The sequence below is a fragment of the Procambarus clarkii genome, chromosome 72 (genome assembly GCF_040958095.1).
Source record: "Procambarus clarkii isolate CNS0578487 chromosome 72, FALCON_Pclarkii_2.0, whole genome shotgun sequence".
Classification (NCBI taxonomy): domain Eukaryota; kingdom Metazoa; phylum Arthropoda; class Malacostraca; order Decapoda; family Cambaridae; genus Procambarus; species Procambarus clarkii.
In genome coordinates, this window is record NC_091221.1 from 10,893,208 (window position 1) to 10,946,973 (window position 53,766).

The following is a 53,766-nucleotide window of genomic DNA, read 5'->3' on the forward strand; positions in this document are numbered from 1 at the left end:
AATCTCCGTGGCCCAGTAGTAAGACATTCGCCAGGCGCTTTGGCCTGGGTTCGTACCAGGGAGGCTTGACCGGGGACCAATGATCTTTGCCCTAATGATCTTTTCCAGTTGTATTTTAAAACCCAACAGAATTTTGTAATTTACGGCTTCCATGGGTTTATAACCCTATGGGTGAAAAAACATCTCCTGTTCTCAGTCCTACATTGTGGCTTGTTGAGCTTGAAGCTATTGCTCCTCATTCTGATTAGATCTTTTGAAGAAATCGTCCGGATCTACATCCTCCAAATTGTTCAGTATTTTAAAGATTTTGATTAGATCTTCTTAATGAGAGAATCCGCGACAAGAGATTTCAATGAGAACTTATTGCATACCTAGAATTCTTTATTAAATAGATTGCATTATGGAAATTTAACAGATGATGGAAGCCTGGGATGAGTGGCCATTGAGAAGGGTTTCAACACCTTGCGTTTGAGATAGTATGGATAGCACATTTAAGTCACCAGTGAGGAGTTGATAGGCACCAATGGGTGTGCCGACTCCTCAATGCCTACTTGACCCTAGACCAGCGAGCTAGACAAACCGATTGATTCAGCTGGGCCACACTTAACTACCCATTTTACCCCTACACAACATTAAAATGGTGTGTTGCCTCACAGGATCCTCAGTGTCCTGGGCACACTCAACGTCCAGATAAAGATAAATGGGATTAGGAGTCTCCATGCTCAGAAAATGAACAGATGGACTAAGATTACATATTTTAGTCAAGCTTCTAAACCAACAACCAGTTTGGTATGGGAAGCCCTATTATGTAAATGTCCCAAGGCACTCACCATCGGAGTCCACTTGGATTGGACAAAACACAAGGCTCACCACCACAAGAAGATAGCTGCTATGACGGGACTGATTATAAGTTAGTTTGAACAAATGATGAGAATAAGGAGCCAGAGATGATTAAACTATCAAAGTATTTTCAACACTCTTGAAGGCTACAAGGATGGTTAACAATTCTACTATATAAGGTAGATGCACAGATATTGATTCTTACTTATTTTGTGTTGCTATTGAGTTGACATACAATGACAGCACTCCATGCGCCCTGCTAATAGCTGAATGGAGATATATGGTCTGTGTGATTTTTTTTAGTGTGTAGATTGTGTATGTGTTCAAGAGCATTGAATTTTGCATCAAGTGTAATTAGTTACATGGATGTAGGGATCATGATATCAAAAGGTGTTGTCTCAAGTTGTGGGAATTATGTGCTTATGTTTTTAACCTTTGTATAACTTGTAGAATCTAAACATTCAAATACTGAACATGTCTGGCTCTCGGAACCCATCCAAAATCAATGCGTTTGATTTGTAAAAACTCTACTGATGTTATTTTTATTACCACACCACACTTCATCCCCTTTCATAAGATTGACCACATAGTTTTTCTTGAAAGAATGTTATGCTTAGGTTTTGTTAACATATTAAGAACTTTTTCAAATTAAACAGCCAAGCATAATTCTGAGGACTTGACTTTTCATTTTCTTGCTCTATCAATACCTTTGCTATGACATATGTACTTCAGATGGAACAGTGACTATAATTCTGTTAGCATGGACACATGTGAAATAATATTTAACTGTGGTGACAGTAGAAGTGAATTGCCAAAAAGCAATTCTCAAGTTAAAATCTAAGTAGTTGGATCACCAAGTTTCAGTGTCTGCAGCTATCAGTGAAAATCAGCAAATTCTTCTTACCTAATGAATTGTGGGGTTCAGTCCCTGAGCCCATTATATGCCTCTGTAACCCTTTTTCACTACTGCCAACAAGATGGTTATGGGGTGCATAATAAATTAACTAATTTCAGAGGAAAATTCAGCTAATCTTGCTAATGTTTGTATAATAGGAACTACACTCAATACTATGGTGGTGAGGTACTGCAATGAGTTGTGCAAATTAACATCGTCCTTGTAAATTTGTGGTGAGGGGTCATGTCCTCATAAATATGTGGTACAAGATCAAGGGTCCTCATAATTTGATGGTGTAAGGCTTGAATTCTCGTAAATTTGTGGCATTATATATTACAATATCTTTATTCATAAAGTACTCAGTCATTGTAATTTTAATACAATGATTTAGAGCAGCAGTTCTAAAATCTGTTTCTAGTAAATATAGACCCCCCCCCTTATTTAACAATAACTCCAAAAACTAAAGGAAAAAATAATAAGTTTATACGTTTTGTTTGTTTATTAAAAGTGGTGCTACATAGGAAATACTGCATTACAACTGCCTCAAAGGACACATTACTAGATACTTTTCATTTGAACAAAAATATACAATGAAAGTAATGAAACCAATCAATGGTAACTGTGCAATTCCCTTTTCTGAGCAATAAATCTCAAAACAGTGTGCCCACTTTGCCATAGCCCATCAAGGTCATCAGGCACTTCCAACGAGTTGTGATGCATAATAATGCATAAAAACCATTCTCATAGTTATATATAGATCCCAAATGCAATAGGATGCAAATCATCATCTCCAGGTTTTTAGGTACACATTCATATCACATACACATGCAACTCACAAAACAAGTTTTCTCCTCCTTGAAGACATCTTTGACCAAAGATGCATTGAACATATCCAAGAAACCTCTGAGCTTTTCAGACATGTGAGAAAAGAAGCCCATTCAGTACACTCAAAATTTAACTATAGTACTGTATAGTATATCCACAAAAATGTGTATGTTTAAGGGACAATATTGTCATAGAATCAATATACTGTACGTAAATAATGCTTCAAACATCAGTATCTCCTCCAGATCAATGTATACCTGATGAAATTAAGAGCACATAACAGATTCCTTCACTGTATAACCAGCCCAAGTCTCTCTTTACTCGGTACCAACTCTGCATGTCAATGTGGTGCAGCACCCTGCAGTGATAAACACCGTTTGTGCACCCAAATGCACACTTAACCCATGCCCCAATGTGTTTTACCAGCTTGCAGCTAAAATGAAACAAAGGCCCCCAGATGTGCATCAACCCTGCGCTCCAATCTATACAGAGCAAAAATTGTGCCATGCATTTAAAAAAAAATTAGGTCAGAAAATAAACCATGTATGTGTGAAACTCTGTTGTGAGATTCAAACTGCTTACAAGTTACTGGGATAAAGCTAATAAAACAAATACAGTAGTATATAAATAAAAATAATGAAAATATAATTTCCAAGTATTGTATTCACTATATTGTATTGGATAAATATAATTCACAATGTTTAGAAAATATAATTATAAACAGTTAAAATCAAAGTAACTGATGCTACTTTTGCTAACCAGTAATTAACAAGGAAAATATAAATATTAAAATTTCCATTTAACATATTTTGATAAATAACTACACACCACAAATTTTTTTGTAAAATCCTTTATGTACTCAACCACTTGGACTGGATGGTAGAGTGACGGTCTCGCTTCGTGCAGGTCGACGTTCAATCCCGACCATCCAAGTGCTTGGACACCATTCCTTACCCCTATCCCATCCCAAATCCTTATCCCGATCCCTTCAAAGTGCTATGTAGTCGTAAAGACTTGGCACTTTCTCCTGATAATTCCCCCCCCTCCTCTATGCAGTTTGTGACATACAAGAAATGGATTTTCAGTCATGACTTATTGTCCATTACATGTATTTTTCTCCAAGACCTGCTCTAAAAATGATAGCATATACAGTGTCTTTAACTATATTGTATTCTACCCAATTTCTCTCTCAAAATTAATATTCCATTTAAAATAAAATAAAATTGGGTTTCTTACCGTATCTAACTACAGTTACCTCAAGTCACGCACATTTGCTCATGTGAATTCCATATATCCATACCATCTCACTCACACACCTCATTAATTACAGACCGTACAAAAATTACATCTTCACACTCATTTACTGCAATATTTTTACAAATAAATATATTATAAATTCTTTAAAAGATATTTCTATATTTTATCCACTCCACTATACTCATATTTTATTACCACTATTCTAATTAGTCTCTAACTTACTACATAACCACCACATTAGTGGCTTTTCGTCCATTTTAGCTTCCCAGTGTTTGACCTTGGAAAACCATAAGTTGCATCCTCTGCAAGACAAAGAGATAAAAAATGAAGTAAGTTACATGTAGAATATTTTACTGCCTTTACCACATTATATTTTAAACATCAACACAAAGATTTGTGTTAACTAAAAGTCAAGAATTTTCAAACACAGTAAATACAATTTCTTGAACTAATTACCAATGACTGAGCTGGTATCCATTATAGAAATAATTCATAGTAAATATAAGGAACGTACACATACAAAAAACCAGCGTTGAATGTAATGAAACGCCATTTTCTGGGTGAGTCCCGGAGGCTCCCCGGAGCTATCCCAGGCTGATATGCTAATGTCAGACTTTGGCATCAGTCATGTGTATGGAGTTCTTAGGCCTACCGGGGACCACGGCCAGAACCGGGCCCCCTCAGAGAGGCAAGGGGAGCAATGGCCTATAGAAGCCCCCGTGTAGTTGGAAGCATTCTATGTCTGCCATCGACCGGAACAGGCACCCAGAAAGGTAAGCGCCCCAAAACAAACCCCTATTCTGGTTAAAATTGCTACCTAATACCGAACTAGTGGATAGAACTCCCCAACCGAAAACAAGCAAATTAGTGTGACGTCACACACTGCCGCGCCGCTGTCTGCGCAGCTCCCCCCTCCCCGGGAGGGGGAAGGGGGAGCCCCAGACCCCCCGCGCCGGCTACCCACACCTCAGTTCTTGAGGCTGGATGTCAAAAACGCGAAAAACCGCCGACCGGAGGGAGGGAGGGATGCCGGGGAGCCTCCGGGACTCACCCAGAAAATGGCGTTTCATTACATTCAACGCTGGTTTTCTGGGGGGAGCCCCGTCGGCTCCCCGGAGCTAACTACCCACAGACAGAAAAAGAGGGACTTACCCGGGAGGCGGTCGTCGCTCACCCCTCAACTCGAAGCCGAGACAACTGGCTGCAACCGCCGACCCAAAGCAACACAGGCCCGACGAGGGCCAGGGACATTCACAAGGTAGCGAGCAGCCAGGACCCTGTTCGACCGCCAAAATCCCCGCGCCCGAATATCAGACCAAGACATATTCCCAAAGACGGCAGCAAGAGCCGCGAACTTACGAACGTCATGGGCACGGGGATAGACCGCAGGCTGGCTAGACCTAATAACCCTGCGGACGACCTGAGAGACCCGAACCCGCGAACAGGGAAGAAGGGAAACCGGATCAACCCACAGCGCGTCCCCGGACACAGAAGCTGTGGCGCGCAAATAACGGCGAAGCGCCGCAACCGGACACAAAACATGATGCACCCCCGGCCTGACCAACCAAGCATCAACCACCCATGGACCCCTCCGGAACGCAGCAGTCTCATTCTTCGCCAGAAAAGAAGGAGACGGCTGCAAACGAACAAAACTATCACCACGACCAAAAGAGCAGAAACCCCTGCGCCGGAGGAGAGCATGAAGCTCCCCTACCCGACCCCCAGAGGCCAAGCCAACAAGAAAAGTGCCTTGGAAAAACAATCCTGGACCGAAGGGGCCACAACGAAACGAGGAGATGAAAGGAAAGCGAGCACTCTGTCCAAAGACCAGGACGGCTCAGGCGACGCATGAGCAGGCCGGAGGTGAAACAATGCACGAGACAGCTTGCGAAACGGCGCAGACGTAACATCGATACCGAAAGCAAGCTGAAGCGGCTCCGCCAGCGCCGCACGATACGAAGCGACAGTGTTAGGCATAAGATGACGGTCCTGAAACAACCACGAGAGGAAGGACAAGACCACCCGAACAGACAAGGAGCTAACACGACGAAGACGCAAAAAGAAACGGAAGGACCGCCAGGAAACTTCATACTGCCGCCGAGAAGAAGCCCTCAGGTGGGACACCAACAAGGAGGCCACCTGATCACCATAGAGATGATGATAGACTCGAGTCAAAAAAACCATACGCGAAGACTCGAGGAGAAGATCGAACCAGCTACGTGACGTACCGGCCCGATCTGCGGAAAGAGGCGGAGCCGCGGGAAAACCCTCGGGTTCGGACACCGAGCAACCAGCGCCTGAAACCAAGGCTGGGCCGGCCACCAAGGGGCCAGAAGGACAACTCTCCCCTGGTAAGTCTCTAAGCGAGTCAGGACCTGGAGCAACAGCCGAACTGGGGGAAAGAGGTACAGGAACCCCCACCTCGACCAGTCGAGCCGAAAGGCATCGACCCCGACGGCCTCGCAATCGGGGAAGGGCGCCGCATAAACGGGAAGACGCCGCGACCACGCCGACGCGAAGAGGTCCACCTCGGGGCGCCCGAACGTCTGGCAAAGCCAACGGAAGGACTCGTCGTCGACCGTCCACTCCGTGGAGAGGGGAACGAAGCGAGACAGGGCGTCGGCCAAGACGTTGGACACGCCCCGTACGTGAACCGCCAGGAGAGCCAAACCCCGAGAACTCAGCAGACGAGTCACCCGAAGCGACCAACCCCAAAGAGACAAGGACCGCATCGAACCCCCGCGGTTCAGGCAATGAACCACCGGAGAGCAGTCCGAATGGAGCCGAATCGTCGATCCGCGGGCCACCCGAATCCTCCCCAGAGCAAACCACACTGCCGCGAACTCCCGCACCGTACTGTGAGCTCGACGGAAGGACGGATCCCAACGCCCCTGGCCGGCCTGGTGAGCACTGGTCACAAAACCCCAGCCGAGAGACGACGCATCCGTGTACACATCGAGCGAGGGCTCGGGTAGGCGCCAAGGCACTGAACCCCGAAAAACCCGAAGAGGAAGCCGGGGACGCAGCAACCGACGCAAGTCCCCCGGGGGTCGAACTCTGCGATCGCGAGAGAGGCGGAAGGGGGAACCCCGAAGGAACCAGAACAGCCGTCGAAGCCAAACCCGACCCGGCGGGTAGACCACCATCGCGAAGTTCAGGCTCCCGCACAGCCCCTCGAGCAACCGCCGGGTGACCCGAGGGCCCTCCAGAAACAGACGAAGGCGGGACCGCAGCCGCAGGAGAGACTCCGGAGGGAGAGACAAGGAGGCGGTCCGAGAGTCCCACACGAGACCCAGCCAAGTCCGAACCTGAGAGGGAACCAGATGGGACTTCCTCCAGTTCACCAAGAACCCGAACCCGGCGAGCTGGGAAAGAACCAAATCCCTGGCTAGCAAGCAAGCTGACTGGCTGGGAGCCCAAACCAGCCAGTCGTCGAGGTAGGCCAACACCCGAACACCTAGGAGACGCAAACGAGCCACCACAACCCGTGTAAGGCGTGTGAACACGCGAGGTGCCAGGTTCAAACCGAACGGGAGACAACGAAAGCGGTAACTCAGACGCCCCACTACAAAACCGAGCCAGTCCCTGAACCGCGGATGAATCGGGACATGCCAATAAGCGTCCCGGAGGTCCAGGGACACCATCCAAGCACCCGGCTCCAAGAGGAGCCGAACCTGAGACAGCGTAGTCATCCGAAAGGAGGGGCAATGAACCCAGGGGTTCAGACGGGACAAGTCCAGAATGAACCGCAGGTCCGCGCAGTCCCGTTTCGGAACCGGAAACAGACGGGAAACCCATCTGAGGGACGACGTCGTTTCGACGACGCCCAAGCGTACCCACTCCAAGACGACTCGACAGAGCGCAGGGAAAGAAGCCTGCCCCGCCAGCCCCGACCCCCCAAAGGGGGGAGGGGCCACCCAACGCCACCGCAGGCCGCGAGACACGACCCGAAAGGCCCACGAATCGTGGGACCAGGCGCGGGCGAACAGCGCAAGCCGCCCCCCCATCGCCCCGTCAAAGGGGCAAACCGCGAAAGGGCCGGCGACCCTTACGAGACCCAGAACCCCGCACAGCGCGAACACCGCGCCGACCAGACGAGGGAGGGTCCGCAGGAGGAGCCAACCCCAAACCTGACACCAGAGGCCTACCACGACGAGAGGAACCCCGAGCCCTGGCACGACCTTTCCGGGAAGACCCACCCCGGGACCCCCGGAAAACCAACAAGTCCGACATCGGACGACAAGCCGCCGACGCAGCCTGAATAAACTGCGCCACGGCCGACTCCCCAAACAGGAGAGGACAAAAAGGTGAAGAACGCCTAAGAGCCAGAGCCCAAGCAGATTCCACGGAGGAACCCAGCACCGCCTGCCGACACGCGAGACGGGAAGCATAGAACAGGGAAACCGCATCCCGCAAAATCGGCGTGAACAGCTTCAACAAGGCAGCCGACGAACGCGCAGCCGAGGACAAGGTGCCGGACCCCGGGACGGACCCAAGCGTCCCCACATCCTCCACGAGCCAATCCGAAGACAGCTCCAGGAGGGAAAAGAACCGCAAGGCCGAACACAAAAGGCCCCGAGCGCGCAAGTCCTCCGCCACGAGCGCCGCCGAAAGGGAGGGAACCTGCACATGGAGCTGAATAACGCCCACATCGCGGGGAAGGGCAGGGGCAAACAAGCACTCATTCAGGTACTCAAGTTCACCCCCCAGGAAAACCTGAAGCACCGTGGAAGCTTCCCGCCACTCCAGCGCGCGGGAACGACAGAAGGAATGCCAGGAATCCAGACCAAACAAGGGGCAGTCCGCTAGCCAGGATGACTCCGGAACCTCGTAACGGAGCCAGAAAGGGAACGAAGTCCCAAACCTGAACGTGGACGGATCCATTTCCGAGGCATAATCCGGGTCACGCAGGAGGTAAGCTGCAAAGGCCGCGCGCACCACACCAGGTTGGATGCGATAAGCCGAAAACCTCCTGAAGGACGGAACCGACGTACCCGGGGGAACACGGAACCGTACCCGGGGAGGGGCCGACACCAAATCCAACTCGTACGCAGAGGGGGGGAAAGAAAACCCCACTCCTTGTAACAATAAGCCCCGCTCAGTGGGAAGAAAAACCCAGGCGGGGTCCAGCGGGGCCCAAGGCCCCCAAGTCAGCCCCTCCCCAGCCTCGAGGTCCGTCACCACAGGACCCGAGGCCGAGTCCTCTCCCCAAGCCCCGACCCCACAAGACAAGGACGGAGCAGCCGGAAAAGCTGGAGGAAGGGGGGCCCACTGGTCAGACCCTGAAGCTTCGGCCGGGAGACAAGACTCGAATGCCTCTGCCGCCCCCCCGGAAGGGGCAACCCCCGAAGCTGCCCGAGTCTCGAGATCAAGTAACCCCTGCTCCGACCCCGAAACCCTCAGACGCTTCGGGGCCGGAAGCAGGGGCGGGGGACCAGAACGAACAGAAGGGGAAGGACGAGGAGGTGCGGACTGAACCAGGATCGAAGCGACCCCCACCCCCAAGTCCGGGTCTCGAAAAGCAAAGCGGGGCAGCCCCGGGGCATCCGGGGAAGCAACCAACCGAGCGCGTTGCAACAGACGAAACCTAGACTGCAACGCACGTGCCGCCTGTACCCGAATAGAATCATCAGAGGATTGGGTAAATTGAGTCACAAGCAAGCAGCAACACTCACAGGACTCAGGGTCGAAAGTATCACCGACCCAACAGGCAGCGTGGCAGAGGCAAAAACAATGAGGGTCACCCTGAGACAAGGGGACCGAGCAACCCTCAAACTCGCACACAGCGAGTGGGGACTCCGGGGTCACATCCATCGGACCCACGCGCCCCCTAGGGGATTCCCAGGGTCCTGAGCGTTTACTTTAAGAGGACTCGCGCTCAGGTAGTCCCAGGCAGGGTGCTGCAAACCGGCGCCCAAAACTACCAAGCAAACTTCTAAAGCTGAACCCCAGGGACGTGTACACTCACGGGGACCTAGCAGGGGGCGCCACCGAGGAGAACAGTGGAAGGGCAAAAACAAACTGAATAAAATGACAGAACCCCCCACCAGGCAAAAAACAAAAAGAAAAACAAAACCCCGCAAGAGGACAGCGAACCCCAAGGAACAGAGCCGGCCGCGATGTCGGGAATTACAAGCTGAGCAGCACCCTGCGCCCCTACCAGTGCAAACTGCCTCTTACCTGCCGGTAACAAGGGAGAACAGAACACCCAAGAGCCCAACAGGCGGCCGAAAAACCGAAAGGTAAAACGGACCAGCAGAGGCAGACCCCGAGGAGCCTGTGGAAGGTGGCCCCAAGCCCCAAGGGCAGTACTTACAGGGCACCTAGGGAAGGCAGCCCTAGGCGCATGCAGCCCGAGTACTGAAGATAACTCCTGGCTCTCGCACCCACAAAACTAACACCACACTCAAAGCACAGTGCAGTAGCGACACCGGAGCCAGAGCACACGACCACCGCCAATAGCATCAGCCTCAAGAACTGAGGTGTGGGTAGCCGGCGCGGGGGGTCTGGGGCTCCCCCTTCCCCCTCCCGGGGAGGGGGGAGCTGCGCAGACAGCGGCGCGGCAGTGTGTGACGTCACACTAATTTGCTTGTTTTCGGTTGGGGAGTTCTATCCACTAGTTCGGTATTAGGTAGCAATTTTAACCAGAATAGGGGTTTGTTTTGGGGCGCTTACCTTTCTGGGTGCCTGTTCCGGTCGATGGCAGACATAGAATGCTTCCAACTACACGGGGGCTTCTATAGGCCATTGCTCCCCTTGCCTCTCTGAGGGGGCCCGGTTCTGGCCGTGGTCCCCGGTAGGCCTAAGAACTCCATACACATGACTGATGCCAAAGTCTGACATTAGCATATCAGCCTGGGATAGCTCCGGGGAGCCGACGGGGCTCCCCCCAGAAAGATTATATAGCAATAAGTCAACTTTAAATTGCAAATTAAACATCTAATCTGCATAATATTTATATTTTATGGTGGTAGAGACTGTACAACTTGCATGTTTATATTGAAATAGCATGCAGAGAAAGACTTAAGGTGTGCAACACCTTATGTAGTTTATCTCAACTTTGAAAAAATGCCAATGAAAAGGTTAATAGAGAAGGACTTCGGAGAGTAATGGACATGTATGGAGTTGACCAGGTTCTGTTCAATGTCATAAGAAGTTTCTATGTAGATGTCAGTGTATGAATAAATTAATGATGTAATGAGTGACTGGTTAGATATTAATGTAGATGTATGGTAAGCTTATGTGATGGCCCTCTGGTTATTCAATATATACATGGATCCATGTAAATGTTCAATATATATACATGAATCATGAGGGAGGCCAAAGTAAGAATTTAGGATAGAGGATGTAAACTTATTGTTTAGGTTAGATATGAGTAATTAGAGTACATCAAAGTTGATGTATGCCAATGATAGTTCTTTTGAGACAGTGTAATAGATTTCTGAAGACTAGCTTAAAATTTTACTGCTTTATAAGTAAATATGGATAAAAGTAAAGTTCAGGTATGGATAGAAAAGGAAATAGTGCAAATTAAACATGAATCATGAAGTGCTGCAAGTGGTCAATCAGTTAAAATACTGCAGGTAGCATGATCAATTAAAAGAGGAATTTGTGCATTCAAAATTGACAGTAGTGTGAACCACGGAAAGAAAATGGCTGGTGCAATAAAAGTCCTGGTCAAATAAAGCAAGAGCGTAACAGATGCTGCTAGGGAAATGCATAAAATGGTGGTGATGTCAACCCATATGGTTGTCAACCCATATGGATCAACCTCCTGGTTGATCAGTCCAGCAACCAGGAGGCCTGGTCGACGACCGGGCCGCGGGGACACTAAGCCCCGGAAGCACCTCAAGGTATGTACAGTTCTTAGACAACAATTTGGTATGAACTTGAAAAATCAAGAGTCAGAGTGAACGATATGGAAGAAAATGCAAGATTGAACCTGTGAAGAGCAGAGGTGCCATAGGCACAATCAGAGAGCACTGTATAAACATCAGGGGTCCGCGGTTGTTCAACGTCCTCCCAGCGAGCATAAGAAATATTGCCGGAACAACCGTGGACATCTTCAAGAGAAAACTGGACGGTTTTCTAAGAGAAGTTCCGGATCAGCCGGGCTGTGGTGGGTACGTGGCCCTGCGGGCCGCTCCAAGCAACAGCCTGGTGGACCAAACTCTCACAAGTCGAGCCTGGCCTCGGGCCGGGCTTGGGGAGTAGAAGAACTCCCAGAACCCCATCAACCAGGTATCAACCAGGTATCAACCAGAGCAGTAGAAATAGAAATAAATAACTTGATAAATATGTTTGTGTTAAAATAGTTACAGTACGGAATGAAAATGTTATGAACAAATGTAGGGGGTGTAAAAATCAATAAACTACAAGATTGAAGTGAGTGCAACAACTAGGTTTGGGCATGATGAATAAATGAATAATGATAGACTGGTGAAGTATATTAGAGTGATTATGAGAGTAGAGGGAGAGGAAGGCTGGAAAGGTAAGCTGACATGGTGAGTGTGTAACACTGTAAAAGTGTTTGGGTTAGTTTATTTAAAATATATATAGAGTACACGAGTCACAGACAAGGATCTGAGAGGCGCCAGTTGTCTGCCTGAGATCTCACACCTCTAACCGTTAATGACCCCAAGTGACCTGAGGTCAGATCATGATAATTTCACCTTGCTTCCGCTAAGCGTATAATTGGAGCCGGGTAGCCTTCAAACATGCCGACGTTTAAGGAGTGGCTTGGTAGTGCCGGAGGCTATCTATTTGTGGGCGGAGTTAGCTACTAGGTTCCCCAATAAATACTCGGAGAACTATCGAGCATGGAGGATTAACAGACAGAACGGCAGTCAGGAGAGCAGAGCAGACGGGAGGCTGTCGGCCGGCAGGGCGGGAGTCTCCGTCAACTACAAACCCCCCCCCCCCCTCTCTCTATTCAACTTAGACTCAGTCCTCGGTGAGTGAACATTAAGGTGACTTGGTCGTGTTTTACAAGTGTTGTGTGATGATCAGGGGCAGTCAAGTTGTAGGGTTCTCAGATTCTTGGAGGATGACTCACTTTAAATATTAAACTGGAACATTTTAATTGAATTGCTAAATTATGATACTTCATGGGAAATATAATTATGAATTTATTATTTAAATTGTGTTTAACTTTGTTCCCTAGAGATTTTGAGTTGAGGTGAGAAAGCCTCTGTGGTTACTGGTTTCCTGATATTAACGAGTACATGTTTGGAGTTGATACATGGTACAGAGGGAACATACTAATAATGAACTCATGATAACATCTTTTGAGAATTTTGTGATACAGGCAAGTTCCATTCCTTGTCTTGTATGTAATGATCATGAATGGATGGTGGCAGCATTTCTTCTACTATCTACTCTTCTACTTCTATCTACTACTACCTATCTATTCCTCTCCCTCCACCCCTCTCTAAACTCTCACTTTCAGCTAATGAACCTCCTCGCTCCTCCCACCTCTCTGCCTCTCACCCCAAACCCTCACTAATTACTTCACTATTCATTTCTTTCCTCTCGTTTTCCTCTTATACGTTTGTGGCAATGATTCTGTATTCTAGAGTTCTCTCTAGAGTTTCGGGTAACTGATCCAGTTACGGCGCCTTGTAGTCTTAGCACCTAGGTAGTCAAATACCTAGGTTACAAGGTGTTGAACGAGAGAAGCTGCCTTAGGAACTCTGGAGGTGCTCTAGAATAGTTAGCTAACTGGGGACGGGATAACGGACTAGAGAGAGCTGTTTCCCCCGGCCTCGTTAGTTAACTGGGGGGTGGAATAATGGACAAGATAGAGCAATTTCCCCCACCCCCCGTTACAATGTTGGCAGCGGTGTTGAACAATGTTGTAGGTAGTTGGTGTTCTTTCAACATTGTTCAGTCCCACGTGTCTTTTTGCCGCTCAGGCGCTATCAGGGAGATCTTGACAGGTGTTTATTATTCGCGATTTAGCGAGCTTTGTTCAGGTTAGGAGATTGTGATTCTCTGGTGTTGTGTTTAGTGATTTTGTGAGTTTTGTGGTGTTCAGGGAATGTTTACCAGAACTTGCGTGTGTAGTGATTTATGTTAGTAATAAGATTTGGTGATTTGGGAACTTAGCGGTGTTGGTAGTGCAGGTCAGCTGAGTGTGACAGGTGACCTCGCATGTCCCACGGGGACACCCAGCCACTGCTGGTCTCCAGGTCAGTGGGGAGTGGCAGGTGTAGATTTTAAGTAGTTTTTAGTGGTTCTGCTCAGATTATTGCGATCGACTGTTTTACTCCATTTGAACGCAATAACCCGAGGTGTACTGGTCTTGTACAGCATGCTAGGGGGAGGCTTAGTATGTCAGTAGACTTCACGTTGGGGACGCTCGACGTTAGATAGTCTGGTCACAGGGGTGGCAACAGTTTGGAGTTGTTGACCGGCGGAGATGCTAGGGAAACACTCTGGGTCACGTAGGTGGCTGTAGGTTAAGGGTGGGAGTAATGGTTAATTATGTACTTAAGATTAGGAACGGTACAGTTAAGTTTAGGCTAGTGTTTTGTCTATTAGTGTTGATTTTTTTGTGACAAGTTAAAGGTAGTGATGACCTTATTCTCTCTTCTCTAACTTTCCTCTGTTACTGTCTTATGTTCCACCAAGTCAATATCATTCAGTGTTAATTGGATTATTTTAAAAATTTAAGTGTAGTTGTTGCCAGGAGGAGAGCGGTATGACTGGACTGTGTAACCCTATACAAACTACAGGGTCACATAACATATCTTGGGAGCACGATATTGTCGCCTTTCTGTTCACCCACAGGTGGGAGCCAGAAGAGAGGAGAGACGCACATACAAAAGAGGGAGACGGCTGCTGTGTACCACACTCACGGGCGTTAATCACCACCACCACGACCAGCCCACTACCTGGAGGTCACGGCTCCACCACCATCACCACCCCAGGGGACCCCAAGATGCAGCCCTCTCGGTCAGTCAACATTGGTCTACCCAGTGGACCCCAGGTCGTTCTGCAGACGACCCCAGACGACCCAGTAATGATGGAAGAGGAGCAACAACGACTCCAGTCTGTCCCACCAACATCGGTCTACCCAGGATGGACCCCAGGACGGACAGACCCCCAATGGACCCCAGGTCGCTTGTCTAAGACCCATGGGAGGAGGAAGAGAGAAGAAAGAAGAGAGAAGAAAGAAGAAAGAAGAAAGAAGAAAGAAGAGAGAAGAAATAGAGAGAAGAAAGAAGAGAAGATAAGACAAGCTGAGTGAGACATGATACCTAGTGTCCCTTGCTGGTGTCAGCATCATTGCATGGAGCGTAATTGCAAGACAGGATCGTTTGCCTTGACTGGCCGCCCCTCCTGCAAGCAGGTAGCTCTGTTGAGTGATTCTTCCTGTGTCATGCAGACTTGATGTGGCTGTCAGAAGTAGCTCTCTGAAGGAGGCGTGCTGGAGCAACAGGGAGGAAGAAGAGTAGGATGGGATTTCTACTGTTGGCAACTATATGAAGGTCTCGAAACTTGTAGTCCCTATAGCTGTGAAGAACCCCAATATACGTCTCTCATGGTGACTGACGTAGGGCCAATTACAGATCAGCTGGGACAACCGAATTCCACGGTCCTGTGCGCAGTTCAAGTAGTAACGGCTTTCGGGTTGACCAAGTGTTGTTGTGCGTTAACGACGGAGAAGCGACGGAGGCAGTTGTGTTGCAGAAATGTGGTACAGGATTATCTACAAGACCAAGCAGTGACGTCGCCCAGCCAGAGACAATGGACGTCTGTCTACATATTTCATTTTTTAGAGTAGGATGATGTATATTTGTTTAGCTAGGATGTATTTTTTTTTCGTTAATAAAGTTGTTGCACACAGCTAGCTTGCTTTAGCAGTGTTGCAAAAACTTTATTTCGGGGAGAAGGGGAGATGTAACACTGTAAAAGTGTTTGGGTTAGTTTATTTAAAATATATATAGAGTACACGAGTCACAGACAAGGATCTGAGAGGCGCCAGTTGTCTGCCTGAGATCTCACACCTCTAACCGTTAATGACCCCAAGTGACCTGAGGTCAGATCATGATAATTTCACCTTGCTTCCGCTAAGCGTATAATTGGAGCCGGGTAGCCTTCAAACATGCCGACGTTTAAGGAGTGGCTTGGTAGTGCCGGAGGCTATCTATTTGTGGGCGGAGTTAGCTACTAGGTTCCCCAATAAATACTCGGAGAACTATCGAGCATGGAGGATTAACAGACAGAACGGCAGTCAGGAGAGCAGAGCAGACGGGAGGCTGTCGGCCGGCAGGGCGGGAGTCTCTGTCAACTACAAACCCCCCCCCCCCCCCTCTCTCTATTCAACTTAGACTCAGTCCTCGGTGAGTGAACATTAAGGTGACTTGGTCGTGTTTTACAAGTGTTGTGTGATGATCAGGGGCAGTCAAGTTGTAGGGTTCTCAGATTCTTGGAGGATGACTCACTTTAAATATTAAACTGGAACATTTTAATTGAATTGCTAAATTATGATACTTCATGGGAAATATAATTATGAATTTATTATTTAAATTGTGTTTAACTTTGTTCCCTAGAGATTTTGAGTTGAGGTGAGAAAGCCTCTGTGGTTACTGGTTTCCTGATATTAACGAGTACATGTTTGGAGTTGATACATGGTACAGAGGGAACATACTAATAATGAACTCATGATAACATCTTTTGAGAATTTTGTGATACAGGCAAGTTCCATTCCTTGTCTTGTATGTAATGATCATGAATGGATGGTGGCAGCATTTCTTCTACTATCTACTCTTCTACTTCTATCTACTACTACCTATCTATTCCTCTCCCTCCACCCCTCTCTAAACTCTCACTTTCAGCTAATGAACCTCCTCGCTCCTCCCACCTCTCTGCCTCTCACCCCAAACCCTCACTAATTACTTCACTATTCATTTCTTTCCTCTCGTTTTCCTCTTATACGTTTGTGGCAATGATTCTGTATTCTAGAGTTCTCTCTAGAGTTTCGGGTAACTGATCCAGTTACGGCGCCTTGTAGTCTTAGCACCTAGGTAGTCAAATACCTAGGTTACAAGGTGTTGAACGAGAGAAGCTGCCTTAGGAACTCTGGAGGTGCTCTAGAATAGTTAGCTAACTGGGGACGGGATAACGGACTAGAGAGAGCTGTTTCCCCCGGCCTCGTTAGTTAACTGGGGGGTGGAATAATGGACAAGATAGAGCTATTTCCCCCACCCCCCGTTACAAGTGAGTGTATGAGGAAGGGAGGAGTGTGAACAATGAAGAGAATAAGGCAGGGTGCAAGTCTGAGGAGATCAGGTTAATAGGGAGGGCATGACTGTGTTTTTATGTACTGCACTATGAATGACAATTCATGAAGAGTGCTGAAGACCTGGTCTTTTGAATCAGTGGCACATTATTGTGAATGACTGCTGGAGTTTGGTGGTGCTATATGGTGTGACCGATATAATTACTGAATGTGTGATAACTTTGTACTGTACTTTTAATACCTAAAACCTTCTTTCAATATATTATTCATCATTTTTCTCTGGGTTGATGACTTTGCATCACAAGATGATGACTTACATCCCAAGAACATATGACATTACCCTAAATTGTAGCATCTGAGACCACTTCCCCTTGACCATAAAATTTGCGGAGTCCTCGCACCAACTGGTAGTGGCGTCGACCATCCAGGTACAACATGGCTTCTGTATTGGTAAAAATAATTTCAAGTCAACATAAATCTTAAACACACACGTAATAATCAACACAACAGAATACTGTACCAACAAACAACATTAGTGCACACAAAGAAACAGTAGTGTTAACTTGGTATGATGTGGTAGCTGGGATCCAAGCACATAATGAGTTATTCTTTAAAATGACAAGGACAAATTACCAGATGGCTTAACAAAATTACTATCTGCATGGCACCATGATAGCTCCTCTCAGCTTGTCACTAGCGCATGCAAGACTATCGAATGTGCCAGGCTTCTGTTGACTATTTTAACCCTCTGGGAAAAGGTACATTTGCAAATTATCCCGGGCAAGATGGTTTTGCAAGGGATCTTGTCCTGAATGGGTTGAGCCTAAATGGGTGTCTAATAAGACCTGCCTCTCTGGTCTTGTCCAGTGCATAAGCAGAGAAAAGCTCATGAAAGGAGAGAAAAAGGTAACCAAACAATAAATCATAGGCATGACAGAACAGTAAAAACACCACATACATCTAAAATTCCATTTATAATGATGACATCAACAGCGACTTACAAAAGGAAATGTAGAACTTACCAGGATATGTCCGAGGCAATGTAGACGGGACTTGTTGGTCAACTGCATAGGTGAAGTGAAAGATGTTTGTAAGACTGGTAGATCTTGTAACTGGATCCATTACACTTGCTTTTGTACTGATCTGAACATGTGAGCCTTCTGTATACACAACCTAAACCAAAGAACATATTGATATATATATTATGTTTTGTATTTATAATAAATATACAGATTCTACAAAATGTAGATATTTATTTAAAACACTGTTCTCTAACAAAACTCTACCTTCCTGATATTGAAGATATTATTATAAAGTTTTAAAGGATGATGCTTTCAGCTTACATTTAGTGTCTATTCACATTCACTCTTTCACTAAATCAAATATATAACTAGTTCTTCCCTTAATCAAGATTATACCTTGCGTTACCTTGAGTTGGTTTCGAGAATCAGCATCCCCGTGCCTCGGTCTCTGACTAGGCCTCCTAAGGTCTGCTCTAGATCACTGTATTTATCCGAGACCAGTTTTAAATTTTGTTGTATTTTCACAACCCAGCACGAGGTCAGACTTCTTTGTTAACTGTCTCATGAGCCAGGATATGAGCAAACATATACACACCTTGCAAGACCCTGCTAATTATTTCCTTACTTTGAGGAAATCTCGAGTTGGTCTCGATTATCAATATCTCTGCAACTTGGACTTTGACAAGGCCTCTTAAGAATTTTCCTTTCTTCTTTTTCTCCAGCAATGTTTCTTGTATTAACTGATATAGTATTCACTAGCCTTGAATTTAAAATACATTCAATAGTCTTGAAGTTTTGATGGTGATATCCTGTTTTATGACTTTTTTTTTGTTTACAATGTAGAAATAATACAAGTGCAATAATAATTCTGTACAAATACAGAAATCTTCTGAATTATGTTTACAGGCAAAGAGCTCGCCATCTTGCAGTTTATCTTTTTCATTTTCCCACTTTTTCCAAGAGCACAGCCCACTAATGACTTTACAACCAGGACTCCCATTACTGCTTGATGAACAAAGGCAAACAGTGAAGTACTGTAACAAGTGTCCAATTGTACCTCCCTGTTTTGGCATCCACCACTTTCTCACTTAAATTGTTCCAGCCATCTATAACTCTGTTCATGTGTGAGATAGGATGTTCTTGTTCTGATGACTTATACTAACAATGTTGAGTGTAGGGTTAACTAAATACTCTTTAATGCGGATGAAGTGCTCCAGGAGACAAGTGAATACAGTACTGTATAAAGTTAAATACTAACCTGCGAGTTAAGGTAAAGCAGGGAACCAATTTCCACAGGCTGACGGAACATGATGTCATCTATGTGCAATGCTCGTGGTCGTTGTTTACTGTGTAAAAAAAAAATAAACAATTATAAAATTGGAGCTTTCAATACAAAAAACTTTGCTAAGCCAGTACCTTGGATATTTCCATAGCCACAACCCATATAGTCAATCCAGGACAATATCCATCACCAGGTTCTAAGTGACTTAAAACTGCTTTGATAAGAGTTTTAATAAGTTTGATAAGTTTAATTGCAGAGCATGTAATGCTCTGCAATTAAACAATTAGGTAATCTGTTATGTAATTAAGGCAAGGAGAAGGTGGAGAATACATTATGATCAATCACTGATCAACCAAAGACAAAAACTACCACCAAGTGTCAAGTTCTGATTACCACAGCAAGGCCAGAGAAGCCAGAAACCCCCTAAATGAGTGCACCAACCACCCCAACAAACACAGCAAAGCCCAGACAAAAAAGTAGGGATCAGGAGCAACCAAGGAATCAACACTTCACGTCTGATCCGACTCAAATAGGAGGACCACAAACCCCCTCAGAGAAGGATTATCGAGTGGAGCAAGGAGAACACAAGCCATCCACCAAGAAAGGCAACCCAGGCTTGCCCTGACCATAAATGACTGAGAACATGCAATATGGGTGCAATAAAACACAACTAAGAAACAAAAGCACAAAAAAATAGTCCCTCCTAGTACAGGTGCTCCTTAGTGGAGGATATAGACAGACTCCTCATTCTTCCTTAATTACTTTTACTAATAAAAATCTTCATTACTGAATAATTGTTGCACTACAGAATTCTAAACAGGTCTTAGACTTTCTACCAAATAATTAAAAATGTCATCACAACTGGGTGTTAAGTCACATTGAGCCTGATGGTAGATGGTGTTCTGGGTGGATCATATGGACGGAATATGGAGAGTAACTGAGAGGCTTTGGATGAAAAACAATTAAGGATGAAGAAGGTTGATTACAAGCAGTTATATCAAATCCCAATGTACTGTATACAAGTTTAAAAGTGATATTAACAAATTATATAAGAGTATGACCTATTATACATTATTAACCCTTGATGAACTAGAGATTATTAATAATGTTCTGCAAAACACAAGAGAATTTACAAAAATGTGTTATTGGCTTTTATGTCTGTAATGTCAAGATTCCAAAACTCAATGTTACTTGGAAATGTAATACTGTACTTCACACAAAATACAAAGACTTAATAAAGTAACAGTAATAATAATACTGTAATACAAAACAAATTAAGTTGGAAATGGTATAACAAGTTATTAAATCTATTGTTACCATTTAAAAAGCAGGATCACATTAAAAACATGAGTTACAAAAACGACTAGAGGGAGGATCTACACATTTCCATAATACTGCACAACTATTTATGGTACTGTATACATGTGATCATTCTAAAGAAAAGTTTGCCATGACTTGTCTAAAGTCGGCATATAAAAATAATTTCAAGAATAGCTAAAGCCTAAATGCCCTGTAACCCTCAACATGTGGTTATCATCATTTATTCATCACATGGGACACTGTGGTCAACATCACTTGATGATTATTGTTATTATTGCCGGATTTGTTTCGTATTTATTTATTTTTTTAATATATATTTTAATGAACACAACTGTGTACATTAATCAAGTTGTTCAACACAAACACAACATAGGTTATCTTGAGATGGTTTCAGGGCTTTTAGTGTCCCCGCGGCCCGGTCCTCGACCAGGCCTCCAACATTGTGTAAACTAGCTTGTCAGTAACTCTCGTGTTTATGCCATTGAATGACACAATAACTCTGACACCCGGCTTCCTCATACAGCTTGTGAAACCAGAAAAAGACATTTTTTTGTTCAGCTTTCCTTTGCTTTTTTGTGGGTACAGGTGATATGGAAATTTTCATGATTGCCACATGTAGAGGGTTCAATTTATATATGTAATGTACCAAACTGCAGAAGCAATATGGTGTTATGCAGATGAGGGTGGTGTTATGAAAAGATATTGAATGTTGGGCCATAAGGGTCTAAGACAGGAACTTGTTCCTTCTGACATTTTACATTTACAATACATTTACCTCCATACTGCACCTATTAATTTTCATGGTTACCTCTATATGTACATAAAAAAAATGGATAGGTTAGAAATTCATGCAACAATCACAAAAAAAACAGAAAAACAGGACCTAGGGTAAAAGAGCATCAGCTGTTCCCCAAATACCCATGCACTACACAGGCACGGTGAAGTCGCAAAACATCTATCAAGTAGTGAAGCCAGCACCTTGTTGGACCACCAAAAACTCCAAGCCCAGGAATTAACTGACATCTTGGAAAAAGAAGGCCATCAAAGCAACAAACTTACATACATCATGAAAGCGAGAACAGGTAGGTGACATGTTGAACCAAACTATCCATCAGATGACCAGGGGCAGAGCTGGACCTTGGAGCAGGATGAGAGAGACTAGATTGCCAAGTAAGGCCTTGACCAAACTCAGGGCACACAGCAAGCAAGATGACAGTGGGAGACATAAGAGTGAGTGGAAAAACAGGATACTGGACATGGAGTCGACAATGCAGAAGTGTGACACCCCAAACACTGAAAGAAGCAGAGCGGAGAAAATGTGTATAAAGGCTAGCACCTTGATAAGGGCCCAAAAAGACTAAAGGAATGCCCTCAGGAAACCAGGGTCCACCAACCATATTAGAAACCCAGCAAAACCTAATAACAAACTCAGGCAATTACCCCTCCAGGAACCTATAACATAGATGTTGAGCAGATGGGTGCCAAGCACAAAGTGCAACCAGATAGCCACTTTTGGTGGTGCAATTAACCTCTCCTCACCACTGTCTTCCTTTCCCTAAACAGTGTGGTAGAACTATTCACAAATGTCCTCGTTATGGTGGAGCTCAAATGCAGTGATGGCCTGGCATGTTGAGCAGTGCCTTGAGTGGACCATTATTGGGGTAGCAGGCAAAGAGCTGCTTAGAAACTGTATTGGATGTAATGACAATGTTATTAAATTAAATTTTGGGAGAAATGTTGCAAAAGACAGAGTGAGATGCTGTGTTTAACTCTCCAAGTGTGGTCATTATTGTGTGATCAACTAGTGCAGAGATTTTCAACCTTTTTCAACCTGCATCATATATACACATACATATATATACATATATATTAAATGGGTATTAAGACTGCATTTGAAAGATTGAAAGATTAATAGCTAAACTTTTAATCATAATGATATTTTGTAAATAATGTTGATCATGGATTTCAGAAGATTGGTTTATAAAATTAATGTTCATATTTCTTATTATTTCTGATATTTTTCACCTTCCCTCAAACTCCCACAGCACACCTGTAAAACATTAGTTCTAGGCACACTAGTTGAAAAACGCTGGTCTGGTGCCATGTCGTTATCATCATTATCGTATGAGAATAAAAATCTTTTTATTTATTTTTATTTTATATATATAGATACTGTACAAGAGTTCTTACAATCTTGTACGATATAATGCATAGCATTTCAGGCAAGTCCTTAATCCTAATTTTCACACAAACACATCCCCAGGAAGCAGCCCATAGCAGCTGTCTAACTCCCAGGTACCTATTTACTGCTAGGTGAACAGGGGGCATCAGGGTGAAAGAAACTCTGCCCATTTATTTCTCCCCTCCGCCGGGGATTGAACCCAGACCCTTAGGACATATGAACCCGGAGCGCTGTCCATTCAGCCGTTAAGCACCCCTCCCCATTGACATCTTGTGTCAATGTTTGAATACCCTTATTGCCCCATATGTATCCAATATTTCAACTGCCTTCCCAGCATTCATGGGAGACTACAAAATAATTTGGGATCAACACATTCTTCAGCCCCAGGTCTCCCATTAAAATAGAATAGTAGCACTTACCTGAGTCAATATAAAGGTTCTTACCTTATAGATTTAGTCTGGAATTCTTTTTACTTTTGCATACAGATTCCTTTCTTTCGAATATATTTCATGTGAAAAATAACCCAAAAAATATTTTTTTGTTAGGTCCTGGTTCCTAACACAACATAATGCCACAAGGAATGTTGACTACAGTCCAGGCTAAAATCAGGATAAATATGTGTGTTTTGTTCTTAATATTTCATGCCGTTCAATTTAGAGCTACAATTTCATAACAAAAAACAAGCAAAATAATTATCTACTTTTTATTTTGTCTATAGTCAGGGGTAGTAATTTAGATTATAGCTGTATGTTGAGGATTAAGATTCTACAATTGCCAAAAGCTATGTATGTAGAAACATTATTCCAAATAAAATCATTGTAATCATATATCTATTTTATCTCGCTGAAAAGCAGAGTGGAACATAGAGAAAATACAGATAAAAGAACTTACTTTGTGTCCCCTGTATTATAGATTATAACCGCACATTTGCCAACCTGCTAAATCCTTCACTAGCCATTCTCTCTCCAGTTGTACTAACCTATATGCAAAGGCATTGGCCCATGAAAGCTCAAATGCTAGCCGCATCAAGAAGCCACCAAAGATTTTATTGAAGATATTGCGAAACTGAAAGAGAGATAAAATGTTTTTTCTGTATTTTCCTTGAGAACGATAGCTATAGCATTAAGCACACTAACTCAAAATATGTGTTCAGATTGATCAACAGCTTCTCTCTCTAAATCATCTGTATGCCAATATTAAATGTGACCTGTAATATCATATCAAAAACAAACAAATGTCATTAAGGAAAAACAAAATTACATATCAGAGAACAAAAATATGCCAAGGAAACAAATTCTCAAGTTTGAAACTCGTATGAATGATATTAATTAAAATTATGATACAATTATGCAGTGAGTTTAGCATAAGAACATAGGTAACTACAGAAGGCTTATTGGCCCATAAGAGGCAGCTTCTACTTATAACCATACAATCCCACTCATATACATGTCCAACCCACGTTTGAAACAATAAAGCGTATACTGTAGTATGAAGAACTTTTTAGCTATAAATTTGTTTTATAATGCATAGCATTTGTGTTCCAAGTACTGGAAGACTGGTAGGAAAGGTTAGTAGAGCAGGCATTAGTTATGCAATACAAACACTGGCATGAACTTCCTCTCAGTACACATTAGTAATTTTTGAGTGTTAATAGATACAATACATTCAATCTTAAACAAAAACTGGTAAAATAAAAAGCTCAATTAACAGGTTTTGGTGTCCAACACAAAATAAACCTCCTTAATGTGGCAATCATTAACATTTATTTAAGTTACAAATATTTATACAAAATAAAATTATACAATAATATAACAAACAAAAATCTTAAAAATAAAGTAGTCTCCCTCCAACTACTGACTCAGGTTTTCATTGTACAGTGCATAAACTAAAGTAAGTAAGTAATTATCAAAAGAAGGCACCAAACCGGGAAGGCTATGTAGCACCATCAAATACGCAAAATAATCAGAGGGCGCTAAATATCACCAAGGATGCCAATACGAGAACAAAAACGCATAAGGCGAACGATATCAAAAGTATCCGAGTCACCAAGAATTCTATTGAGGGACAGGTGACCGCGAGGAGCGGTCGGAAAGCAAGACACACGCTTGTCCTGGAAGTCAGGACATTCAAGAAGGACATGCACGACCGTAAGAGGGACAATGCAACTAGGACAATAAGGAGCAGGGCGGCGCTCCATCAAGTGACCATGGGTTAAGCGAGTATGGCCAATACGCAACCTCGCCAGAGCTGTTTCCCACCGCCGGTTACGGTGGAAGGAGGACTGCCACGAGGAAACACAACATTTAAGAGTACGTAGCTTGTTACCAGTAACAGACAACCAAGAAGCCTGCCAACGGGTAAGGACTGAGGAATGGATAACCGGGTAAAAGTCGGAATACGGAATGCCTTTACGAGAGATGGGACAAGAGCGGACAGCTTCCTTGGCGGCAGCATCCGCACGTTCATTTAAAGACACACCAATATGGCTGGGAACCCAACAAAACTCAACCGACTTAAATTTACTGTGAACGAGAAACAGCCAATGCTGGATCTCGACAACTACTGGATGAACCGGATTAAAGGACCCGAGAGCCATGAGGGCACTACGAGAGTCAACAACAACTACAAAGGAAGACTGACAACGAGAAAGCAGGAGACGAAGAGCATAGAGAATAGCATAAAGTTCCGAGCATAAACTAAAGAGATTTCATTTGACTGCCATTTTAGGGAATTGTTTCTGTGCTGGCTACCTCAGCCAGCTCCTGGAGCTTACAGCACTGACTTCACACAGCTGTCCCCAAAATTTACATTACTGAGACTCTTAGCATACCAGAAATCAGGATCCAAATCTAGCTTCCTGAAAGAGATAATGGAAGCACATAGGAATCTAGGATTGACCCTCAACTTAAAGAACCACTCAGTCAAATCCTATGAGAAAGGGATGAGATAGGGAAACAGATCCAACTGCTAGTTGGAACAGGCAAACAGCATCTGCTCTCTCTCAGTTGCCACCAGAGGACAGCTCAAGACCTCAGGGGTCCCAAGCAGCCACCCATCTGTTTTGCATGGTGTGCTACAGACCCAATTGGTATATTCTTGCTGGGGACTGGACACTGTTCACACGCAAGTGGTTTTGCTTTTCTTCGGACTCTGTCCAGTGCAAGTGGTTGTACATATGTTTACCATCAACCATGCATGACCTTTGTTGCTTAATATCACTTTGGTTGGACCTATCCAATGGATTGACTTATTTTCAAGTCACCCTTTTTTCAGGTAGTGCTTCGGGATTTAGTTAGCAAGGCAAGGCCTGTTGAGTGGGAGGTTAAATAGTTAGCTTTTTATCTTACTTTGGCATGCTACCATCATGATTCTGTCCTTTGTGATAGAAGCAGTTTCACTGCTGTACACTGGAAGTCATATGGCTTACGGTTCTTCCCATTGCATTGCTCATGTGGTTCGTTCCACTGTCACATGCATCAGAAACACCTGAATCCTTGCAGGTCTTGCTCCTCTTTGGATACATGGGGCTGTGCTTGATTCAGTTTCATGAGGGTAGAAGGATTTTGCACAGTTCTTTGAATTTGCACTTGAGAGATGCATAAGTGACCATTTATTGTCCATGGCTCCTCATGCCCTCTGTGATGGGTTTTGCTGCTTGGTTGACATGGTAAGTCAATCCCCCGAGTGTCAGCAAGGTACAGTATGTATAATACAGTGGCACCTCAACTTATGACTGCCCCTACTTAGGAATTTTTCGAGTTACGACCCCAATTTCGTCAAAAAATACGACTCGACTTACGACCGTTGCCTCGATTAGCGACTTTGTTGACACACGTATGGGTTGACCGAGCACGTAGTTCCTGGTAGCACAGGTGATCCCGCCTAAGTTTACCAGAGCCATCCATTTAGTGACGAGCGTGCTCGTAAAGAATTTAATTGTTTTTGTGCTTTTTTGTTTTTTGAACATAGAAGTAATTATTATATATTATGCCATGGGGTCCCAATAAAGTCAGTGGTAAGGTTCAACCTAAGAAAACACATGTGAGGATGACCATAGAAAAAAAAATCATTCATAGTGAATGAATGTGATGTATCCCTACAGACACGTGTTAAAACATAGGGGAAAACACGTGTCTTTAGACAGATTCTTAGTAAGCAAGCAAGCAGTGAGCCACAACCAGATCCTAGTGGTATGCAGACAAAACATATGAGAGAGAGTACCCCAGAGAAGTCATCACTGCCTGATGTTATAATGGAAGGGAACTTCCTTTCCAAACAGTAACACCTCTCCACCTCCTCACCGTTCGAAACGCCATTTTCTGGGTGAAACCTGGAGGCTCCCCGGAGTTATCCAGGCTGATATGTATCTATTAGCTCTCTGGCATCAGTCAAAGTGCATGGAGTTCTTACCTACCGGGGACCACAAGACAAAACCTGGCCCCCTAAGAGAGGCACGAGGAGCAATGGCCTATAGAAACCCCCGTGTGGTTGGGAGCATTCTATATCTGCTTTCTATTTAGTATTTTGAAGGTTTCTATGAGATCTACCCTGTCATGCCTGGTCTGTAGTGTTGTTAACCCAGTGGCATTCAACCATTCCTGATATGAGGGATGACTAAACTCTGGTATTATTTTTGTTGCCTGGTGTTGCACCTTCTCCAGAGCAGCTATGTCTTTCTGAAGATGAGGTTTCCATGCCTGGATGCAATAATCTAGGTGGGGGCACACCAGAGACTTATACAATTGAACGACTACTTTCTTTTCCTTGAAGGTAAAGGTGATGGATTCTGACTCCAAGGTCCTTTTCTACATCTATCTGTTGTAATGTAGTGATGTCAATTTGGTAGTTGTGATTTGAATTGTTATGCCCTACATGTCAGGTCTTGCATTTATCGACATTAAAAAGCATTTGCCAGTCATCTGACCATTTGTGGAGTTCATATAGATCTCTTTGTAAGGTCCCAATATCACTTTCACTTCCCACTTTACAATAGATCTTAATGTCATCTGCAAATCTGATGATGTGGTTTGTAATATTCTCATCTATGTCATTAATGTATATGAAAAAAGGGTTGGCCCCCAAAATGGACCCCTGTGGAACCCAACTTAGCACATTTCCCCAGTCAGATTCATTTCCAATTAGCACAACCCTTTGTTTTCTATGTTTTAACCATTGTTTTATCCATTCCAGTATTCTCCCATTTATTCCATGTGTCTGTAATTTCCTTGTCAATCTTTCATGTGATACCTTGTCAAAAGCTTAAGCAAAGTCCATGTAAGCTACATGTACCAGAAGTCCTTTGTCTGAATAGTGGGTTACCGTTTTCAGAAATAAGAGCAGGTTAGTGAGGCAGGATCTATTTTTACCAAACTCATGTTATGTTGATTTTACTAGATTGTTCTCTGTGAGATAAATGATAAAGGAAGTTGACCAATCCACAAACTAGAAAATGAAGGGACGATGACGTTTCGGTCTGTCCTGGACCATTCTCACAATCGACTTGAGAATGGTCCAGGACGGACCAAAACGTCGTCGTCCCTTCATTTTCTAGTACAGTATGTGGATTGGTCAACATACTTCAGCCATGTTATTATGACTCATCACCTGCATAAAGGAAGTGATGATGTTTTCAGTTCATCCTAGACCATTATCAAGTCGTGAAAATGGTCCAGGATGGACCAAAATGTCATTATTTCTGTCATATTCAGATCTGAGAGTTGTGGGGTCTAATTTTCAGCCATATTAATGTGGCTTTGTCTGCATTTTTACTGTGACTGTATTTCTGATTATTTGCTCTGTAATTCTGTAAGAATTAAAGGATGGGTTGTGCAGGGATTAAAGGATTAAAGGTTGTAAAGGATGGGGGTTGTGTAGGGGGGGGGGGTTGTGCAGACGGTGGTGCGGCGACGTGATGACGTCATGCTAGTTTGCTAATTTTGTTTGGGGAGATCTGTCCACTCGTTTGGCTTTCAGTAGCAATATCTTCACCAGAATAGGGGTTTGTTTTGGGGCGCCTACCTTTCTGGGTGCCTGTCTTGATCAATGGCAGACACAGAATGCTCCCAACCACAGGGGGAGGGGTCTATAGGCCATTGCTCCTCGTGCCTCTCTGAGGGGGCCAGGTTTTGTCTTGTGGTCCCCAGTAGGCAAGAACTCCATACCTTGAAGTTACCTTGAAGTGTTTCCGGGGCTTAGCGTCCCCACGGCCCGGCCGTCGACCAGGCCTCCTCTTTGCTGGACTGGTCAACCAGGCTGTTTGACGCGGCTGTGTGCAGGTTTGGGACTAGCCCCTCTAACATTTTCCATGTACAAATTATTATGTATCTCTCCCACCTGCGCTCAAGAGAATACAGATTTAGGCTCTTTAGCCGGTCCCAATAGTTTAGATGTTTTACCGAGTGGATTCTAGCAGTAAAGGATCTCTGCATACTCTCCGAGTCAGCAATTTCTCCAGCTTTGAAAGGGGCTGTCATTGTGCAGCAGTACTCCACTCTAGAGAGCACTAGCGTCTTGAAAAGTATCTCCATCGGTATTGCATCTCTAGTGTGAATGGTACTTGTTATCCAACCTGTCATTTTTCTTGCAGTTGTGACGGCTACTTTATTGTGTTCTTTGAAGGTAAGCTGGAACTTATCTTCATTAAACACCATATTATTTTCTGTAGCCCATAGAAAGACCTGATTTACGTCTGATTGGAGGTTTGCCGTGTCCTCTCTGTTGTCTACTCTCATGAAAATTCTAGTGCCATCTGCAAAGGATGATACAGTACTATAGATTGTGCCCTTGTCTATGTCCGATATGAGGATGAGAAAAAGTACTGGAGCAAGCACAGTACCCTGGGGGACTGAGCTCTTCACGGTTGATGGACCGGATTTGATTTTATTGACTATTACACATTGGGTTCTGTTAGTCAGGAAATTGTAGCTCTATCTGCCTATTTTTCCGGTAATTCTTTTTGAATGCATTTTATATGCAATAACACCATGGTCATATTTGTCAAAGGCTTTTGCGAAATCTGTGTAAATTACATCAGCGTTTTGTCTTCCTCGGGAGTCGTAGGGACTCACCCCAGAAAAGGTATGCATAGAATGTTGAAAAAAAATTGAAAAATAATATTTGTATGTACAATGTATATAGTAGAGTGATGGAAAGGATGCTATAGAACATTTGATAGCGTGATCATTGTGGGCACACCACACACCAATATGCCAATAGACTGTCACATTAAAGAGGTTCCACTAAATTTATCCTGGCCCTAAATTCATTTTACATGTGTCCATGAATCATGACTATCTTATTGTTATATACTAACAATTTTAATGTCAAGTACTACTCGTTTTAATTAAACATTCTACTCTTTTTTACAAAAGTGATAAAGAAGATAAATGTGAATTTTACCAATAATTTATGAATACATGCTAGTAAAATGGTACTGACCTATATGTAAAGGCACATGCCCAACCCAATTCGTAGGCTTGACGCATGATAAATCCTCCAAACACCTTCTTGAACCGATTCCTGTGCTGAAGAGGGTTGAGGTAAAATTCTCACAGCATTAGTCTGGATTTAATGTTATGTTATAAAGTATGAAACTAATATTATATTGGTAGACATTAGTCTATATCTCATATCAGGAGAGTATTCAAAATATTATATCCTGCCACGAAGGAGGTACACAATAAATATTCTCTACCAGTGGGATCCCATCTCCTCGCACTGCACGAGGTGGACACCTGCTTCTGGGCAACATAAATCTATAAACCATTAATTAGTATACTAAAAGGTATTAGTTGGCCAGAATATATCCTAAAGTCGTTCTTCGATGAAGAGTATTCTACACACACAACTGAAGCAGTGCAATTTTCAAGCAATTTTCAGAACTTCCTACAACAAATCCATCTTCTCTACCACTGGACTGTTCTTCTCTGTTTCTAATACTAAGCTCTAATTCTAGATTTTGTATCTTAAGCTAATCTCTGAACTCAGCCTCAGTAGTTTCCCCTGCTAGCACACTCCCCATTGCTGGTATGACTTATATAATACCAGGCATTCTACAGCTCTCTCACTTAAGTACAGTGGACAAGGGCCTTTACAATCTTCGCTTTCCCTTCTGGAGCCAAGCTCTACAGGAAGAATGACCTACAAGCGACAGCAAAAAACAGATCCACGAACAACCCCGGGCAAAGGCAATGCAGATGGACAGCCGAAAATCATTCTAGGAGAGAACCAGCAAAAAGGATTCACCACAAATGCTTTCCACACTTTTGCCAGTAGGAAGAGCAAGAGACAAGCCACAAATAGAATCGGTGAGACAGACTGAAGGAGGAAGACAAAGAAAAAGAATGACTAAGGTGCCAGAAACAAGATGCACCACAGGGCAAAATAACCCCCTCCCTAAAGCCAGGATAAAATGGAATGCCTTTCCCCCACCTTCCCTGTTGGGAAAGTGGGGGAATGGGGGGAAATTTCATATAAAATATATTTAGTATTAAAGTCTTTCAGTTCAAATGTGTACAATACTACATTTCTATACTATAAAGTAAGTATAAAATTCCAATCTGAGGGTCATCACGAAAGAACTTCGAGTAATTCAGATGAGGGCCAGCTCCATACGATCTGAATTAAAGATGGGGTCAAAGTATAAAATGAGAGGGCCATGGGAGGACAATAATAAAACACTATACTGGGTCAGCTTCACCACACAAAATGTGGAACCACACGACACACTAAAATGGGCCTACTAAAAAAAAAAAAAAAGCCTGTAAGATAACCACAACAAGATCAGCAAGGTTATATAAAAAAAAACTGAATATAATGAAATGCCATTTTCTGGGTGAGACCCAGAGGCTCCCTGGAGCTATCCTGGCTGATATAAATGTATTAAACCCTGGCATCAATCAAAGCGAATCGAGTTCTAGGCCTACCGGGGACCACGAACCTGAACCTGGCCCCCTCAGAGAGGCACGAGGAGCAATGGTCTATAGAACCCCCCCTCCCCCCATGTGGTTGGAAGCATTCTATGTCTGCCATCGACCAGGTCAGGCACCCAGAAAGGTAGGTGCTCCAAAACAAACCCTATCTGGTTAAAATATTACTACTGAAAGCCAAACTGTTGGACATAACTACCCCAAACAAAAAACGAGCAAATGAGTATTTGCTTGTTTCCTTAGGTTTTGGGGAAGTTCTCCTTCTCTGTTCGGTCTACGGTTGCAATTTCTTACGAAGTGGGGTTTGTTTTGTTATGCCTCCCTTTCTGGGTGCCTAACCCTGGTCGATGGTAGCCATGGAATGCTCCCAAACACATGGGGGGGTTTCCATAGGCCATTGCTCATCATGCCTCTCTGAGGGGGGCCGGGTTCTGGCTCGTGGTCCCTGGTAGGCAGAACTCCAAATTGAAGCCCCAGATTAATATAGTGTATACCAGTCTGATAGCTCCAGGGAGCCGGAGGGGCTCTCTACAGAAAATTACTTTAAATTATTGTTACAGTTTTAATACTGGTAAAAGATGTCAGCACTTAATGACTACTATCCTAAAATAAACTTTCTTCAAGAATGAAACAACTGTTACCTTTGTTATTAGTCATTACCTCAGGATGGCATATGATGAGATTTTTCAGTTTGGTGTCTTCAAGCCAAATAGAATTCTCAGGTGTCTTCTTGGAAGAGTATGAGTGCTCCTTAGGATTAGCCATTGACATGAACAGCTCATGAACCAAAGTTTTCTCTGTAATATACAAGAATTTCTGCATCACATGTTCTGTGAGTACATAATTCCTTATTTTAATAATTACTATACATCACATGCCTGGTTTTACGATGGGATGATGTGTTTCCCTGCACCCCACACAGTGCATATATCATGGTACTGTATGTTTATAAAGAGAAGTAATGTGACTAGAAAATTATATTACATGAACAATTAAAACAATGTACTGTATGTGCTGTCAAATGTTATGGTTTATTAGCATAACACTTATTCTTTGCACACTAATACCAGTACTGTTACATTCTGCACACTAATACTGATACACTCTACACACTAACACTGTTACACTCGACTTTTACAATTGTTCACGACTTTTGTTAGGCCAAAGCTAGAATATGCAGCGGTCGTGTGGTGCCCATATCTTAAGAAGCACATCAACAAACTGGAAAAGGTGCAAAGACATGTGACTAAGCGGCTCCGAGAACTGAAGGGCAAGAGCTATGAGGAGAGGTTAGAGGCATTAAATATGTCAAAACTAGAAGACAGAAGAAAAAGAGGTGATATGATTACTATGTACAAAATAGTAACAAGAATTGCTAAAAGATAGGGAAGAATTCCTGAAACCTAGAACCTCAAGAACAAGAGGTCATAGATTTAAACTAACTAAACAAAGATGCCGAAGAAATATATGAAAATTCACTTTTGTAAACAGAGTGGTAAACAGTTGGAACAAGTTAGGCGAGAAGGTGGTGGAGGTCAAAACCGTCAGTAGTTTCAAAGTTTCAGTGAGCTCTGAAAACCCTCAAAGGTATCTGGAACGTTGGAAGGAGAGAGATGCTGTGCGCACCTCCAGCCGTCGGCATAGTCAACCGCTAAGTCCTCCTGTTACACTCCGCACACTAACACTCTTACAATCTGCTAATATAAGAACTACTCAAAAGATACCTCTCTTAGTATTAAAACCTACATGTTGGTCTCAGATAATAAATGAAAGACACTGCTGAGTCAGCAGAGCAGACAGAGCATTGCTGACCATCACAGTTCTCAACTGTTTCAAAAGTCTGTTCATTAACAAACATGCAATCCTAAAGTGCTCTTCATGTATACAATCTTCCTTACACCTTATCTGTTTGAAAATACTTCTCGTAGGGGGCCTCGTAGCCTGGTGGATAACGTGCAGGACTTGTAATTCTGTGGCGCGGGTTCGATTCCCGCACGAGGCAGAAACAAATGGGCAAAGTTTCTTTTACCCTGAATGCCCCTGTTACCTAGCAGTAAATAGGTACCTGGGAGTTAGTCAGCTGTCACGGGCTGCTTCCTGGGGGTGGAGGCCTGGTCGAGGACCGGGCCGCGGGACACTAAAAGCCCCGAAATCATCTCAAGATAACCTACTCTCTCCCCAAACACATGCTAATTTTAGATACTCATAAACAGATTTTTAGCAAACCTGTTTCATTTGGTGGGACTCTGAATAGGCTTTCTTCTTGAATCACTTTTCGATGCAGTTTATTTATCTCTCCAGCCTGATAGATCTTCCGCTCTTCCGGACTTTCACATACAAGCTTATTAACTACAACCGAGCCCTGATTGAGAGGATCCCTTGCAACCATTACAAACAGTGCACGAGTAACCTGAAAAAAATGAACAATTAAATGTAAACAGTATCTTTAAGAGCATATAATCTTTGAAAGAATTTTGTCCTTATACTAGACTTTCTTACAACAGATACAGTATATTCAAATAAAATCAATTTTTCTCACTCTGAATATGTATACAGTATTTATAATAATAATAATAATAATAATAATAATAATAATTCATTGTGTTGGGGGACAGGAAGCCAGAGTGTATTCATACACATTAGGTTTTTATTGATGTCCCTTTCGCCCAGGTCAAATTACTGACCCCGCTCAGGATTCAAGCCCACAACAAGCTGACTAACTCCTGAGTATCTACTTACTGCTAGGTGAACAGCCCATTAGGTGAAAAGAAATGTGCCCACCCATTTCCATCCCACCTGGTATTCAAACCCTGAATTTTCGATTGTGTGTCAAAAACAAACCCACCTGTACTTCCAGGACCCTTTGGATATACAGTACAGTGAATATGTATGTATATGCGAACAAGCCTGAATGGTCCCCAGGACTATATGCAACTGAAAACTCACACCCCAGAAGTGACTCGAACCCATACTGCCAGGAGCACACTGCACCTGGTGTGTACAGGACACCTTAATCCACTCGACCATCACGACCAGTCAAAAGCTGATGGTAGCCGAGGCTATTATGCCCATCAGGTCGGCCGAGCGGACAGCACGCTGGACTTGTGATCCTGTGGTCCTGGGTTTGATCCCAGGCGCCGGCGAGAAACAATGGGCAAAGTTTCTTTCACCCTATGCCCCTGTTACCTAGCAGTAAAATAGGTACCTGGGTGTTAGTCAGCTGTCACGGGCTGCTTCCTGGGGGTGGAGGCCTGGTCGAGGACCAAGCCGCGGGGACACTAAAGCCCCGAAATCATCTCAAGATAAGATAACCTGGATAGATCAGCCCGCCGGCACTCTGATGGTAATCTTGGGCATAGCATTTTATCAAATCACCTCATTCTTTGGGGCACACGTGAGGAACACAAATGCGAACAAGCCTGAATGGTCCCCAGGACTATATGCAACTGAAAACTCACACCCCAGAAGTGACTCAAACCCATACTGCCAGAAGCACACTGCACCTGGTGTGTACAGGACACCTTAATCCACTCGACCATCACGACCGGTCAAAAGCTGATGGTAGCCGAGGCGTTTTTGTCCATCAGCTCACCGGCACTCTGATGGTAATCTTCGGCATAGCATTATATCCTGCTCGTATTCCAAAAAACTCGTATACAGGGACACTCATATTCCGAGGTACCACTGTTTTTATTATATATATATATATATATATATATATATATATATATATATATATATATATATATATATATATATATATATATAAATATATATATATATATATATATATTTATATTTTAAATACAAAATGAATACAGACCTGCATTTTCAATCTCCTACAAGCTATTAACAAGAAGCAACAATGAGTAAAAAGGACTTATGACAGGTGAAGAGATTCAAGGAGCCATCAAACAGGTAAAGAGAGGGGGGATCTAAATAGCAGTTGGTCCAATGAGAACATATATTAGGATTAACACTTTGGCGTACCCCGCACGCCACCCCTCAACTGTGCGCTTTGGGTCCAAGGGTTTCAGGGGAGCGTGCGTAAATTCTGAAAAGTGTATACTCTCTTCAACTTTGTCACCTTAATTCTCGTCCTACGAGATTAAATTTGGTATCATTGTGTTCGCAATAGAATTCTCTATAGCACTAAATGCATATAAACTCCAAAAGCCCGGCTAATTACCCGCAGCAAACAGAGAAAGTGCAAACGAGTTACCCAGGAGCGCGCAAACGCGATAAAATGTTTTCACTATTTTCACTCTGGTCACCTCAATTTTTGTCCTAGGTCTTTCATTTTGATCTCAATGGGTTCGCAATAGAATTCTCTAGAGGAACATTAGCATATAAAATAAAAAACCTGGTCACGCTCCAACCGCCGACGAGTTGAAGACGGGCCACGCGTTAGCCGCGAGTGAGCGCTCAGACGCCTTCCAGCTACACTCCCAATTCCCGCCCTTTTCAAGCCTTTCTTTCGCAATTTTCTTCCTGGAAGGGCCTTGTTCATGATTACTATCCATCGTGGAGTAAGCGTAGATAGTTTCTAAAGGCGCAGTAAGAAATATAGCCACGGAAAATAGTCGAAATGTTCACACGTTTGAGATGCGAGGGGAGGCGACACCGGTCACAACAGTGGAGCGAAAACAATGGGCCGACGGCGTGTGCCGAGCCGCCTGCAGGCCACGAGGCGCAACAAAGAAAATGGGAAGACATCGGCGCGCATTTTAAAACCAGTCCCAAAAAAATCGGATAAAAACCTGATTTTGGCAATTATTTAAAGTGGATGACGCAATGCTGCATCATGCCCGTCATTACCGACAGTAAACGGATGACGCAATGCTGCGTCATGCCCGGGCGAAAATGTTAAGGACCTGCCCGAAACACAATGCGTGCTAGTGGCTTTACAAGAATGTACAGTGATAACTTTTGTATACATAAATAAATAAATAAATAAATATCAATGGAACAAAAGTATTATATGAACTCTTACCTGCTTCCATATCCCATCAATATCTTGTTCTACTGTGATGATTGTTTCCATGGATGACCGGCCAGTCCAGGAAACGTGACCAGACAATCTGATATCCTTATCTGGCCGCAAAATTGCTTCTTGATTAAAATCTATTCTATCTACAAGGGCCGTAACAATACTGTAAGGACTGGGCATATCATCTTTCTGGCGAGGATTTTTAATGTGCTTGTAGCAAAGCCATACTGAAAAGAAAAAAATCCAAATAAGAACTGAACTTTGTTAAAATTTCAGTACTGTACCTATGAAAATTCTTGTCTTAAATTTTTTTTTTGTATTCTTGTATTAAAAAAATCATCACAGGATAGGCACCAGTCTTTGGACGTTGATGCCAAAAAAATTGTATAGTGTCTGCCCCAGTAAATAGAACAAAATCACAATGTTAGGAACTCTTGAATATTCCAGTACTCCAAAAACATATGAAACATGAAGAATATCAAACAAAAAACTGATAGAATAAATACAGTATTATAATAATAATTTGTATATTATTCGGTGCACTATTCTTACAAAGATCACAGTTACTCTATTGACTGTCAAGTTTAAGATGATATAATTTTCTTTCAGGAAAATGTACGGTTACTAGACTTCAGGATGACACAGGGGTTAGACATCAAGAAAGATGCATTATGGGTCATATAAATATAGTTTATATATTATATTCTATATTATATTCTATTGGTTTCATATCACCAATGTTACTGGTCTCTGACACGAACACAACTGAAAAATATATACCTTGCATATTAATAATTGATTCTTGGAATCAACTATCTTCAAGTAGCAATGTATTAAACTATCAAGAGATTTAACAAAAGCATGGATACAGTTATTCCAAAAGTCAAATACCAGAATTATTAAAACAATTGCGATCTATGCTCATAGTAGAAATAATATCTAAATTTAAATGTTAGGATATATTTAATAGCCTAAGGAAAATGTACAATTAATGTTAATTCTGCTTAGGGACGACTTGAATAAGGCCAAAACCGTTAGTAGTCAAAACGTTATACTGTACGACAAAGCGAACTGGGAATACAGGACACCACAAGTGCAGCTCTCGTCCTGTAACTACACTTAGGTAATTACCCTTACCAGCAAACACATCAAGATCTTCCAACAGGCGTCCAATTCTCACACCTCCCATGAAAGTTACATACTTCTCTCGAAGTCTTTCTTCCGATCCCAGAGGAATAAGTACACTATCCCAGCTATCCTGTAAACAACTCATTATTAATATGGTTTTTATTTCAGGATCTATAAGTACAGTAGGCATATTAGCACTTTCAAATCAAAGCAAATTAAATACTTTATTCACAACAAATTTAAGTACTTTTTAATTGATTTAGTTAAGACAAAATTTAAGTACTGTAAATTATCCCTTTGCAAAACGAAAGTCATAATAAAGTAATAGCATAACACAAAATCATTATGCACATAATTATATAATGAACTGTATAATAAAGGTGACAAGGCCAATTATGACACGATTCTCAGTACAGTATATGAAAAATACTGTTTAGACAGCAGTGATATTTACAATTCTATAGACATTCATGGATACATTATAAAGAACAGGAGGAGATGTACCAGATAATTTAAAATCATGTATTTTATTGCAGCTATATATAGCAGATTTAGCAGCTTTGATTTAAGACATAAATTGGAAAGCATGTTGATGAAATCAGAGAGGTGACCATTGTCAAAGATGAAGTCGGTAAAAAACCAGCGTTGAATGCAATGAAACGTTACATTCTGGGCGAGCCCCGGAGGATCCCCCATGTGCAGCTGGGGTTCCCCCCTCCCTGTTGGGGAGGGGAGGGCTGCGTGAACAAGCGGCACAGCGATGGAGTGTGGCGTTTGCTTGTTACCTTGGATTGGAAGGAGTTCTGCCTCTCTTTTCGGTTTTTAGTTATAATTCTTCTTACCATGTGGGGTTTGTTTTGTTATGCATACCTTTCTGGGTGCCTAAACTCATTCAATGGCAGATAAAGAAAACCCCCCAACCACAGGGGGTTGTTCCAGGGTCATTGCTCCCTGAACCTCTCTGAGGTTCTTCCAGAGCAACATGCTTCCACTACACATAAGGGGCATAACTGGCCAAACCCTCACAGTGTTCAAGAGAGAACTATCAACACCAGAGGCCCAAGACTGTTCAACATGCTTCCACTACACATAAGGAACATAACTGGCCGACCCCCTCACAGTGTTCAGGAGAGAACTTGACAAACACCTCCAAAGGATACCTGATCAACCAGGCTGTGACTCATACGTCAGGCTGCGAGCAGCCACGTCCAACAGCCTGGTTGACCAGTCCAGCAACCAGGAGGCCTGGTCGACGACCGAGCTGGGGGTTGCCTGAGCCCCGAAATCACCTCAAGGTAACCTCAAGGTAAAAGATGGGGGGGGTGGCAGGTTCTGGCTCGTGGTCCCCAGTAGACTGAACTCCATAGACAAAACCTGTGGCCTTCAAACGTTCCTGATATGAGGGATATCTTAGATCTGGAATGACTTTTGTTGCCCAGTGTTGCACCTTCTCCAGAGCAGCTATGTCCTTCTAAAAATGTGGTCTCCATACTTGGACAAAGTAATCTAAGTGGGAGAGCACCAGATATTTAAACAGTTGAACCATTACCTTCTTTTCCTTATAGTTGGTCAAGGACTTTGTCCTCATAGTCCTCAAGGAGCTTATAGACTTCGGGCAATTTCCTAAAGCTTGACCAAACCAGATCTTAGGCTCTGGAAGCTACTGATGGAGCTCTCCCAATGTCATGTCTGGCTTTTATTTTTATATATTGTAGTTATTGAGTAAATGATAAATGTATCTATGTTGTACTCTATGTGTTCTATCTCATGTGTTTTAAACATATGTAATGTATGCATCTATATCATTTGTTTGAATCCCTCAATTAATAAAGTCTTATGTAGTTCATTTGAAATTTGCCATATTTACTTTTAAAAAGTTCCTTAAATATATTTAAAATTTAAAGTTAACTTTAAGTACCTATCCCCCCCTCCCCCAATGAAGCAAATTACACAAAAAAATTTAAACCGAATGCTAACAGTTTACCATCATAGTGCGCACGGGCAACTCATCACGGGATGCTGGAAGAAGCTCTAGCAGAAATGTCCGATCCACAACTTGGCTGAAACTCTTTGAGGCTCCAACCTTGTGTGTTAAGTCGGTTATCACTGAAATGTCAAAAATTTATTAAAAAAATATATATATATATATATATATATATATATATATATATATATATATATATATATATATACAGGTATATGATTAAACTTCAGTGAACAATAACAATGACTGTACAGTATATACTATTACAACATCTGATGCTAATAATCATTTTAAACTAATGATTTATTCAGTGCCAGTACTGAGCTGAAGACCTAGAGGCGTTCACCAAGGTCTTTACCTAGAGGTGAAGACCTTGTCATTATCACTCGGCATAACTTTCCTGCTCACTTTTAACTTTGTGATAAATTGAATAAAGATTTAAAGTACCTTGAAAGTTGTCAGATTTTAATAAAGTTGATAAAAATCAGCACTTTTTGAAGTACAATATACATTACGTCACATTTGTACACACATGACTTATAGGAGAAAGATTTGTTCTGTACATGTTCAGTATATTCAACTTCAAGACATGTAGAATGCATTTTTAATATGTAAGTACAGTAAATTCATCACCTAAATGTGTAAATTCATTCTCTGCATGCACAATTATAAGCTATAGATGATAAATTAATTCTGTATCTTCAACTCTTAAATGTAATATTTATGCTTTGCAAGTACATTTGAGATATAAAGGGGAAATCAAACCACACACTAGAAAGTGAAGAGACGACGACGTTTCGATCCGTCCTGGACCATTCCACAATTGACTTGAGAATGGTCCAGGACGGACCGAAATGTCGTCGTCTCTTCACTTTCTAGTGTGTGGTCTGGTCAACATATTTCAGCCACGTTATTGTGACTCCTCATCTGCACAAGGGGAAATCATTAATTCAAGAGCACTTAAACTCCTAGAAGACGAGCAAGATTAATTTCATGCTAGTTCAAGCAACACCTAAAAGTGGTGCTAATAACTTATTCATTTTACTTTATCAGAATTATAGTAAGTAGTGTATAAAGCTAAGGGTTATGTAGTTTTGGCATGTCACATTACCATCTCTTATAGTTTTTGAAGGAGAAACCTCTTGTGGAGTCATATGAAGCTGTCTCTTCTGCATTGGTGCAGCTAAACTTCTCAAATGCCCTTCAGTGCTTGCTATTCTCATAGCCCGGGATCCACCTCTGTACCAAGAAAACTAAAACATTAGTTCACAAATACACTCCCTATTTACAACTTTACTTGTGCATCCAAGTTACATAGTTACATTAGAACTGGTCCTCGCCCAAACCTGTTCCTTTTCCAGTGTAGTTAAAACACAATGTTTCAGAGCTCAAAGAGTTATAAACTCTTCAAATCAAACTCTACTCATTTGGCTGAAAGTAGACATATTGTATAGACAATATTTATCCAATACTTCATTCAATATTCTTAAGCCAGTTTTTAAATAATGCATATCATACATTACTCTAGCAATGTATCTTCAAGATTGGCATCCTGTACAGTATGCTAGAGGGAGGAAAACCTGGTATTGCTCGTGTAACAGACTCCACACACTCACAACATACTATTTCCATTGCTGTAACCATCTTCCTTGTGCACTATCTTCATCCATGTAACTATCTTCCCTGTGCACTATCTTCATCACTGTAACCATCTTCCCTGTGCACTATCTTCATCACTGTAACCATCTTCCCTGTGCACTATCTTCATCACTGTAATCATCTGAACTACACACACACAACCTTGTAGTCCCCGTGGCACAGCGGTAAAACACTCACCTGACGCTTCGCTAACCTTTTGGCCTTTGTATCCTGGCCAGGGAGGATTGACTGGGTGCCAATCCTTAACTGTAGCCTCTGTTCACCCAGCAGTGAATGGATACCTGGCTGTTAAACGATTTGGTGGGTCGTATTCCGAGGAAAAATTAGGATTAAGAACCTGCCCGAAATGTTATTCATGCTAGTGGCTTTACAAGAATGTAAGAACTCTTGTATATATAAATAAATAAATAAACAAAAATCATCTCTCTTCTATACTGTAACCATCCAAACTACAAACACCATCCTCATCACTGTAATCATTTTCACTACATACTCCACTCATCACAATAACCATTTTCACAACTTGGGCACCACTAGATACACCAGCTACAACCATCATCACTACCACCTTCCCTCTCCTTCACCACCTTCCCTTTCCTTCACCACCTTCCTCCTCTCCTTCACCACCTTCCCTCTCCTTCACCACCTTTCCTATTTTTCTTCTTCGCGATACGTGCAGTTTCGCATGAAGATTTTTCCTCTCGATGACTGCACGAGTGGTAATGTTGAAAGACGTGGCACTCACAGTAGTGCATCAATGTTCACAATTTGGCAAAGGTTGAAAGTTATCGAGGTCATCTTTTTGTGTGAGGATAAAGACAAAAATAAATATATGAGTGGAAATGGACCCAGGACGACAAAGATGAGGAGTTGTGGTAGCTAAGTGGTACAGTAGTCAAATGTTGCTTTGTTCTATGGAAAGTGTGTGGTTAAGTCAAAAGACTGAGTTTGTGAGTCAAAGTATGATTGGGAGTTAGTCGCAATTCAGATAGATTAGGGTAGGGTAAATTAGAGTATATTAAGTAGCATGGGATTAGTGTGTACAAGATTAGATTAGGTTGGGGTAGGTTATTTGAAGATGGGTTATGTTATGTTGCCGTATTTCAGATCTTTACGTCTGGGATGCTGTTGCATCGGTCTTCAGTGATGTGCTAGTAGTGCAGCGTGTTAAATATCTGGGAGTGGTTGGAGGATGTATTGTGGGAGAGTGGTTTATGTGGTTTTTCATCCAAAGTGCCAGGTTGCTGGGAGATTTATAAAGCTGGGGATTTCTTACTCTTAGTGCCGGTGGTTGTGGTTTGTGGCAAGTCAGCCTGGGAAGTGACTTAGATAAGGTGTGCTAAGTAGTTATTTAGGAGTTTGTCCATCATTAGTTCAAACGATTTGTATACAGTAATGGTAGCTGCGTTAGGTCGGCTGTCATTGTATGTAGATGTGGATGGGGTGTGTGTTGGGTAAGCCTCAAGGATGGGTTGGATTCCTTGTGCAAAGAATTTAGTTACGAGTTAGTCCAGCATCTTTTCTAGTGCATTTTCAATGGGAGTGACAAGTGTTTCAACAAGATCGGGACTCAGTTGTACATATTGTGGGAAAGGATTGGACTCTGGGGGTACAGGATGGTCAGTGACAGACATATCTGGTACAAGCAAAGGTTGTGGTTGAGTGTGAAGTAGTGGTTGATGATGGACTGAGTTAGGTTGTTTCAGTGCATTACTGTCTTGTAGGATGTTGGTGGGGGAGAGCTGTAGTTTTTGCTGCTATGCATGAAGGACAGTGTTTGATTGTTCTGTCATGATCGCCACCACAGTTTGAGCAGCTATATCTGATGCACAGTCTTGTGTGTAATGGGAATCAGAGCAATTCCCACATTTGATGTCTTTGGTGCAGCCTTTTAAGGTATGATTAAAACCTTTATCATCCTTCCTGCCCAACACCACCTTACTTATCTTTCACCAACTTCCCTACCCTTCACCATCCACTCTATGCACCACCACCTTTCCTACCCATCACCACATTTCTTAATACTCACCATCTTCTCTATCCCTTACCATCTTCCCAACCATTCATGACTTTTCAGATCATTTACCAACTTCCCTACCCTTCACCTTCTCTACTCTTCAACACATTCCCTTCATCCCTGTAACCAGTTTCACTAAATACCATTTTCATCATTAACTACCTATATAAGAGAAACTAACATTTAATCATCTTGTACAAAATAACATGCTGGATGAAACTTAGCGAGGATGGAATCTGGCATTTAGCAAGATTGAAAATTAGTGTCATTTGCCATTTCATGCAAAAAGAGAGGCATGGGGCTTGACCCTGACCCACTGATTACACCTTATTCCCAGATAAGGACCAGTCAGCCTGCAAAGTTTGGTGAGGGTAGCCCCAAGCATTTGGTCCCTAACCTCAGACAGAGGATGCATTTGAATAATTCTTCTGTTATAATACCCAACATTTTTACGTTATATTACATATTCATGCAGATATTTAATTTCATAAATGATGGACCTGCTAGCAACATACTCTTTACAGATTATTATTATTGAACTTTGGATGGTATCTAGATTTGGCACCCAAAACCATCCAAACTTTGAACTGCTCTAGCTTAGGCCAGATTTGACAAAAGGTAATGAACAATTGAATTTCCTACAGTAAACCAAATGTGCAATGCAGATTAGCTGTTATTACATGAAGAAATGCAAATACTTTAGTTTGGAAAATACTCTTTACAATACATACCTGAGAACACATGGCAAGGCTAGCTGGAGCAACAATGAACTCATCTTGCTTGACCTAAAATAAAGGCAAAATAAAATATCACCAAAAGTTGTATACGTGATACATAAATGGATTAAGCACACTGTCCCCCCCCCTCACAAAAAAAAAAAAACAGCGTTGAATGTAATGAAAGCCATTTTCTGGGTGAGATCCAGAAGCTTCCCGGAGCCTACTGGACTCCCCCCAGAAAAGTTCTTAATGTAGCAAAACACCCATTTCTGGTAGGCCCTCAAATTCTGACCCTGGCTTACAGTAGGTTAGCATTGATTTCAGAGCCCTGACACAATCCTACTGCTGTGCGGTACAATGCCAGGGATGTACCACACCCCTGACACCCTTTAATTAGGAAGGGGGGACTGCCTTCCCAGAGGCAGCTTCAGCCTAAATTCCATAAGCCATACATTATTGTTGCCCAAATAATTATAGACTGGGTTGGGAAAATATTGAGTTTGGAACCATTGCCTATGAACCAGACAATGCCTATGAACCTGGCAATACCTATGAACCCGATATTGCCTATGAACCAGACAATGCCTATGAATCTGACAGTTCCTATGAACCAGACAATGCATATGAACTAGGCTATGCCTATGAACCAGTGCCTATTAACCAGACAATGCCTATGAACCAGACAGTGCCTACGAACCAGACAATGCCTATGAACCCGACAATGCCTATGAATCTGACAGTTCCTATGAACCAGACAATGCTTATGAACTAGGCTATGCCTATGAACCAGTGCCTCTTAACCAGACAATGCCTATGAACCAGACAGTTCCTATGAACCAGACAATGCCTATGAACCAGACAATGCCTATGAACCAGACAATGCCTATGAACCAGACAATGCCTATGAACCAGACAATGCCTATGAACCAGACAATGCCTCTTAATCAGACAATGCCTATGAACCAGACAGTGCCTATGAACCAGACAATGCCTATGAACCAGACAATGCCTATGAACCAGACAATGCCTATGAACCAGACAATGCCTATGAACCAGACAATGCCACGGACTGCCAGCCACCTTTCACCAATTTTATGGGGAGGGCAGCAATATTATCCCCCCCTCCCCCGCCCTCTTCATAGGATCGAGCTTTGACCATTCTATGTCCATCCCATACCCCATCCCATTCACCCTGCAAAGTTGGATGAGACTAGCCACAAGCATCTGGCCTTCAAACTCGCACAGACCGACAGACACACTCTTATATAGAATGGGGATCTCCCAAGGATGCAACCCACCACATCAATTGCCTAACTCCCAGGTACCTATTTACTGCTAGGTGAACAGAAGCGTTAGGTGAAAGGAAACGATGGCACAGGTGCCAGATGTATTTGCTTGAAGGTTTTATAAGTGTTGGGTAATGTACAGGCTTTCTATTGTCTATGGTAAACTGCTGTGTCTTATGGCTGAGAAATAACACACTCTTTGGGATTTTTTAATGGACAAAGACTTGTGTCTTCTTTACAGTACGTGAAGTTTGCGTGAAAAAAATGTTTTTACCTCTGTAAGGTGTGATCTTTCTTCTTTATGAATGACTACAAACACAGCCCACGACTCCATCAGCTGGGCAACAATAACAACATTTCTAGTTTTATACACATTCTCAGTCACAATTTATTTATGTACACATACAATATGTTATGCTATTAATATAATTTTAAGTATAATGAATTAGCTATATGTTTTTCAATGTGTAACATTATTGTTGAATATTATTTGTGCTTGTGAACACTAATTAAAGGGAGCATGACGTCATCGAGGGGATGATAGTATAAAACCGCATTTTTTTATTTAATTTAGTCCATTTCATGTGGTCTCCATCTCATGTTGGCCTCCGAATGCATGATAGAGCTGATAAGTTAGCCAAAGAATCTGCCTTTAAAGGAGCCGTTGAGGGTAACCTTGGATTGTCAATGAGCAATCTGAGAGCAGCAGTACACCGAGAACTTCAACAAGATCTTGTAGATCTGAGGCAAAGTGAAATTGACACCAGTAATTCCATCTATCATCATACTATCATGCAAGAGGAGCCACACATCTATGGATCATCCAATAAAATCAGCAGACTTCTAGATGTTACTACTGCTCGGCTTAGACTCGGTTACAAGTATCTCTCGGAATTCTCATTATCTGCTGATGTAGACCTGACCAAATGTAAACTGTGTCAACAAAATTATTCGCACACCTTCCGTCACTATGTGATGGAGTGCGAAAAGATACGTGAATTTAGAGACAATTCTATAACCAATGTTCCAGCGATGTGTCAATATTTCATTCAAAATGATCTGCTAGCAGAAATTTTAGCCAAATATCCCCAGTTTGCTAACTGTAGGTAGTAACTAAGTGACTGTAACCTATCCACCGCTGCCCACTGGATGGGGGGCGGTGTGCAGGACAAACATATCAATTGTGACACTAGCTCTCCACATATGTCAGTTGCTTAATTTAGAAACTGTGCTTGTGGTCCATCTCGAACCCATTGTTGATGTGATGACTTATATTCAATTTTGTAACTAGCTCATCAAGATTGTAACTTGCTTAGCTAAATGAATTGTGGGGTTCAGCCCCTGAGCCCATTATGTGCCTCTGTAACCCTTTCCACTACCGCCCACAAGATGGGTATGGGGTGCATAATAAATGAACTAAACTAAAACTAACTTTATTTAATTTAGGTAAATTAAGTTTTGAACCGACAAAACTGATCACTGCGCTATATGCACAGACTTTGGTTACTGAGCATACTTCGGTTAAGGAGCATATTCAGTTAAAATAAAAACTCATGCGCTTGTATACTAACATCCCCTCGATGACGTCATGCTTCCTTTAATTAGTGCTCACAAGCACACACAATATTCAACAATAATATTATACATTGGCAAATATAGCTAATTCATACGCTGTGTGTATTATTAGAAGGTTCAGAGGTTTGCCACCAGACTGGTGCCCGAACTGAGGGGCATGAGCTATAATTAGAGACTACAGGAATTCAACTTCACGTCGCTGGAAGACAGGAAAGTTAGGGAGGGACATGATCACCACATACAAGATTATCAAAGGAATTGACAGGGGAGACAAAAGACAGTTTATTTAGCACAAGTGGCATACGCACTAAGGAATACAGGTGAAAATTGAGTGCCCAAATGATCCATAAAGACATTTGAAAGATTTTATTAGTTAATAAATGGAATGCACTAAGAAGTGATGTGGTGGAGGCTGACTCCATACACAGTTTCAAGTGTAGATATGATAAGAACCCAATAGGCTCAGGAACCTGTACACCTGTTGATTGATGGTTGAGAGTCGGGACCAAAGAGCCGAAGCTCAACCCCCGCCAGCACAACTTGGTGAATACAACTACGTGAATACGTAAATATACAAGTTTGTTTGTTTAGATTCAGCTAATTTAAACAAAGGTTCCAAGTAGCACGGGCTATGGTGAGCCCGTAATGGACTTACCTGGCACAGGAGCGGGGCTGTAACTTGCTCTCTCTAAAATATTGATTGATAAAGATTAAAGCTGGACAGGATCCCCCACTTACTGAACAACTGGGCAGGATGCCCCACTTACTGAACTGGATTTATATTATATTTATTATTTCACATAAACCTAAAAACAAAGTATTATTATCTGGAAATCAGGACCTAGATTCAGGAAGCTCTGTGTATTTCTTCGTAAGTGGGTTTGCTACGAAGGTTCCTAAGTGCGCCCTAAGAAGATGCTTAGGTGCGATTCAATAAGGTATACTTAGGAAGAAAATTGTTGGTTCACCTGCGTGCCGATAGAGGTCACTACTGTGTTTCGTTTGGCCAATCAGAGAGCAGCAACATTCTTCATATTGAAGATTTAGCGCTGGCTTATCGAAGCTCTACTGCCGCCTATTTACGTCGAATTTTCTTATAAAATTAGTATATTTCGAAGTAAAACAATGTTTTTTCAACTTCTACAGCCAGCACCGACATTGTAGTAAACAAATATGTTACATTTGTTGTTTACCTACGTAATTCTAAGAGATACTGTGTAGCTGTCCTTGTTGCTCGGAAGATGCGCTGACAATTATTGTATATATTTACTGAATTTACCCAAGGGCCACTAACTATCTAGTGGCCTCGAAGAGGACAGAAAGCCGGCGGCTTGTTAAAGGGCCCGCCAATTGTCTTAATGATATTTTTTAGCTGGAATTTGGCATTTACGGCTTCAGCGGGTAGGCGGTTCCATGGGTTTATAGCCCTCTTGGTGGAAAAAAAACATCTGTTTTCAGTCCTACTTGAGAGAACATACTCTCCAACACTATATCTGTGATTGTCCTGTTATCAGTGACTTCATACCAAATGGTATGAGGTATTTTGAGCTCTGTAATTACTTCATACACTCAGGAATATTGGAAGATATTCTTGTGCTGCACCCAGATTTTGCCAGTGGAGGCTAATAGATCAGCATTAAGTATTTTGTTCTCTCCTAATTCCATGTATGACTGGCCATCCTGTGAAGTGAGGATGTTGGGTGAGCTGGTAGCTGGTTTTTGATCTACACTGTGTGGTCCTTTATACAGAATAGGAAAGCAGCACATTGCTGTGTATACCTAAACATGTTTAAAAATACATTGTTTGAGAGGAGTTTTGTAGAAACTGGTAAGAGTAATTATAATATAATGTTTCCATGATTCAGTGCTTACCTCTTGTGAAAATTGCTTAGAGTTGTTTAGTCAGAGTTGATTTGTTTTTTGTATTGAGGCTGGTATTTTCTAAATTGATTCCATGTACAGTATGTCTAACCATCCTGTGAGATGGGAGTATTAGATAAACTTATAGCTAGTTTTTTATCTACACTGTGTAATATTCCATATAGAATAGGGTAGCAGCACATTGCTGTGTATACCTAATCTTCTTAATAAAAAAAATCAGTAATAAAGATTTTAAATTATAGTTTGTATTATTACAAATACAGTACTGTATTATCCTTATTAAATCATGTTGACCATGGATCATTAAGATCTCATGTTGATATGTAATACAAGTCATATTTCTTTTGAACTGCTAATCCATGCTAATCATTCATTAAATTGTGCATTATGTCTCAATTTTTCACTTCCTTGGATATACTGTACAGTACAAAAAGTTAGGATAAAAATAAACCAGTAATATTTCTTTCATTATATTTTTCATTTAAATAACTGCATCAATATTTTTACAGCTGACAGGATTTGTTTTACCATACAGGTGCATTATTTGTTAAAAAAAATTTGGTTTATTGTTACACACAATGGTGCTACATAACCTTCCCAGCTTGGTGCCTTCTTTTAATACTTACTGATTAAAAAATAAATAATAAATACATTTTATTCAGGAAAAGTACATACAGTTGATTTACAAACATAATGTTGGATTTATAGACAGAGCTAGTACATACAATACCTAAAGCCACTAATACTCATAGCATTTCGGGCAAGGTGTGGGGGAAAAAACACAGACTATAACTTAGTAATCGGGATTAGGTATAAATTGTGTTGAAAGAAGGAATAAAAAATACAAAAACGGGGGTTAGCATAGCATAACTCAGCAATTGCACATGTTGGTGAACAGCGTTGTTTAAAAAATAGCAAGACATGGGTTGACATTTAGGAGGTAAGTTAGGTTACATGGAGTTAATTAGGCAGTACTTGGTTTAACTCTTAAACTGGTTGAGAGAGGTACAGCCTTTGACATGATTCGGGAGGTCATTCCACATTCTGGGTCCCTTGATTTGTAGAGCACTTCTAGTTTGGTTACACACAGCTAAATTGAGTAACAGGAAGAGGTCTTGGACACAAATTTGTTCCATGCTAAATGTAGAGGAATCAGCTGAGTATTCCTCAAATAAAATAAGTTGCCTCAGCTTATAAGGTAAATAAAATAAGCATTTCTCAAATAAGTAGCTGCCTCACCTCACTGCCTTACTGCTACATAGCCTTCCCGGCATGGTGCCTTCTTTTGATAATTACTTGTTCCACACCCAAATTGTATAACAGGAAGAGGTCTTGGACCCCTACTTCCCTCTCTCTTTTTTAGTAGTCTATATAGTCATAATTATAGCTTTAAGTATTCAATGAATAAAGTTTTTGACATTTTTACCCTTTTCCTTACCTAACATCATTTGTGCAGCATATTTTTATTTTATGTCTCGCCCAGATTTAATTTCAAAATAAAACCAAACTAAATAAATTAGAAATGGGTATGTATAGCTAAGGTACACCCTTACTACTAGGTGAACAGGGGCATTTGTTGATAGTAAATGATCCCATCAGGCAGGGCTCATCACCTTCTCTCATATTTCATGTTCACCAGTGTTTATTTACTTAATAACTACTGGTATAATATCTTGCTATTATAAAACTAATTCTACTATCATCAAACACATATTTACTTCAAGTTTCAAGCAGAGAATGCATATATAACTAACACGAAGGATTACTCTTCACTAGATTCACCAGCAATAATATTTTGGTCATGTTCCAATATCATAAATCGATCCCAGTGTTATGTAGTAGAGAAAAAATGACTTATATCCAGTTTACGTAAAGCTACGAGTGGTCGAAACCACACTTAAATCCCGGAATGAACTTACGAAGGTTTTTCCACTTAGGGTAGCTCTTTGAATACAGACGTAGCCGCCACGAAGGCGCTAAGAAGGAATTCGTTCTTAGCTAAGAGGAAAAACCTTCGTAAGTACCTTCCTGAATCCGTCTTCTTTTCTGTATGAAAGTTTGTGTTAGGAACATACAGACACACTGTGGCATATACAGTCTTATATACATAGTTTATTACAATAAATACGTTACAAATCTTTATATTAATAATGTATTTTAATATAAACTTGCAATAATTCGTTATATAAATATTTATATAAAAGTATATTAATATAAAAATCAGCTGATAAAGAGAGAATATAAGCATAAGCTAGACACAAAAGTCTTGGCCTAAATTTAGGTATTTGTTACAGTAATCATTGATGATCATATCAGCATACTGGTCCACGAGGATGTACCCTACATGGCCCTTGTCCAGGCAGTTCCAGTGGTGCCAGGGTGGAGTGTGCAGGGGTTGTGCCTCACAGCGGAGGGTGTAGGCCCTGGAGAGTGGCAGGGTGCTGTCCCAGATGATCACACCCGTCCCTGACAGCTCCTCCAGCGCCGCCTTGTTGTACAGCGGGTAGTTACTCCGGGTGTTGATGGCTTCCGTTGCATTGGGTATGCTGGCTCGCTGAGGGGTAAATGCTCTTTTTAGGGGGGTAGAAATAGCCTAAGCTACTCTATCCCTTTAAGATGTATTTCTTTCTTGTCTCAATAAACATACTTGAACTTGAAATGCTCTTTTGTTTAGCTCTAATATTTTATTCATACATGTTGTTATGAATTCTGATTTTAAAGTTATTCGTGAAAATGAGCAAAATTGAATAAATATAACAATTTACAAGAATGCAATATGAAATACTCTTTACCTTATAAAACAGCTTTATTGAAAAAATAATAATAGTAGCAGCAATAACAATGCAACAGTGACAATACCACTGCAATAACGCCACAATTTATGGAACACAGAAGGAAAAGTAATTACAGCAAGTAACATATGAACGGCTGGGCGGAATGAATTATCGGATTAAGATTTTCTTAGGCTTTTTAAGGCATCTCTAAGTTATGGGGTCATATTTAACACCAACCCAAACTAATACTTAATATTTTGCTTTCCTGTTTTCCAGAATATCCCTAAATAAAATAATGTAGAAAATAATCAACATAAATATATACTAATAGGATTAAATAATACATAAATGGAAAAAGTACCTCGTATCAATTTAATATCCCGAAGAAAAAGGTGGAAATTATCCGTTTAATTTTTCGTAGGCTCCAATCTTATTGGTCGAAGGCACTGTGAGTAATGGATAATCCGGCACTGTCCAAAACTATCAACATCACTACACAGAACTCCAGAGTCGCCAAGAAGCAGTAGTGGACTACGCTCTATGTGTCAACAACAGAAGCAGACCCAATACTCTCAGGGTATCTAGAACTGCAGTAGATGCACTACTCTCTGGGTATTGAGAACCGCAGTAGATACACTACTCTCAGGGTATGGAGAACCGCAGTAGATATACTACTCTCAGGGTATGGAGAACCGCAGTAGAAACACTACTCTCAGGGTATGGACAACCGTAGTAGATACACTACTCTCAGGGTATCTAGAACCGTGGTAGATGCACTACTCTCTGGATATCGAGAACCGTAGTTGATACACTACTCTCAGGGTATTGAGAACCGTAGTAGATGCACTACTCTCTGGGTATCGAGAACCGTAGTAGATACTCGACTCCTATCACTTGGAAACATTACCCCTTAGCTAATAAGCCCAAACAATAAAAAAACACACTATTTTAGGTATCAAGGAACTGAAAGATACACATATTACCTTGAGGTCGTCGAGGAGCTTAAAGACGACAGTGGTGTTGGCTGCGAGGCGGGCGAGCTGGTCCTTGAAGCTGCTGATGTCTTTCCTGTACAAGGCGACGGCTGCCTCGGGTCCTTGGCTCTGGTACACCTTTTGTGTGTGCAACATCCAATGCAGCGCTCCAGCTGTTCGGAGATTCATGGAATGTCTCAGTTAGAATGGAATGTAATGTATTTAACGTGAAAACATATTGTATCATTTCGGTGTAACCCGAGGAGCCTCATTCATATTGTGAATTGTGCCCGGTATTCATGAAACTCAAACAATCTCTTGTGAATGTCGATCTGAGGAAGCTTGGACACAAGCTGGAGAAAGGTATTTGTGCACACCTGGCTTTGTTGACCTTGTCATGCAATCTTACAGTTTTGAATAGATCCATTTATAGCTTAGTAGCTTTATTGTACTGATAAATGGAATGGCTCCATTCCATAAGGCTCTAAATTTTATTTCAAGAAAAATTCAACTGACATTCGTGTGTACTTTTCTACCACAGTCAAGTCAAATTAATGAAATGCCATTAAAATTGCATTTATATTAACTAATTAATTTATGCTAATACGAATAATTATTTGTATTAGCATAATTATGTGTAGTATTTCAGTAGCATAGAATTATTATTGTTGAGAAACCTATATTATGTAGTTGATTACTCTTAGATGGATAAAATATTTATTAAATATGTAGAATGCTGTACGTTTTTTGTTTTCAAATAATAAATTATGTATTCTGAGTGCAAACCTCACTGTACACAATGAAACTACACGGCATACTATGGAAGCCTCATTGTACTCAGTGAAAGCCTCATATACAATGAATGTCTCACTGCACACAAAGGAAACAATTAAAGCTTATTTTATACAATGTAAACCTCATTGTACAAAATGAAAACCATACCATACTAGACAACAACTACATAACCTTTTCTCATTATACAA

The 53,766-nt window shown here is 42.1% G+C and overlaps 2 protein-coding genes across 3 annotated transcripts in view; both read right to left on the bottom strand.

The window, feature by feature from the left end:
• Nucleotides 1-2,215: 2,215 nt before the first annotated feature.
• LOC123773704 (acyl-coenzyme A thioesterase 9, mitochondrial) lies at nucleotides 2,216-45,937 on the bottom strand. 2 transcript variants are annotated; one of them, XM_045767566.2, is made up of 13 exons: nucleotides 45,854-45,937; nucleotides 44,306-44,359; nucleotides 41,010-41,137; nucleotides 39,899-40,020; nucleotides 37,924-38,044; nucleotides 36,790-37,013; nucleotides 34,023-34,206; nucleotides 32,457-32,593; nucleotides 30,307-30,392; nucleotides 19,344-19,431; nucleotides 18,086-18,236; nucleotides 17,404-17,505; nucleotides 2,216-4,119 (listed from the first exon to the last, which is right to left on the bottom strand). In XM_045767566.2, the coding sequence occupies exons 2-12, from the start codon at nucleotides 44,347-44,349 to the stop codon at nucleotides 17,405-17,407; spliced, it is 1,386 nt and encodes a 461-aa protein (XP_045623522.1). In that variant the 5' UTR covers nucleotides 44,350-44,359; nucleotides 45,854-45,937; the 3' UTR covers nucleotides 2,216-4,119; nucleotide 17,404. The 2 variants fall into 2 exon arrangements, with proteins under 2 accessions (XP_045623522.1, XP_045623523.1); XM_045767567.2 differs by lacking the exon at nucleotides 30,307-30,392 and adding an exon at nucleotides 23,849-23,934 and having other exon boundaries at nucleotides 3,982-4,119.
• Nucleotides 45,938-51,120: 5,183 nt separating this feature from the next.
• LOC123773612 (uncharacterized) overlaps nucleotides 51,121-53,766 on the bottom strand; it is a 5,427-nt gene continuing 2,781 nt past the window's right edge. The window contains exons 4-5 of the mRNA XM_045767404.2: nucleotides 52,793-52,956; nucleotides 51,121-51,589 (exon numbers count right to left, since the gene is read on the bottom strand). Of these exons, the coding sequence (XP_045623360.1) occupies nucleotides 51,287-51,589; nucleotides 52,793-52,956 (467 nt within the window). The 3' untranslated portion in view covers nucleotides 51,121-51,286. The remainder of the gene's footprint in view (nucleotides 51,590-52,792; nucleotides 52,957-53,766) is intronic.

What these genes read in the sequence shown, in the direction of transcription:
- LOC123773704 (XM_045767566.2), bottom strand. Translation starts at nt 44,349, where the DNA reads ATGAGTTCATTGTTGCTCCAGCTAGCCTTGCCATGTGTTCTCAG. An exon ending in TGCCCGTGCGCACTATGATG is followed by an intron (nt 38,045 to 39,898) that starts GTAAACTGTTAG and finishes AGTTGTTTACAG; the next exon opens with GATAGCTGGGATAGTGTACT. An exon ending in AGATCTTGATGTGTTTGCTG is followed by an intron (nt 37,014 to 37,923) that starts GTAAGGGTAATT and finishes TTTTCTTTTCAG; the next exon opens with TATGGCTTTGCTACAAGCAC.